This window comes from Polyergus mexicanus, unplaced genomic scaffold, assembly GCF_030449975.1.
Source record: "Polyergus mexicanus isolate NDT 795.1 unplaced genomic scaffold, iyPolMexi1.0 SCAF_7, whole genome shotgun sequence".
NCBI lineage: Eukaryota > Metazoa > Arthropoda > Insecta > Hymenoptera > Formicidae > Polyergus > Polyergus mexicanus.
Window position 1 is genome coordinate 6,905,199 of NW_027223327.1, and position 72,089 is coordinate 6,977,287.

Consider the following 72,089-nt stretch of genomic DNA (forward strand, 5'->3'; position numbering starts at 1 on the left):
GTACTCCCAATGAAATGTGCAGCATTCAGAACATGCTCATTAAAATTACCAATGATACACGCTTCAAGCACTCAGTGCTGCGAGTTCTTCCCAATGGAAGACGCTATTAAATACATCTTATTTTCTTACCCATCCCATTGTTAAGTTTTCTTATATACACGTAAGGTATTTTCATATTTAAATTATTTTCAATATTTTCAAGTACAGCTTGGTTTTCTAAAGAAATGGAAATATTGATAATATTTATAATATTAATAAGAGAGAGTTATATATTTTCTGACTTATAAAAAGATGACCTATAAAAATCATATAAGAATAATTGTATTTAAATTAAAGTACCATGTTTAGCCAATACAATATCAGTTTTCTTTTTTTCTTTCCTTGTGCATACATAATAGTTTTGATTTCTCTTTATTAAGAAGTAATGTAATTTTTCCATTTTTCCTAGAAAATAATATTTTTTGTCCAATTTTAGTTGAATGCACGTTATCATACACTTAACCTAAATTTATCAAAAACATTATATAAGCGACTTGATTTATAAAATATTCCATATATATCCTGTCAAATAATACGAAATAACAAACAATAATGATAACTTTTAATATCAATATATTATTGATCTCTATGTGAAAATAATTATGTATATTAATATTGTATTTAGTATGATTGAACATTGAGTGTTTGTAAGTATATATACGTAGATTACCCAGACAGCACAAAACATCCTCAGGATCATCTTGAATATATCCAGGACGGTTCAGGACATTTGTAGGATGTTTTAAGATATTATTATAAATATATTTATAAAAGTTTAATATGCATACATAATTATTTTTAGTTGTGTCGGCTATTTTATATAATTTTGAAATCTTAAGTATTATAATAAGTATTAATGTCCTATAAATGTCCACTGGATAACCCCTGGATGTCTGTAGGATATATCTGCCCTGTCTATTATATTGGATGTCTTTTGGATTTCCAGAGGACATATACATGTGCAATTAATTGTTAACGTTAATTTCGTTTAATATTAATAATTGAGTTTGATGCGCACATTTTCATATATCCAAAATTATTATTTATTTAATATTTCATGAGAAATGTTACCGTTCGCAACATTCCAAAAACTTTACAAACAATAGTATTTAACCGCTAGTTCGTTTGTTTACCGCTATGCGACACGCGAACTCGTATTTGAGATTTGGTCATGAGAATTATATAAAGCTTGCAAAGAGCAACTGACAGGAAATTACAAATGTAATTATTTTCTATCAGTTCAATTTCTGATGCAATCCCAACATAGGGAATTCAGATATTGGATTGTTTAGAAAATATTACACAACTCAAACCCGGGAGCCAAACCTAAAATATTCATGTACAGCACGAAAGCCTCAAATATTAAAGAACGGAGAACTATTTTTAATATTAGATTTTTAATATTGGCAGTAAATAACAAAACATAATTTTAATTTATATTTAAATTTTAAACTTTGCTCCTTGAAACATACGAAAAATATCCTTAACATATCCTATAAAAATCCTTAGGATGTTCCACAGGATCTCCCTGGATTCTCCAGAGGTTAATATACGGCTATCATTTACTCTTCCTCAGGACATCCAGAGGAGATCTGAGGATTACAATGGAATATCCTGAGGATATCCTACATGTATGTCCTGGATGCCCTTTGGACGTCCTAAGGACATCCTTGTGCTGTCTGGGTAGGTTAGGTGCCAAAGGCTGTAGCACACAGAAGAACATAAGCAGTAAGCACTAGGCGAATCAACCAATCACATCGAGCAATAAAACAGTAATGTAAGCAATAAGCAAATAAAAAATGTCGATTTGCTTACTGTTTACGTTTTTGTATGCGTGACTGGCTTCTAATATGATAGATGCACTTTCACATTGTACCGTTTCGTTTGTATTGCACAGTCGTTGACCTTTCATATTGATAAAATAAAATAATATAATGTTAAAATATAAGAGAGATATATATGAATTTTATATATACAGGGTGACCCATTTTAACTTAGGCAGCCAAATAACTCGAAAAATAAGCACACTACGAAAAAATGTTTAGAATCAAAATTTTGTCATTTCGAGGGGGACGTACAATGACGTTAAAATGAGCCCCCCCACCCCTTCCCCTGGGCGGTGAGGGGGGGCAAGTTTGAAATCTTAAATGGGAACCCCTATTTTTTATTGCATATTCGGAATCTTTGGCTAAAAACACATACAATTTGTCTGAAACATTTTTCTCGATTCATGATAGATGGCGCTGTAATCGACGAAATTCAATTTCTTCGATTTCTCTTACTGAGAACCCATGCTTACGATTTCCTCTTTTTCAATTGCCTTTCGCAGTCTTAAATCCGTTTTGAAATGTGAAGAATATTTGCATACATCCTCACTTTGTAACCAAATTTTGGGTATTACTTGGATACCATCGGAGAATTCTACGACGATAAATCCTCGATTCGACATCTTCCTGTGAAATTATACAAAAGAGCTTCTACGAGTAATATTGTAAACAAGATTTCAATTTGTATAGATTATTGTGTATCAGAAATCATTTTAATTTTTTATTTTATTGTCATATTTTATTTTGCTTTTATTGTCAGAATTTATTTTAATTTTTTATTAAACAAATTAAAGCGCAATATACAAATATTATTAATATGTAGTGCTTATAAGCGGTATTACTGCGAAATATCTTTCATTCCTGTATGGCAATTTTACGAATTTATGACTGATTTTATACAAAGGCCAGGTTTGAATGTCAGATAATTGACTTACTTTAAATATACCCAAATGAATAGAACTGCATGGATTATTATAAAGTTCTTCAACAATTTTAAATTTACGACCTACTGCAATATAATTACCTTCACTCGACGTTGCGATATTTTCCAAACAGACAATATCTTTTTCTATGAGACAACAATTATCAGATGATTTGATTGAAATAATAAAATAGGGAAATTCAACCTTCGAAAATTGTGGATTGAAACAACCTGATATCAACGGTCCTTTTTCGTGTGAATTCTTTACACTTATTTTTGATATATCTGCATTGTCAGATTTGATTTTATAAAAACTCATTTCCGCATAACGATTGCTAATTTGCTCTAATGGTTTCTCAGATTTTCTCAAAAGAGATTTTAATTCTTTCATAAAATTTTCAAGTGGAAAGGCACTAAAAGTATCTAATGGCCCAAATTGTTTTACGCTGTCAGTTATGTGAAGAAGACCGTGAACATTATGGGATACAAATTCGAGCCCGTAAATTTTGATAAAACATTCAACAAAATGTTTCAATAATTTATTCGCATATTCAATATATTCAACTGTACTATTATTTTGACATAAAATCCGAACAGCAACATGTTAAGTAAGAAAGTTTGAAAATATATCAGGATTTACTTCTTTTTGTAATATAACAGGACCGGTATATAACAAAAATTGTCTTAATTCGGTTGCTTTCCACTGTGCAAAATCTTGAATTTCTCGCGATCTTCTTGCAAATTCTTTTGGAATAAGATGCCTAATATCGAAAAGAAATTGAGAAACATTTTTTATTCGTTGCGAGGATAAACATCTAGCTTTAAGAGGACCACTTATTCATAATTTTATCAACTTCCTAACAACGCCAATGCATATCATATGCATGTAATCTAATGGAATTTGAGATACAATGTCAAAATTTGGAATGTTTAATAAAATAGAACGACCGAGATGATATTCTTCTTGAATTTGATTACGAAAATTAGCTTCTGTTCTTTTTTGCCAGTCAGAATTGGGAAAACAAATTCTGTTAATGATGAATTCACCTTCAATTGTACATTTTGTGCAGCTAAAATAACCAGTATGTCCTTTAGTAAGTGTAATGAAAGATTTAGCAGGAGCATCACATATGATAGAGTGTATTGACACTGGAAATGTTGTTTCATTGTTAATAGTTATGCCCTTATTAATCAAAATATTTATATCTTTTACAAATTGTTTTAAAAATTTATTTGCATCCGCTGGTTTGGTTTTGCCGAAATAGCAACCAATTAGAAATACTTTTCCATAAGGCATGATTCGACCTAAAATGGGCCATAATTGATTTGAATTGGATCGAGATATCGGCACACCATCAATACCGATTTGAATCTGAATAGAAGATGAAACTGTACTATTACTTGTAGATAAAAATTGTAGAACACCATGTTCAATACCAAAATGACAATATTGACCAGGAAATATATCAGTAATAACAGAAGATCGTGGTGTATGTAGTAATGTCTTTGCACATTTTGGTAAATTAAAAAAAATTTGATGTACTTTTTTCAAACCAGACAATAAATGTGATAAAGCTACATGAGAAATACGATACGTGAGAGCCCATTGTACTAAGAATGCCTCAAAATCATTGTTTTCTTTTTCTGAATTATTATCCTCTCTTATTATAGTTTCGTGCGAAAATATATTGTTCAAAGAAGCATCAGATTCGGAAATATTCGTTTCATCGGAAAATGGTAAATTTTTTGTCTCTTGTACAATTTCGGAAAGAGCGTTATTGATATTGACATGTAAAATTTTATCATTGTCATTATTTAAAGCGGAATTACTTACAATTACGCACGAATTTACTCAAGGTTTTTCATTACAAATAAGTGAAAATAATTCATCACTCTCTAATTAATTTCTCTAATTAATTTACGGCGATATCTCGTTGAAATATGCGATGACAGATATTTACGCTTCGGCATAGCTGATTGAATGTATGTATTATTTTGTAATGTTTAACACATGAATAATTATGTAAATATGTACTACATATTCAAGCAAATACTATTTCATAAAGATTACAGGTTACAGATTTTACTTGCCTTATTTTCTGGATAGCTCTTGTTGTCCAATATAGTATATTGTTCAATATGCTCACCACTGAATTAATAATTCTCTTTGCTAATCGCAATACATGCGTCTAACACAGTCCACAGCTCGGAAGAGAAGACCCGAGCGCATAGCAACGAGTTTTAACAAGGCCCTAGTTACTATAGCAACGGATGTTGCTGCTACTGCGCCTAGTATGCTGGGCTAGCTGAAATCTTATTAGAATAAGGATTAGATGTAGTATTTGTAGAGAGTAGCCCTCCGGCATAGGGGACCCTGCGCTCTGATTGGCTTCCCTATAGTGGCCGGCAGTTTGATTGGATGAGGAGCATTGTTTCTGAGTGAGAGGGAAAAACGCGGCAAAATAACACGTGTGTAAGAATCGGCAAAATGGCGGCCACCGAGAATAGAGACGTCACGAGAATAGAAGGGGTCGTAAAAAGCAAGTCTGTGCAGGTAGCGATTACAATGGTTTTAGAGCTTTATGACGTCGCTTAGACGAGGAGAGAAAGGATAGGAAAATAGTAAATGTTTTTATATAAGCGATTTAAAATAAAAAATTTTTATTAAATATTATACTTATGTTTAAATGTAAATAATAATTTCGCAATGTACAAAATTTCTTATGTGACGGAAAATATGCAAATTCGCTGCTATATACATCGATAAAAACGAGAGCCGAGAAAAATTAACGTTCTACTATATATCCGTATAGTAACGAACAATGACTATCAATAAACCTACGTTTTAGTAATACAGGCTCACATACTTTAGTTTCGTCCCGTGTTACGATCTCATGAAACGCGGTGCGACGAATTGCTCTAAAACGTAGATTTATCGAAGTTCCAGGCAATTCTTTTTCGTTCTCTTATGTAGTATTTGTAGAGAGTAGCCCTCCGGCATAGGGGACCCTGCGCTCTGATTGGCTTCCCTATAGTGGCCGGCAGTTTGATTGGATGAGGAGTATGTTTCTGAGTGAGAGGGAAAAACGCGGCAAAATAACACGTGTATAAGAATCGGCAAGATGGCGACTACCGAGGATGGAGATATCGTGCAGTATACGCATCTCCGCTTCACCACCCCTACGGAAAAACCGAGAAATGTACGGTATATTTCATCCTCTCCTCCGACCTCTTTGTGAAAATACAAAATCGGATAAAGTACTGCTAGAATAAAGTAACTGATACGTCGGGGCTGAACACGTGCGTACATGTACGGGTAGGGTTGACCGGGCGACCGAGGTGCACTAGGCAGGTAGACGTTCGGTAACGTCATCGCTGGAGAGGATAGAAAGGGTCATGAAATACGGGTACCTGAGACTGTTTGACACGGAGTCTTAGGACGGAGACTATGACGTCACGGAGACGCCGGGAAGAAAGGATAGGAAAAGAGAAAATGTTTTTACGTAGCATTATTTTAAAAACAGTTTTATTTATATTTATTTATATTTCCTACATAAGAATATTATGCTTTGTACAATAAAAAGTTATTTTACATAAAAATATTTGTACAATAAAAATTCTTATTTACAATTAAATATAACTATATTGCGTAGCAAAAAAGATTATCTCTTAGCACGAGGGAAAATACGCGAATCGTTATATTGCAACTTTAAAAACGAGAGTTGAGAAAACAGAGAAGAAAAATTATTGTTCTGCTACATAGCCGTATGGTAACGAACAATGACTATTGATAAATTTACGTTTCATCAATACAGGAGCACATACTTCAGTTTCATAGCGTGTTACCAGCTCATGAAACACAGTACGCCAAATTGCTCTAAACCGTAAGTTTATCGAAGTTCCAGCCGATTCTTCCTCATTTTCTTCATTTTCCCATACCCTTTCTTTAGCTAACATCAAATTTCTAATACTAAGAAAATTGATTAGTTGAGAGTTTTCAAAATTTAAGGTTATGCCCTTCATTTTGCACCATTCGTGTGTTCGTCCGTCCGGTGCACGAACAATGTACGCATAAAATTTAGGGCCACCAGATACGAACGTCTCGATATAGCTACCGCGGCCGTAACTTTCAAGCTCGTCCGTCATATCGCCTAGAAAATTTCCCGTACGTGGTTCATACGTTCGGGTCGGCGCTGCCCACGTAAATACATGAATCCGTATCATAATACAAAACGCGACGATCTAATCGCTCTAAATAAGAATATAATTTTAAACGCGTCTGCGCCGTCGTATATGCAGCTATTACAACATTCGTTATCGGTGAGGGAATGACAGCGTCTTGTCGCAATCGCCACGAAAGATATATTACCTCGTCGTTTACGGGTAATATGCCGGTTATCTCGTGCTCAGCACTCATCATCAATGTCGCAAAACGCTGAGGCGTTCTCACGACTTCGGTATTTGGTAAATTGGATCGCTGGCCGAATTTTCCCCAAAAAGAATTTAAGCACAGCTTCGCGACAGAACGTAAACCGGGATTCCGAGTGACGTTACGTTTATCAAGAACGATACCTTCGGTTTTCTCGTACTCCCTCAGATATCGTTCTTTAGCATCGTCGTCGTTTTCCCCGCATTCACACGGCCATCCACTGGCTTCTTGTTTCAGCTGCAAGAATGTATTTATATATTCGGTGAACAATCCGCCTTGACGTGTCGTATGATCGAATTGGCTAACTTTATATTGCCAAATCTCGCTTACAGCTGTCACGAGATAACCCTTTCCGTTGGCCTTGCGTAATTCACAGGTCACCCTCGAATTCGCGTTCACGAGCATCGTCATGTGTACAGGGCACCTGCGAAAATGTTTCGCAACAACTACGGCATAAAGCAAAAAGCAATTTTCCCTGCACACGATATGGGAGTACCGGATGAAATAGGTCGTGTGGTGGGAGTACTCTGCAACGTATGAGCCCTTCAATCGTATCGAAATTATAATTCGGTGCCCTTCCGATTATTGCGGAACATTCCTCGCCGACGTAAATATCCGGATGGTCGATTGGGAACAAAGAGGGTACAAAGAGCACACGTCCACGTATCGTATTTTCTCCGTACCCGTAACCTCATAACGAGTCACGATATTTCCCGTGCGGCCGCCGAAAAATGCATCGCGAGGATCGAGCGGAGATGTTTCCACCATCGGATGATTTTCGAGATATTCGCGCATTTCGTGATTATCGCGTCATAATTTATCAAAATTATTTTTAACAAAAAAATTAATTGTCCAACCAAATCTTTTTTTTATTGTCAATATTATAGATCTAAATTTACTTCCGCGATGTGAAATATCATCCGCTAAGTCTGCATATTTTTCTTCCTATATAAGATGCAAAGATCATCAAGCGAATTATCTTTTCAAATAAACATATTCAAATAATCATCAAACAAGAGAGTCTTTTCAAATAAACAGTAAGATGTAACGACACTATCTGCGCACGTACAAATTCGATACGATACAACACACACAAATAATATTGTTTTCTAAAATAATAAATTATTGTTTATTTTATAATCACCAAAACAATGAACAGCTAAAAGCACTTATTAATAATTATAAATTATTTTACTTTAACAATAAATTTGTATTTTTAAATAAATAAATTGAATCATCAAAAATTGTTCTATTTCACCGAAAAAAGAAGTTTTGTTGTAACATTAAACTTGTTAAATTCGTTAAATTTAACAAATTTTTAATTTAATAAAATTTTTATTTGTTAAATTTGTCATATTTAATTTTTAATATTAAATTTGTTTCTTTATTTTGTTATAATATTAAATAATTCATTATAATAGCAAAATATGGACATATTTTTCATATATGCAATAACAACAATTGTATTACTGAATAAAATTCTTTTTCTCTATTAGATCAAAAAACATTTTAATAATTTATAATGATATGTTTATGAAAGTTTACTCTATTTAACTATTGAAAAAAAGTTTTGTTTTCTTACGATATTAAATTACTATTTATACACATACATTTACATCGCAAAAAATATAACCGATACTTTACTATAAGATTTTGTTATACTATTAGTAAGATTCTTTTCATTCTTACCTCTAAAAATTCGGGTTTATAGATATTAATGAACGGTTTCATGCCAACCCTAATTATAAAAATACCTTCTTTAGAATGAAACATATATTGCTCAAGCCATTGTTTGCGTTCTACGATAAGCACATAATTAGATATTTAGTATTACTTTGTTTTTGTGATAAAATTTACTAATTATTATACTGATTTAAAGTAAATGACAATTTTTTCATTTATTAATTCCTTTAAACTTTTTACTAAAAATATATAAACAATATTTGTAAAAACATATAATAACAATATCTTATGTATAAGATTTTCACCATAGTCCGTTTGCTTCATTAATTTAAATGCCATGCCAAAAGGAAATCTACCGATCTGAGGAATATTCTTGAGCTTTTGTCGAAGAACGTATTGATGATGTACTATCGATATAATTGCGGGAATTCTTAAAACTACGAACAAGGCGCACAATATCAAAAAGATTAACTCCATTTTTGTAGCCTGTAAACATATTAAACAGCCCAAGTTACCAAATATGTAATGCATAAATTATTATAAATACTTTGTAAGATTGAATTTTACACTCACACATTGACAAATATTTTATTGACACGATGTTTATATCATTATTATCTTTATTAATTCAGAAAATTATATAAAGGTACTTTATTAAAGAAGATGGAATATAATGTGTATATAAATATATATCATCGATGAAAATTGAATATAAAATTAATGTGGTTGAGAATATTTCGTCGGCAAAACATTTCTCGATTATTTCTATGTAACTCGTCCAAATTTGGAATCTGTGTTCATTAATCGAAAGATTCACGAAATAAATTATTTATATTCATGCAATAAATTATTTATATTTTATTTTTCTACCGTATTTCATTGAGATCTTGAAAAAGTTTTGCGTTTTAAAACGTATAATTATTCTTTTTTGCTTCCTCATAGAGGAAGCTTTGTTTTTGCGACAAAATATTTTTTCGAATTTTTTTATGCCAATGTGTTCAAAATGTTCCAAAACGTCAAAAAATTATATTCCTAGAAAATGTATGTATCTGTGTATGTATGTATGTACGGAATGTTTGTACAACTCTAACTTCCGCAATTTTTGAGATATCTGATCAAATTTTTTTATATGAATAGATTATTATAAAAGGATGGTTGGTTATGAATTTGGTGATAGAGTCAGCATCAGTGAAAGAGTCCATTTTCTATAAAATTTTGAATTTTTTGAAAAATGTTTGTATACGAATTATACTCGGAAATAATTTTCGCAAATTCTGAGATATCGGGTTAAATTTTTTTACATAAATAGAGTATCATCAAAAACGCTGAAAGTGAAGATAATTTCCAGCACGTGCAAAAATGTTTTGGTCAACAACGGAATATTAGTATTGAAACAGTTATCAAGTCATTAAAATGCATTACTGTCAGCTCCGTTCTTTTAAACTGTTTATCAATGTTTCTTGTGTGTTATCTTTTCTTATAATAAAATTAATTAAGTTTTTCTTAAATGAGTTTTTATATTTCTGAAAATCTATAATCTACAATGTAAATGTATAATTTATAATTATATAAAAATAAAAAAGTATGTAAATTAGAAAATAGCATATTGCTTCTTTATCTTCTATATCTTTTTATTTCGCTCACAAAGTTTCCTCTATAGGGAAGTAAAAATTGAAAAACCCGCTTACTTTAAGGAGCTTAAGTTTTGTGAGATAAAATAAAATAATGAGAAAGTAATGCGCAAGTTTCTAATTTGCATGATTTTCAGCTTGTTTAACAATAATTTAAAGATATGATATATATACGTGTTCACAAATTATTAAAGCAATATTGAATTTCAAATTTTTGATTAAACGTACATTTGCGCATAAGCGCTCCATCATTACTGTTTAATTGAAATATATGTATATAACCGAATTTCAAAGAATTATAATTTGCAGAATTAAGTATCCGCCCGTATTTTGTTTCATGAGTTTTATTATTAAATTATTACATTTTAACTTTGCACGAATTACTTTGTGTCTTGAAAAAAATAAAAAGCAAAACCACGAATTTTATCTAAATGATACTGAAAAAATGCAAGATTTCGGTACTTACTGTTTGTTACGTCGAAGCAAACAATAATGCTTTGCCAAAATATTTGTCACTTTTAGCAAATATCGCTGCGCTTTACTACTAATTATAAATCATAATTTATCGTGCTTTATATATAAATATAGTATAACTAAATATAATAAAATAACCGAGAAAAAGAGAGAGGAGAAGAATAGATGCTTTAAAAAAGATGTTTTAGAATAACTTTTTTTTTTAAAGCAGAATATTATATAATTGTTTTTACTTCTTTTCGACATAAGATTCGATCACGAAATGATGCATCTTAATCTTTATTATTCAAGTCTTAATCTTTATTATTTTATCCTATCTTATTTTTATTTTTAATTCTCATTTTGCGCGACTCGAACCAGCAATATATAATATGCAATGCAATACACACAACGGAACCGTATCACTTATCTTATATGATTTCTCCTCGCAAACATTTGAAATATTTCTATACGATTGTGTGAACTACCCTTTGATAACAATGAGGTACGAGATGTAAACGAGATAAAAACAATAATTGTTGCATATACATAGTATATCTAACAATAAGTAATAATATACAGGGTGTAACAGAGCGCCGTATCAGCCGTTTTTTGAGGAAACAACGCATTTTCGTGAAAAATGTTTCATACAAAAGTTGTAGAGCTCTAAGTGGCGTATTATATAATAATATTAGTATGACCTTGAATAACACCGTCACATAATGACATTATGTTTATAATTTGCAATCTTCTTGCGTATTCAGCTGATCATGATTGTTACTTGCCAAATCGGTTACGATAATATTTTATAAATATTTGATTCTTGCTTTATTCTTGACAATTGATTAATAATTAGACTTATCACGCGAATAATAGGTTCGCCGACCCCCTGCTTTTTTTTCTTTTTTTTGTAACGGAGGGGAAATGCCTTTACGCATATCCCGCCTCGATGGGGTTCGAGGCGGGGTTATGTGGGACTACCCCCGGCCTAAACAAACGGCCGGGGATTACCCACTAAAACCCCTCCAGGTGGCCTATCTCGGGCGTTTCAGGGGGCCTCTCTGGAAGCTGGCGTATGCACTACATCAGAGAGACCCCCGGCACACGAGCCATGCCCGCTGGGGGAGCGTTTTCTGTCTCCCCCAGTGTCCCCGTTGTTGCTGGGGACATCATCCTAACTTAGCGAAAGGGGGACCACCGCCCCTCTCGCCGCCATCCCGGTATTATTCCCGGGGAAGGCGTGGTCGGGCCCAGATACCCCACCTGGGTTTCGACCACCGGGCCCAGTTTGCGGTGAGACGTCCGCGACGAGATAGCAGACGTCCCTCCGGGTTGTCGGGGCCCTGCGCGTTCGCCGGGGGAGTTCGATGGGGGCGGTTGCGACCCCGCCCCCTCCCCCTGCGTGCGCCCTCCCTTGGCTGGGGTGGGTTTCTGGGGTGACCGGGGACTTGTATTGCCCCGGCCCACATCGGCCCACCCCCGGGGGCCCGTCGGGCGCGATTGCGGCCCCCCGGGTGTTCTCCGGGAAGTCGCTTTCGCTCCCTTTCGGCCTCCTCCTTCTGGAGCATGACTGCTTCACAGAAGGAGAAGACCGCCCTGCAGGATTCCTCGCTCTCGAGCATAGCCGCTACGATGCTCGAGAGCGAGAAGTCAATATCCCCTATTACGTTGACGAGAACACGGCGCTCTTCTGCCCACGCTGGGCACACCTCCAGCGTGTGCTGCGCCGTGTCCTCGTCCCCCCCCGTACAATGGTGGCAGCGTGCGCTGTCCTCTTTACCGATGCGACACAGGTATGAGCCGAAGCACCCGTGGCCCGTGAACACCTGTGTCGCACGGTACGACATCTCGCCACCCGCCCGTGTGACCCACTTGATCAAATGGGGGCGGATGGCCTCGACGACGCGCCTCTTCGATGTATCTTGGGGGTTGGAGAGGTGTTCGTCCCACCTCTCCAGAGCGCGTCGCCTAGCCTGGAGTCTCACGGCGGCCTTGACCTTAGGGGTCAAAACCACGCCGAGCCCGCCGAGCTCTCGCGTACGCGCGCGCGTACATGTCTGCGTAGAGCTCGACGGGCGGTATCCCCGCCAATAATGAGGCCGCCGTGTGCGACACCGTCCTATAACCTCGGACTACCCTGATGGCCACCCTCCTAAATACTCTGCGCAGCAGCATGCTGCCGCGCCGATTGGCCACCAGGGCGTCCGCCCACACCGGTGACCCGTAAAGGGCCACCGCCTGGACGGTGTTCGCGTATAGGCGCCGCACCCGGCCATCCGGACCCCCGAGATTGGGCAAGAGTCGGCCGAGGCTAAGTGGCACCGACTCCGCCCTGGGGGCCAGAAGCTCAAAGTGCGCGCCAAAACTCCAGGCCGCGTCCAGGTAGAGACCAAGGTATTTTAACCTGTTTCCCACCCGCACGGAGACGTCACCCACCATGACATGGGCCTCGGCGGGGGGAGCCTCATGCTCCCCCCTATGCATGAATAGCGCCTCGGTCTTATGAGGCGCTACCTGCAGGCCCATGCCACGGATCGCGCGGACAGCGCACGCTACCCCGACGTTGGCGGTATGAACCGCAGTCCCCCAGCTCTCTCCCCCGGCCAACAGCAAAGTGTCGTCGGCGTAACAGACGGCACTGCAGCCGGGGGGGAGGGCAATACCCAGCACCCTATTATAGGCGAAGTTCCACAGGGTGGGGCCCAACACGGACCCCTGTGGAATCCCGCAATATACGCCCCTTCTGCTTAGGAGTACCCGGTTGTTGGGGTACTCCAGCCACCTGTCCCGGAAATAGCTTCTCAGGACCTCCACCATGTAGGGGGGAAGGCCGAAGGTGTTCACGGCCTTCCCCACCATACTCCAGGGCAGGGTGTTAAATGCGTTGCGGATGTCTAACGACACCGCAAGTACCACCCTGCCCTCCTCCATAATGGACTCCGCGAGAGACCGGACGCGCAAGATCGCGTCAACGGTCGATCGCCCCCCGCGGAATCCATACTGGTCTCGGTGGAGGTCCATCTCTCCCCGGGACAGGTGTTGGACGAGACGGTTCGCCAACACTCTCTCCAAGAGTTTCCCCGCCTCGTCCAACAGGCAGATAGGCCTGTATGCAGAAGGGGCGTTGCTGGGCTTGCCCCCCTTCGGGATGAGGACCAATCTGGCCTTCACCCGTGCTGGGGGGAATATGCCCTCCCTGAGGCAGCTGTTAAACAGCCGCCTCAGGCGCCCGAACAGTTGGGCCAAAGCCAGGACCGAGACCCGGCCGGGGATCCCGTCGGGACCCGGGGCCTTGTTGCCCCGGAGTCTCAACCGCCGGATCACCTCGGCCATCTCTTCCTCCGAAACCTCCAAGTCCTCCGACCACGGGATGGTCGCGTCTTGGCGACCACCCGCGTCAAAAGGGGGACCCTCGGATGGGAAGAGGGTCCCCAGGATATTATCGAGGACTTGGGGTTCCAGAGTTTCCGTCGCGGGGGGCGCCCAAGCTTTCAGCTTGTTCATAACAAGCTTATATGGGCGCCCCCATGGGTCTGCGTCCAAGGAGCGCAGGAGCTCGTCCCATGCTCGGGCCTTGGCCCTCCTGATCGCGGCGCTGAGGTCGTTTCTAGCGGCACGGAACGCCCCATACGCCTCTGCCGTCCTCTCGGCGTCGGGACGACGCCGGGCCCGGGTGAAGCGGCGTCTGGCGGCGACGGAGATTCGCCTGAGTTCGGCGGTCTCCTCGCTCCACCAGTACGCCGCCCTTCGCGGGCGGGGGTTGATCCGGGGCATCGCAAAGTCGCAAGCGTCGCTGAGCGCGCCCCGGAACCACTCAACTTCTTCATTAATCCCTCGCCCTTCCCTCCCGGGACACGGCCAGTCGGCCGCAAGGACGGCTGCGATCAGCCTGTCCGGGCTCATCTTCTTGAGGGCCCATCTTCTCGGCCGGGCATCTCCCCGGTCTTGGGCGCGGCTGAGCACCCCGTGGCGGGTGGCATTTAGGACCACCTCTATATAGAGGTGGTCGGAGAGCGTCTCGCACTCTGCCACCCGCCAACTTACTATCATTCGTGCGGCGGAGGGGGTGGTCCACGTAAGGTCCAGGACCGATTCCCACTGCACTAGGGTGCTCCTCGACCCTGTGTTTATAAGACACAGGCCGAGTGCCGCCGCCCAAACCTGTAGGGCCTCGCCCCTGGCGTCCGTGAACCGGGATCCCCAACGCGTTGACTTTGCGTTGAAGTCCCCGGCCACAATAATGGGACGGGGCATCTGTCAGCGGAAGCATGCCGACACCCCGTCCAAGAACGCCTCAAACTGGGCGAGGCCCACGCTGGGGGAGATGTAAACCCCCAGCACGGAGATGGGCCCCCACCTGACCACCACCACTCCCGCCCCGGCCTCGACCGGTGTGCAAGGCGGGAGTGTGGGGTCATTCCTCCACGTGATCGCGACGGAGCCTGCCCGGTCGCCGACCAAGCATGGATTGGCTTCCGGGACATAATATGGCTCCGCCGCTTTCCCCAACCCGAAACCACGCTCCGCCAGGCTGTGCAAGAATAGGTCTTGCGCCCGGCGGGCGTGGTTCAGGTTGGCCTGCAGTATGCCTAAGGCGGGGGGCATTATTTGACGCCCCCCTGTTCCGCCGTAGGGGCGGGTGGGGTGGCGGCTGCAGGCCGGGCCTTTGGTGGCCTCTTCTCCTTAGGGGCCTCCGAGGAGGCCCCGCTATCCTCCGCCCCGCGTTTGCGGGTGTCGGAGGGTGCTGCGGTACCCTCGGCCGGTTCTGCCGGCCGAGATCCCGCCGCGGCACTCGCCGCCGGGAGCGTCTCCCGTCGTCGGTCCGGCCGTTTTTTAGGGGGGGTGCACCTCGCACTTCCCACCCTATGGGCGGCCGGACGACCCAGTCCGGAACAAACCGGGCACCTGACATTATCGGCGCAGTCCCGCGCCAGGTGTCCCGGTTTGCCGCACCTGTAGCAGCAGCCCCGTCTATCTATGGGGCTGCTGCAGTGCTGCTGGACATGTCCCTTCTCCAGGCATCTAAAACACTGGAGAGGGCGTTTGTCCAACAGCTCCACCTGTGCCCGGGACCATCCAACTTGGATGGCCCGGGCTGCCGCCACTTTGTTGGCGGCCCTCAAAGGGCACTGCACCCATGCAGTGCCCAAGCCGCGGGTGGGGAACTTAATGTCTCCCACACGCACTTCCTCCGCCGCACAGCCTCCTCCCCCAGCGACGGCCGCCGCTATGTCTGCGGCCGCAAGGGAGCGGTCGAGGCCGCGGAGCCGCAGCTCCGCCTTCCTGACGGGTCGGGCGAGTCGGACCTCCTCTTTGCCGGCAAATACCCGGCAAAGGTCCGCGTAGAGGGCGTCGGCCCTCTGTGCCGCCGTCGGCCCGTCCTTCTCACCCGACCCGGTGAGCTCGATGACCATGGCCCCCGTGGCGGCTTCACGGACGCGGAGGGAGTCTATCCCCAACTTTGGGAGGTCGATCTCCCTCCGGCCACGGTCATCGTCTCCTGATATGCCCCGTCGGCGCAGGTAATCGTTACCGCAGCCGAACAGGGCACTCTGCGCCTAGAGGAGTCTCCTCCCCGACGCCCATTAGGCCGCTGCCTCTGGCGCGTCCCCCCGGCTTGTCGGGGAGGAGGCGCCTGCCTGGCAGCTCCCTTCTTGGCTAGGGGTTGGGCCTGTTGTGCGGCCCTCGCCCTAGCCGTCCGTTCCCTCCGCCCTACCACCTTAGACCAGGGCTCGTCCTGGCCGGGTACGTGTGGGGGGGAGGATGGACCTCCTGCATGGGCCTTGCCGGCATCCCCCCCGTCCTCCCGCTGTTGCCGGCGGGCCAAGCGGGACAGTGGGCGGGGGAGCGGGGGCTTAGAGCCCCCTTCCCCCCCCCGTGCTACGCCCTTTTTTCTTCCTCCTCCTCTTCTCCCCCCCGACCCGGTGCTACAGCGCCGGTAGGGGGGAGAGGTGGGAAGGCCCTCCTGGCGGGCGGCCGGCTGTTGCGGTAGGTCCATGGGGCCCACCCCGGCCTATTGCCGCCCGCAGGTCGACAAGGGCGGCGATCTGATCGGTGTACCACCGATACCAAGCTCGCTCGCCCTCGCCGACCACTCCCGGCGGGTAGCTCTCGGAGAGCGGCGCAGAGGTACCCCTCAAAGGGGGCCTCATCGCCACATTACCCCGGCCACCCGCCAACGTTGGGGACATAGGTCCCTGACCCCCCCCGAAAACATTGGGGGCATACGTCCCATACCCCCCCCCCCCGAGGACGTTGGGGACCTAAGTCCCTTACCCCCCCCCCCCCGAAGACGTTGGGGACCCCCGTCCCATAACCCTCCCCGACGATGGGGACCTCTGTCCCCTTCCCGCGGCTGGACGTTCCAGTCTAATTGGAACGTCCAGCTCCTCCACCAACTTCACCCGGGGAACCCCCCGCCTTTTGCGGGGAGACCCCCCGGGCGAACCGGGAAGTTCTAGCCGGGAGGGGGGCTTCGCGCGACGAGTCGCGTCGAGCTCCTCCTTTAGCTCGCGGATCTCCCGTTGGAGATCCGCATTGCGGTCTCCGAAGGACTTTATGTCCCTGCGGAGGGCCGCTAACTCCCCTTTCGCCTCGTTCTGTTGGGCTCTCTCCGCCAGGGTGCTGGCCGTTACCCTGACAAGGTCCGCGGCCTCCCTGAGCCTCTTCTGGAGAGAGCCCTGCAGATTTCCGGAGCAGACGGCGATACGGTCTATGGCCGCCGCCTGCTCCATACTCCGCGCCGCGATATCCGGGGTCGGGGCCTTCCAAACCTCTTCGGCGCATTCCGCCTCATAGGCCCGAAGGCACCTATTTGGCGGAGGGAGGGGAGCATCCTCCGATAGGGCTTTCTGGGCCCTACGCTCCCTCTCCTTCTTCTGCTTGCGGGCGGCCTCCTCCTCGCGTTTCTCGCAGAGGCCTACGAACTCGCCCGGTGGGCGGTCTCCCGCGTCCCCTCTTCTTTGGGAGGTCGTCCACCTCCATTGCGTCCTCTTCGGGAGACGCGTGGTACCGCTAGAATAAACTAGATGCTATGACGTGGTAATGAACACGTGCGTGCATGTACGGGTACGATTGTCCGAGGGGGGTGAGCCCCGCTGCACAGATAGACATACGGTAACAACATCGCTGGAGACGTTAGAAAGGTCTTGAAATATATACGGGTACCTGAGGCTGTTTGACGCTGAGGCTTAGGGCAGAGTCTATGACGTCACAACAATGAGATGAGGAAAGAGTGTATGAAAAAATTAAACAATTTAAGTAAAAAAAAATCCTACATTTATTGTTATTAATTTTACATAAATCAATATTCTTATTGTATATAATTAAGATATTACATAGGAGTACAACGTCTATATCATATTACAGTTCGAATTACATGATTAAACAAGTCAGCGCATGGCGTACAATGTTTCACTTGTTACTTTTTTCGCGAAGAAAAATTTTACGAAATAAGTGTACGATTAAGCGATCGTTATGTTCACAATCTTCGGTAAAAAGACTAAGAAACCGATTAAGATCATAACCGTTGCACATATAATATAAAAATACGCAACTATATTGTCCACATGTTTGAGAACAAATTCCTTGTAATTGTTGAATATTCCAACGATGAATGACGGAGTTTCGACGAAGTCGGAGGAGAAATCCGGGGTGCAAGGGTGGTATTCCGTAGCTGTCGAAGTATGTGCCAGTACCATGCTCGTCGAGGAAGAAGGCGACCCAATGTTCTCCAGGTCGATTGTGGTCATCCGTATTAGCGACAATGGCTGTCGACCTCGTCCACACCCTCGGGACTCTGTCGGCTGGATAAACTCCCGTATGGCTGGCATTGATGTGACGTAATGCTTGTAGAATTTCGCGAGAGTTCATTATTTTGACAAGGAGGCAAACGAACGAGTATTATATATTCAATAATTTCGGTATTTACCTCTTTCGGTATTGTGTTTTTGGATGTGTTGGTCTGTAACGTTGAGATTTTATTGTCAGCTTGTACGGAATTAGTAGTTGCTTTAAACTCGTCGCTACCCATCAACGCCGATAATTCAGATTTTTCAAATTTCTCTTCTTCTTCTTCTTTTTCTATTGATCGCTCAAATTTTTGCAGATTTTTTTTCTTTATTTCATTTCTTTCACGAGAAATCTCATCCGCTCTACTGATTTCCTCGCTTTCGTTGTCCTCGTCGTCGTCATCGTTGTCGTCGTCGTTATCGTTGGTGATATTATTTTGCTCGATCAACCAATATTTTAATTTATATGCGTTGCGTAATGCGCAATGAAATATACCGAATTTTCGAAATCCGTGATAACCACAATATCGTCCACGCACTTCCCCCTCCGACAGATTTTTGAATGCGGGGGAAATACCTTCCAAATTATATACATTTCTGGAGAGTAGATTTTCCAAGTAGTTTACTTTTTCGATACCTCTGATGTAAATGTAACGTGCTTGTCTTGTTATTTCACGTAGTTGCGTTGTAAAATATTTCGGATAGCTTCGCCGTCGAACCATTCGATACCATGATAATTTCTCGTGAGCCAATTGTTTTCATGTCTTACTTTTCCTGGTAAATCGCCAAATGAATGCGGAGGCATTATAATCCAATGTCCGACGAATGGAGCGTCAAGCGCGATAACAGCAACTTCCTTAGGGATAAATTTCTCATTGGCATCGCGGAAACCCTGTATGTCGATGACAATATCCATTTTGCGAAGACTGAATCGCTCACGATAGCGAGGTTTAAACTGCTCGCAAAACGTCGACGTTCGTGTCTCGAATGAAACTGAATCCTTTTTTTGTTACATTACACAATTTTTGATATTTTATGCTGCTGGCATTTTGATCGAATGTGGAGGGGAGAAAAAGGAGGGAAAATTTTCCGAGTATTACGCTGTGACGGTCAAACACCTGAGCGCGATAAATATCTAACCGGCAAAATCGACGATGACTTGACGAAATGAATCGATTTCAATTACATTATCGAATTCGGCGTAAATAATACAATTAACGGTCTCAGTGAGAGCTTTCTCGAATCGCACTTCTAATCGCAAACTACCATGTTTTACGAGATTCCAATGCCCTGCGTAATTAGCAGACAGATCGGGCGTGAGATCAAAAGCGAATAATGTATATCCCTTGGAATAATCGTCTCTACTTATAGAATTTCCTTCGTTCAAAAAATGGATGCCCGTTCCCGCGAAGAGAGTTTGATAAGCTTCGACGTAAAGCGGTTCCTCCGGCGAGAAACCCGGTTGTAACGGTCTACTAGGAATTTGCATACCGTCGACGTATAGCGAGAAGAAATTTATTCCGTAATTTTTGAAATTAAACGGATTTAATTTTCTATCCCCATTAAACGCTTTATTATTAACAAAGCCGTCTATTATCCTTTTCGGAAGTTGACCCAGTATTACATTATCTAACGATTCATCCACAACACCACTGTGAATCGTAAATGTTTTAACTTCGACTCTCGTGAGCGGATATTTGGCCGTAACTTTACTCAACATTCTAGCATGCGCGAGTAATAATCCTGCGCTTATTTTCGCCCTTCTCACGAGTAAGCTCGCATCCAGTATATGAACTTTCGCCGATGAACCGTTACTGTCCATAAGACAGAACGAATCTTTCGAACGAACGAGCCTCAAGCGTACTTCTACACCGTTAATTAAAAATTTGTCTTGATTGAAAACGTCGCAATGGAAATGTCCTACAAGATCTAGCGCGCGCCCCCCGCGAATGTAACGCGCCCGTCTCACGAGAACGGAATTTGGCGATTTTGATTCCATCGGTTCGTCCATTTGATCGGGTGTATCCTCGTCCCATAGACAGGAGGTTAGATGGGAAGTTTTTGCGGGTGAAGAATAATTTAATAACGCCTCGATGTACGCGCGGTACGCGTAAGCGTTGTTTGGAGGCGACACGAGCTTTTGGTTGAAATACACGTCGATCTGATTGAACATGGAATGAAGTAAATGATTTACGGGGCCTATAGTGGCCGTGGCGGATGTGCCCGCAGTATGTCCCGTGGAATCGCCCGGTGTTTCTACGCGTACGCGGAGACTTAACATGGTGTGCGTGAGATCTAAATATTCTTCGCCGTGACCCGGAATGACGAATTCTATCGGGGAATCGTCCGAGAGCGAAGTCACGGGTTTGTAATGAATCCATTGCGAACTCTCGATACTAGTTTGTGTGGGTGGTAAAGAAAAGAGATCGAGTTCGCTCTTTAAACACTCGCTCGAATGCGTGTGAAGAAAGGACATGCTTATTTACCGCAAATTTTTTGTCGTCACTGTAATTCTCACTGTTAGATGTGTTTAGAATATATGCCGTTTAAGAAAATATGTCGGATACGGTGCGCTTTCTAGCAGTTTTACGTCGTTTCGTGAATGTTTTAAGTCTTTTCACCGTTGTGTGCTTTTTTCTTCTCTTATTTTTCGATGTTTTTGTATTTGCTCTTTTTTTCCCTCGCGTCTGGCGCTTTGACGAACTTTTCTTACGCGCCTGGCGTCGTCTACGTAATGTCGCGGATTTAGCGATGCGCGTGTTGAGCCCGCCGAAAGGAAACTGAGCTACATGCATTTTTGCGTCCGACTTATAACCTGAGCCCTTCATCAGACTACTTATTTTTTCTTTAGCTTTTCTCTTAAGATTGTCGCGCGATTCTTCAAATCGGTGTTTGGCCGCTACTTTAAACGGCATATTGTTTTCAACATCTTCGATTATATTAGCACCGGCACGTAAAGCTTCTTTCCCCACAGCCCGTACGCCTCTAGTTAAATAAGGTAGTACACGTCTGTACAATCTTCCGAGAAAACTACCAATACCGTGACCTCGTTGATAGGGCGATCCGACGAAAACTCGCGGAATTACACCGCCGCGACTGCCGCCGTTTTGTAACTCGTCGTAATACGTCGAATAATAATCCTTTAACGTTTAATTTTTTATCGCGGTCTCTAATTATTATTATGTTATCTACTCGATACGCCTGAAGTGCAATGTCACTGTCAGCGTTCCAAATTCGAATGGTATACTCTGTCCTAGTTGATCTCTTATATCTATCTCGATTGTGCGAAAAGACGTTTGACGCAGGGCAATGTATTGAGTGTGTGAGAAATGCTTTATTTGAGTAGACGCGAACGCGTAATCATTTCCAACATCGAGTGCGACTATTCGCAAAAGAGGAGATTGCACATCCCCGGTAATATAGGGTTCGCAAATATCGCAATAGACAAAGAGCTTGTCGGGAATACCTCGCAACAAGCTAGCTGGTTCGGCGGCTATTATTACTCGTTCACGCAGAAATACGTAAAATGGTGATGTATAAATTTCAACATCGTCATAAATCCAGGCAGGTAAAACGCCGATGTACCGGTATTATTTTCAATTTTATCATGTTTCTCATCGCCATTCTGTATATCGAAGTCGGTTTCGCTAAAAAGCCATAACGGTAAACGTTCCACAACACTAGCATTGAGCTTATTGCGCGTATCGAAGCCGAGTATTCGGCAAAGTTTTTCGGAAAAATTTACATAATGAATCATATCACATTTCATAATGTCGCAGGAAAGTTTCATAATAATTTTGCGCCCGATAATAGCTCCAAATTGCCAATGGATATGCGAACCCACGGATTTTGCAGAGTAATTCACAGCTTCTATAATATCGTGCAAACTTGAGTAAATACCCGAAGGTATTTCAGATTTCTTAGCGATGATTTTCTTTTTTTGGAGGCCTATCGTGAATTCTTGAATATTTATAAATCTTATGATTCCTTCTCCAGGACGTATATGAAGAAAGCTAGTCGGATATTGAATCTCCGTCAGCGCTACTTCCCAACATCCTTGCAAGTCTATACGTTGAGGCAATTCAGTAGTGAAACATGTGGTTTTATTCTCCGGAAAAAAACGCATACTGCTATTACTAGGGAGAATCATATAAAATCCTTCCTCCCTCATTTTCGATTCAAAGATTTTAAACTCGAAGCGGGTATCCAAGAATCGAATTTTGAAGGATATCCTTGCCAACTAACTAATAATTGTTTATTGTTACCACGCCCCCTACTTTTTATCACACGTTCGACGATAAATTCTTCTTCTCGCAAGTTTTTAACAACAGATGCTAATTCTTGTTCATAAAAAATTCCGTCTATAACTTCGCCCGCTAAATGGCTTAATGCTTAATTCGTATACGTGCGGTTTTCTCCATTCGAGAACACGGTGAATTCGAAATATTTCTTCGCTCCACTTTGCCTCGTATCCTTTCTCAAAGGCTACTTTTGCTCTACTGACACGCACGAAATCGCCCACGTCATATTTAGCCTTTTGCCCGCGATTCTTTTTCTTCGCCCCATCGCCGTTGTCGTTCCAACGACGATTCATATTTTCACGCGCGCTTCGCGCATTTTCCCTCGTAACGACTGCAGGTTGCATTTTGATGGTAGAATGTCGAGTATGATTGTAAGCGCGAACGATATCCTGCAAAACATCGATGTAGCGTCGCGTATTTTTGTGCGTAAAATATCGCCACATCCGTTCCTTGAGCGTTCTATTAAAGCGTTCCACTATAGCTGCTTTAATATCAGGATTACGTGCTACACGAAATCGAATATCTTTTTCTTTTAAGAAATTTTGTACTTGCTGAGCAATAAATTCTTTACCTTTGTCGGTCTGCAGGTATACGGGTAGGCGCTCTTCGTTTCTCGAGAATATGCGTTGAAAGGCTTTTACCACGCAGGCAGCTGTTTTGTCGCGTAAAGGCTCTACCCAAACGAATTTACTAAGCACATCGATAACCGTTAATAGATATGAATAACCGTCATTATAACTCTTGAGATTACGAATATCGATCAAATCAGCCTCCCATAAGTCATCGATATTTGTCACGTTATAATGTAAGCGTGGAAATTTTCGACGTACCGGACGATGTAACGTGTATGCGTCTTGCGATTTAAGCCAATCGATGACCTCCTCACGTGTGAAATTCGGTTTAGCGGCTCGCGATAAATTGGCCGTCGCCGAATAGCCGGCATAGTGCGAGGGACTGTAATACAATTTTTCGAATTCCATCATTCGAGTTTGCTCCAGTCGAGCAATCCTTTTCTTTTTTTTGTCGGAGAATCTGCGTAGCTCGTTAATGTTTTGTCGCCTTCGTCCTCGTTGGCGGATACAAATAGCGTATCTCATTCGCTCGTTTCGTCTACCTTACGGCTGTACGACTTTGAACGCTCGGTCGAAGTTTTCGGAGTGGAACTTCCGCGCGGAACCACGTTTTTAATACGATGAGATCGAGCGAACGTATATAATAAATCATTATTTCCTATAAGATTGGAAGGAGTGCCTATGTCGTGCAGTAATCGAGCAAACTGAATTCTTCCGGTTGCTTTAAATGTTTTTCTCTCGCGTATCGCGTCGTTTATAAGTTCCGCGATGTTCGAACCCGTTATGACGGCGCCGTCTATAGTTACGAGTCCTCGTCTATCCCAGCTAATCTTAGATGTCGGAATATCGATCAAGTATTTTAATATCGCACGCGCTTTGTCACGATAAGATTTCGGTACACTTCCGAGTATTTTTTTGATCATTTCAGCCGATTGCGCACGTTTTTTCCCGAAACTACTACTACTACTACTACTAGCGCTCCCGTCACCACGGTCGCCGCTAATTAAAGCTGACGTTTCCATAAATTCGTTATCGTTGACATCCAAATTCGTGTCTTCGTTCTGCTCGTCATTAATGTCCTCGTCGTTATCCTGCTCATCCTCGCGTAAGCGTTTTTCAGCTTCCCGAGCAAAGTGAAGATAGCGTTAGAGTACTTCCTTATACAATTTCCATCTTTTGTCCTCGTCGACAGGAGTACATTTTCCGCATTTGATATTCCCGTATTTTTCTTCGGCGAGTTATCAGTCATCGCAATAGATGTCATTTCAGGTTGCTGTTGCATTCGCTGCATTCTCTCAAGATTTTCGGTAGATATCAAAACCATTTTCTTAGCTCTCTCCATTGTTCAAAATACAGTTGATAACACTTTCCTTTTTTTATTATCTTTCCTAGAATGTACGGGCTGTATAGGATTGTATTTTTCTTTTTCATTCGCTGATAATCCGAGATAATATAGCCCCTAGTAAAGGTCCGATAAGATAGGGTAAAAATCCACCTCGTTGTACTAACAATTTTCTTTTAGTCTTCCAATTACCTTGTTTTGCCGCAACACGCCGTAGGGCCGTTTTATGTTTGGCTAATCGCTTTTTATCGCTACAACGAAGCGGTACGTTACCTTTTAACGTATTGAAAATGCACTCTTGAATGCACTTTATGAGTTTATTGTCAGCGGCACGTAAGAATGCTGTTCTTTGATTTTTTTTCAAATGACACAAAGTTTTTAAAAGACATATGTTTCTCTCTCCGATAGACCGTCTAGCATGCTTAATTGCACTATTCGATGACGTCAGCTTTTTATCGGGATCTTCTTTTTTCACCATTACGCTGTAATTACACGACTGACAAGTTGCGAACAGGAATTTTACCCTTTATACGCCCCCGCTTCTATTGTTCGATCTGCGCGGAATGTAAGCGTAATGCAGCGTATCGTCGGGAAAGATACACGTACGAAAGCGATATTCGTCTGGAGTCGATTGTTTCAAATCGAGCAATAAATACCCGTGAGGTCTCGATGTAGCGTCATAGTAGGCTTCTTCCATAAATTTTGGATCATCGGGATATACCTGGCGCGCTAGATGACGTATTTGAGCGCGATCGCGTGGATTTTTGAAAACTACTATGTAATTCGCGTTGAGAGATATGTCACGCTGTCCGCGACCTTGATGAAAGAGATTTTGCGAGATGAGTATAACACTGAGATTTTTATGATGACTTCCTTTGGTAAACAGATCTACGATAGCGTCGCATGACGAAGATTCCCTCATAAGATCGTCGATTATTATTAATTTTGGCGAAAGCGCATCGTTGGAATAATCTTCCGGACGCGGTAACCCCTCGCGAAATTCAATGATATTTTTCTTCGATTTTATCATAGCATTATTATCGTAACCGGTTTTTTGTGTTCTTTTCTCTTCTTCTTCTTCTTTTTCACTCGCGTCGCATTGTAAACGTTGATACGTATCTTGCCACTCGGCGTAATAAAATAAAATCCTCTCGAACCGAACATCCGACATGACGGATAAATGACGAAGAAACGTTTTCACGAAAATTGTTTTTCCACATCCCGTAGGCCCGCAGACGATCGACGTCCAAAGATGTTTCCACCGTACATCCATTTTGCGAAATGAACGCTTTGGCGTTTACGCGCGCTCTCATAAATAAAAAAGTAATCAGGAATATTTAATAACAATAACAAAAATACGTGCATCGAATATGTTTAATATGTAGATATATGTTGAGAGTAATAAGCTTATCCGCGCTCCGGAAGGCCCACCGCGGCGGCCGGATGCTCGCGCTAGCGTTTTCCCGAGAGCGTACAAGCGAAAAGCACCGCGGGCGATTAGCTGATAAGTAGCCGCGGGAACGATGCTAATAAGCGTATTCGCGGGGACGCGCTCGCGTCAGCGCTTTTTGAGCACCGCTGCTTACGAGCTTATAAGCGGTGCTCTGTGGACGCTTAAGTTAGAAATAAGTTGCTCGTTTAGCGTTCAACTAACATTTGATATTATCCTTGATAGAATGTTCTATGCGCAAAGTAAAGAAGTAAAGGAAATATTAGAGAGGGGTAAAGGAAAAATATAGTCTGTGATTTTTAAGGTAGGAAAAATTTCATATTTATTGATAATAATTTTTTATTTTTTATTTTTTATTTTTTATTTTTATAAAATTAACAATTACGATTTAAAATTATACGTACAATTTCATTAAAGCCGAGCGAAAGTAATTCTTCAAATACAATATTGAAATATACATCTAAAAAGGTTAAATCTCTTATTTGCGTTTGTACATTGCGTTCAACTTCTTGAAAATTATCACTAACCATGAGTTTTATAATTTCACGATTTATGTAAGCCGTTGGGAGTTCTAATTCTATCTCGTTCATTAAGTAATTGGCGCAGGTGTTGACGGCGTCGGTGATGGAAACTAGCTGTGACAATCGAGCATCCACACATCTTGTAATATTTTCCATGCCGAGAAAAGTTGCTTTCTGCATCACAATAGCGACCCTGTGCGTTTTTCGTTTCTTCAAGGGTGGCTGCGCTTGCTCCTCCGTCTCTCCATTACTCGCGGATTGTTCCACATTTTCCTTGTAAGTCACTATCACAGCCCTCGTCCCGTAAGCGGTGGTGAAGCCGATGGAAATATTGTTGATGATAATCGGACTTGGTTTGATTTTTTGATTCTCACTCAAGTACAGTCCTATCTGTTCCATGTTGAGTTGAAATTGTTGCCAGGTGACGGTATCGAGACAAATTCCGTCCGCATAATTACCCGTTAATTTAACAATTGGCGCGAAATAACCTTCGTTTGTTGCTTGAAAGCCCACATGTAGCTTCTTAGTACACGATGAATTAAGGGCATACGTTGTCGATAGTAATAAGTATCGCTGTTCGTTTCTTCTATCGTTGTCGAACTTGTTGTCCGATTTGCTAATATCACAAACGTGTGTAGATTTAACAAAATTGGTTAGATTTTTTTGATCACTGGAAACTTCTTTCGCGGCAGCCATTGTTATTACTTTTTGAATAAAACTGAGAGAACACCAGGCACAACAATGCCGAATTCTTGTATCGCAGCCGAAATGAAGACTTCGTACGGGCAAACTCGAATGAAGGATTTACATCTTCTCGCACTGCTTATATATTGAAATATAAAGAAAAGTGGGGGGAAAAGTTTGTATAGACAACTAAATAACAGGAAAAATCGTGATTTTTCATGTTCAATCTTGTTCAACTGGCTAAAAATTACGCGAAAAAACATCTAGAATCATCTAGAAATTAGATTCGTTACAAGAGAAAAATTTTTCTCTAAACTTTTTTTTTCTCTAAATACATTTACAATATGTTATAAAGCGTAAATAAATGTTTATCGCCTGTGTAATAAATTTTTATAGATTGTATTGTAAGAGATTGTATTGTAAAAAATTTTATAAAGGAGTAATTTTCTAATCGACATAATCCCGTCTTTTCTACGAAAATTTTTAAAAACGTTTATCGCTACAAAGCTTTTACTTTAGGATCGCTATAACAAAAGTAATAAAAGTAAGTAAATAATGTAGTAACGTGATAAAAAATAAAATATTTTTTTTGTCTACTTTATCGCCTTTTTGGAAAACAGGGATTCTTTTTGTCGACGTTCTTTTGTTTTCTTCGAACTAATCTAATCTAACTACCTAGAAAGGAAAAATTTTAAATCTTTCAAAGACTTTTCCTTTTTGGAAAAAAGTGGGGATATGCGTTTAAATAAATTCTCCGTGCCGAAGTAAAAAAGCTAATTTCGAGTTCGAGATCAACCGAAGTAACGCGAGTCGTTCCGTGGAAAATAGAGATATCGGGTATTTCGCGAGTAAGTGACAAAATGGCTGGACTTAAAGAGCTATTAGGTAAGTGCATAATTATAGGCTCGAATTTGTCGCCTACGTTAAATAGTGAACGCTATTTATCAGCGTTATCGGACGAATCGGCGGAAATAAATTACTCAGTTTTTCGGGCATTTGCGTGTGCTAGTTCGAATACTATACTCGCTGTGCTATATAGACTAGGCTATTTTGGCAATTATGCCGAGTTGTTGCATATCGCGGGTGAAATAATAGAAATGCGCGAGGCATTTGACCACGAGGAGGAGGATGCAGACGGCCTTATAGCCTTCCTGCTATCAAACCATCGAGGAAACCGCTTAAACGGTAAGCAAAATGTTTTTATTTATATTGTACAATTGTATTGTAATCGAATACGATAGACAGTGATTAATCAAAATTTTCAAAATCATAATTTGTAGATCGAAACACATCTGCGACTGATGGGCGAGAGACTCCCTCTCAGCTTCGAAAGCGTCCGGCTGAAGAAGAGCTCGAAACAGGAACTTCGAGTAAGTTTCGCATAAAAATAAAATAAAAATATTAATCTTTATATACTGATTCTATATTCAATATTGATAAAATATTAAATTTTAGGAAGAGCAACGGGGTCACTTTTCGCGAGTGCGTGGATAAACTCGGTCGGGATCAGGGCTCGTGAAAAGGTGAGACACACGAAAGATTTTAGATATTGTCTTTATTTGCCTCTTTCGGCAATGGTCGATTTATAATAGTGAGCGCGCGGCGGATGGTGCAGCGCGCTAGATATAATGCGCGTAGATTATTCGGTGCGCGAGGTTCGATATATCGAAACGCTTACAATATTCGCAAAGCCGTGTTTATTTTGACGGCGCGCAAGAAATCGGGCGCGGTCGGTCGGCGCGTGTACGGCAAGGCCGTGTTTATTTTGACGGCGCGCGAGACGCGCAAGAAATTGGGCGCGGTCGGTCGGCGCGTATACGACAAGGCCGTGTTTATTTTGACGGCGCGCGGAATAGAATGAACTATTAGGCGGTAGATATTTCGGTGCGATAATTAGAATTTCAGTATTGTAATATTAGTATTAGTGGGGTCGCGGGATTAATTCGCGTGTTCCCAGTGGTCGGGGAATTCGAGCGGAGATCGAGTACCCTCGACCGGGCGGAGAACTCTCCGTCCCTGCTTCCGTTCGCGGAATTGAGGATAGCGTGGCGGAGTCGAGAAAACTCGACGGGGCAGCGAACTCGCAAACCCACGGTCCGGCTAGCTGGAGCGGTCGAATGATAGACCGTAGTCGAGGAGAGCGGCGAACACTCCGCTCTCGTTGAGTCGGTCGGATTTGTGTCAGGAGTTCGGAGACTGCACGGAAACCGAGAATGCTCGGCGGAGGCTGCGAACTCGTCAACCTCACGTTCCGTCGTTGCTACGATTTTCAGGATCGGTTCTGGTGTCTCGGAGCGTACTGCTCGAGCGGATTCAGGAATCGTTCTGGTCCCGAGATGCCGAAACGCTGTCTTCTTATACCCGAGCGTCTATCGGTAATTGCGTCGTTCGCCCCCGGGTGGGGATAACGACGCGTTGTTTTTCGGCGGGTAAATTACGGTAAACGCGTCGCTTCCCCTGGGCGAAACGACGCGGCAATTCGGCGGGTGACGCTCGGGATCTTCCGGCAGCGCTCGGCTATGCTCGGTCTTCGGCGTAACGGCGGCCGTATAACGGCCGCACGGTTGTTTATCACAACCGCGGTTTTGAGATATTAAAAAAAGGGCGCTAGGCGCCTCTGCCACTGCCCGGCTGGTGTTCGCCGGGCGGCAGACTTCCGGCTGGCTACGTGCCGGGTAACGATGGGGGGTGCATCGTTACATCACCCCCCCGCCTACTGTGCCTGAACTTTGAGGCACTCGCTTCGTCTACTCTAGTTTCCGGCGGTAACGCAGCTTTCCGGCGTTATCGAACCGCAAGGTCCAACGCCCTTGCGGTGTGCGGACTTTGTATCGCCGGGACACGTGGACCGCGAAATGCGGGATCGGCGCTAGAAGTCCCGGCTCTAACTCCACCATGATCGGCGGTGGCGGCGCGGGGCCCATCGGGACCAGGATTTCGGGCATGGGGGGGGCGGGTGGTGTTTCCCCCGTTGCTCGTTCCTCCGGCTGTTCCTGGCCCGATGGCGACCTTGGTCGCTTGGTTGTCGTCCTCATCGGTACCCCGGCGTGGCATCGGCGACGGCAGGCGGATAGCGGCGGCGGCGGTGTGGCCAGCATGGCCAGCTTCCGCTGGTTCGTCCTGTCGGACCGCTGGATGGCGGTACCGACTTTCGGCGGCCGTTTCGGTGGTGGCGGCCGTGTGATCGGCGGTGCTTCTGGCACGCCTGTGCCATACGGCGGCTCGGGCTCCCCCAGGATCTCGTTGATTGCTTTTAAGATGTCTTGCTCTACGCTCATCTTGGCAGCTTCTGAGCCCGTAATCTTTTCCGGTTGCCTTCCTTCCTTTGGATTTTCGCTTTTTAATCCGTGGTGGGGTTGTTTTCCTCGTTTTCATCTTCGTCTTCCTCGTCATTATATTCGTCAATATTGATGTTATTGTCGTCTGGATCCTCTGTATTGTTGTTATTGTCGTCGGTGTCTGGTTTTGTTTTCGCCGGGAGCGGGTTTTAGGTCCTGGATATGTGTATGACGATACCATTTCCCGCGTTGACTCCGGAGATCGACGATTACCGGCGAAATGAACCGACGTACTTCCAGCGGGCCGATGTACTTTGGCGCGAGCTTTGCATTAAAAGCGTTCGCTTTGTTTGAGAGCGGGTAGTTTCGCTTCCAAACGTAATCGCCTAGCTTTGGTCGCCATTCTCGCCGTCGTAGGTCGTAGTATCGCTGCTGTCGCTGGAATCCTCTGGCCAGATTGATCCGTACGACTTCCTCGGCATCCTGTAGTCGTTGTCGGACGATGTCAGGTTCTGGGGCCTCCATAGGTGTTGGGAGGGCGGGGGCGGGGGGAACTAATTCGCGGCCGTGATTAAGATAAGCCGGCGTATATCCGGTGGCATCGTGCTTGGCGGTGTTGTACGCAAATTGTAGCGCAGGGAGATGTTCGTCCCACTCTCGGTGGTCGCGGTCTCTATGCGTGGGGGCGTCCGCGTGTTTCGAGCGTCTGGGCCTTGGGCCCCAAATTCGTCTGGATGTGAGTCTATATATTGGCTCATCCGGCTGCGGATGGCATCAAGTGTACCGGACGTTTCGATGCCATGTTGCAGGGCTATATTGATTAGTTGCTCTTTCGAGAGCGTGTATAGCCAGGTCTTCATATCGCTTGGTTATCGACCACGCCGTTAGAGAATAGAAAAAAAAAATCGTGTGTCCCGGACGGTCCTACTGTTCGGGCGCCAATGTAACGGGGTCACTTTTCGCGAGTGCGTGGATAAACTCGGTCGGGATCAGGGCTCGTGAAAAGGTGAGACACACGAAAGATTTTAGATATTGTCTTTATTTGCCTCTTTCGGCAATGGTCGATTTATAATAGTGAGCGCGCGGCGGATGGTGCAGCGCGCTAGATATAATGCGCGTAGATTATTCGGTGCGCGAGGTTCGATATATCGAAACGCTTACAATATTCGCAAAGCCGTGTTTATTTTGACGGCGCGCAAGAAATCGGGCGCGGTCGGTCGGCGCGTGTACGGCAAGGCCGTGTTTATTTTGACGGCGCGCGAGACGCGCAAGAAATTGGGCGCGGTCGGTCGGCGCGTATACGACAAGGCCGTGTTTATTTTGACGGCGCGCGGAATAGAATGAACTATTAGGCGGTAGATATTTCGGTGCGATAATTAGAATTTCAGTATTGTAATATTAGTATTAGTGGGGTCGCGGGATTAATTCGCGTGTTCCCAGTGGTCGGGGAATTCGAGCGGAGATCGAGTACCCTCGACCGGGCGGAGAACTCTCCGTCCCTGCTTCCGTTCGCGGAATTGAGGATAGCGTGGCGGAGTCGAGAAAACTCGACGGGGCAGCGAACTCGCAAACCCACGGTCCGGCTAGCTGGAGCGGTCGAATGATAGACCGTAGTCGAGGAGAGCGGCGAACACTCCGCTCTCGTTGAGTCGGTCGGATTTGTGTCAGGAGTTCGGAGACTGCACGGAAACCGAGAATGCTCGGCGGAGGCTGCGAACTCGTCAACCTCACGTTCCGTCGTTGCTACGATTTTCAGGATCGGTTCTGGTGTCTCGGAGCGTACTGCTCGAGCGGATTCAGGAATCGTTCTGGTCCCGAGATGCCGAAACGCTGTCTTCTTATACCCGAGCGTCTATCGGTAATTGCGTCGTTCGCCCCCGGGTGGGGATAACGACGCGTTGTTTTTCGGCGGGTAAATTACGGTAAACGCGTCGCTTCCCCTGGGCGAAACGACGCGGCAATTCGGCGGGTGACGCTCGGGATCTTCCGGCAGCGCTCGGCTATGCTCGGTCTTCGGCGTAACGGCGGTCGTATAACGGCCGCACGGTTGTTTATCACAACCGCGGTTTTGAGATATTAAAAAAAGGGCGCTAGGCGCCTCTGCCACTGCCCGGCTGGTGTTCGCCGGGCGGCAGACTTCCGGCTGGCTACGTGCCGGGTAACGATGGGGGGTGCATCGTTACAGCACGCTCTGCCGAAAACGACAGCGAAGCTGATATCACGACATCACCAGGTGAGATACAAAATTTTGAAAAGAATAAAAATAACGTAGATGTAATTTTTATTTTATTTATAATTAAATTTTTCTTTTGTTTCGACAGTGCAGAGAGGTGGTGGTGGTGGTGGCCAAAATGAAGAAGCGACTCCTGAAGAACGAACAGCGCTGCTCTGCAATAACGAGGAACTAACCGACGTGGATGAGAATGAAGAGGAAGTCGTCGGTGAAGAACTCTGTAATCCCTCGTCGGAGACAGAAGATGGTGAAGAGGAGCCGGAGGTGGAAGAGGAGCAACAACGTCATGAGGTCGGCGATATTAATTTTAATTACGTTGATTTATTGGCGGAAAATAGGCGACAATTTAGGAGGTTCGGCATAATCGGAAGAGAAGCGAGTTTCGCGATTCGACCGTTGCTTGAAGACGGAGATATTTATCATTTGCTAGAAAACGCGTTCCGTGAAATTCACGCGTATGCGATAAATTCATGCGAATCTGGCGATTATGTGGGGTTATCTTTTCATTCTGCGGATTTATCTCATGGTCCTGCCGGATTATCTTTTCGTCCTGTGCGCGACTTGACACATGAAGATATTTGGGGAATTGTGAGTTCGGTAGCGCAGAGCGCGGGAGGTCTCGATATTGCGGAACGCTTCGATATTCGAGTTTTTAACGTTACGGTTCCTTCAGGGCGGGGGCGTGTGAAATTAACACGCGAAGATATTGCGAAGCGTTCGATACTAACAATAAAAAATTCCGATAATTTATGTTTTCCCCGGGCTCTTGTTGTAGCGAAAATTTATTGCGAACGCGGTAATTTACGTACGGGAGAATTACATGAAAAATGGAATGCTGTAAGATGCACGCAATCCCCTCTTCAACGGGAACTCGCGTTACAATTAGCACGGGATGTCGGTGTTACGATTCCTGAAGAGGGCTGCGGAATTCGGGAAATCGAACGCTTCCAACGTTATTTCGCCGCTGACAATATCGCGATAGTTGTATATAATTTTAGTACTTTCGGTCTCGGAGAAAAACCTATGTACGACGGAACCGCAATACTCGCTTCTCTCGGACGGGAATCGTCGCACCGGTTAAATATAATGTATTACGAGAGCTCGCGACATTACAATCCTATTTTAAATTTAAAAGCAGCCGCTGGTTTTCGTAATTATTGTACGTCGTGTAATGTAAGTTTTCGGGACGAGATAGGTCATCGGTGCTTGAATAAATGTCCGCGCTGTTTCGCAGAGTCGGCATGCGTCGATTCCGTTGCGCCTGTGAAATGCGATTCATGTAATCGAACATTTTACGGTGCAAAATGTTTCGATCGTCATCGTAGTAAAAAATCGTATAACGGTAGAACGCTCGCGAGTGTTTGTAATGTCGTGAGATTTTGCAATGAATGCGGATGCGCGGTTAAATCGAATGCGAAACACGAATGCGGCATTTCTTACTGCAGGCTATGTCGGTCGCCGCAATCTCGAAATCATTTATGTCATATGCAACCTCTTCGCAAAGCAGTTAGTTCCTCTACCGAACCGTCCTCGTCAACGGCGATGACTACGTTGATATCGGATACGCGAGGAACAACAAAGAGTAAAGAAGCTGCTGGCGAAGAGGTAAACGAGAGCAAAAAGAACCTCGTGGCATTTATATTTTATGATTTCGAAACACGGCAAGACGAGACGCTCGAAGGTACGATGAACGTGAAAAAACATGTACCTACCCTCTGCGTAGCGCAACAGATTTGCGAAGCATGTGCGCAAGAAAACGACATGTCCGTGCGATGCCGATGGTGCGGGATACGCGAATTCATATTCAGACATGATCCAGTGAAACAATTTGTCGAATTCGCAACGCGAAGGACGAAACGTTTTAACCAGATCAAATGCATAGCACATAATGCGAAAGCGTTCGACGCGCAGTTTATTCTTCAATACATCGTAGAAAATCGGAATTATTTAGAGCCGAAAATAATTTTGAGCGGTACAAAAATTGTAATGTTATCAGCAGGAAATACAATATTCATCGACAGTGCTAATTATATGCCAATGCGATTATCTGAATTACCGAAAGCTTTTGGCCTAGGGGACTCTATGGATAAAGGCACTTTTCCGCATTTATTTAACACTGTCGAAAATCAAACGTATGTCGGACCGTTACCAGACGCGAAATATTATTCTCCTGAAAACATGAAGACTTCGGAACGCGAACGCTTTCTCGCATGGCATACGGACATGACGCGAAAAAACACCGTATTCGACTTTCAACAATAAATTGTTCGCTATTGTCGTACCGATGTAGACATTCTTCGACGCGCGTGTATACCATTCAGAAAAATTTTTATAAACCGCGGCAACGTATGTCCGTTCGAGGAATGCACCACTATCGCCTCGACGTGTATGACCGTTTTCCGTAAAAACTTTTTGCGCGAAAAGGAAATAGGCATTATTCCTTCCGGTGGTTATAGAAAAGCGAGCAATTATTCGCGTAAAGCTCTACAATGGCTGGTATGGTTGGAGCGCGAAATTGGTCATCCTATAAAACATGCGGGGCGTGCGCGTGAATATCGTACGGCTGATGGTACGCTCGTCGACGGATATAATGAAACGACCGCTGTTGAGACGACACAGCGTCATATTTTACAATTTCACGGATGCTTTTGGCACGGGTGTCCGACTTGCTTTCCTTCGAATCGCGATAGAGCGATTTCTTCGACTTCGGATCATGGTGATACGATTGCTTCGCGATACGAGCAAACTCTCGCGATCTCGTGGCGCCTTCGACAACGGGGATATATAGTGACGGAAAAATGGGAGTGCGTTTTTGATCGGGATATGCTCGAGAATCGCGAAATGCGAGAATATCTCGAAAACCATCCGTTGGTGGAAACATCACCGCTCGACCCTCGCGATGCGTTTTTCGGCGGCCGTACGGGAAATATCGTGACTCGATACGAAGTTACGGGTGCAGAGAAAATACATTACGTAGACGTATGCTCTTTATACCCGTATGTATTGAAGACAGGCGCTTTCCCGATCGGACATCCAGATATTTATGTTGGCAAAGAATGCGCCTCTTTAATCGGAATAGCTCCAAATTATAATTTTGATTCGCTCGAAGGTCTTATACGCTGTACTGTGCTTCCACCACGCAACCTCTTTCATCCTGTACTCCCGTATCGCGTACGCGGAAAATTACTTTTCGCCTTATGTCGTAGTTGTTGCGAAACATTTGCGCAGACATCTTGCACGCACGACAACATTAATGAGCGGGAATTCGAGGGTACGTGGGTGTTGTGCAAATTACGAAAGGTAGTCGAAAAGGGTTATCTCGTGACGGCAGTAAGCGAGATTTGGCAATATAAAGTTAGTCAATTCGATCGCGCATCTCGTCAAGGCGGTTTGTTCGCCGAATATATAAACTCATTCTTACAATTAAAACAAGAAGCAAGCGGATGGCCGGGGGAATGCGGAGACGACGATGACGCTAAAGAACGGTATCTACGGGAGTACGAAAAAACCGAAGGTATTGTTCTCGATAAGTGTAACGTCGCGCTGAACCCTGGTTTACGTTCAGTTGCAAAACTCTGTTTAAATTCATTTTGGGGAAAATTCGGCCAGCGGGCCAATTTGCCGAATACTGAGGTTGTGAGAACACTGCATCGTTTTCTGACGTTACTGACGAGTAGCGAGCATGAGATAACCGATATATTACCCGTGAACGACGATGTAATATATGTTTCGTGGCGATTGCGACAAGAGGCCGTCACGCCCTCACCTATAACTAATGTTGCGATAGCGGCATATACGACGGCTCAAGCGCGCTTAAAATTATATGAATATTTAGAACGTTTAGATCGACGTGTGTTATATTATGAAACTGATTCGTGTATATACGTAAGCACAGGTAAACCGAATGAGTATGAACCGCATACGGGGAATTTTCTAGGTGACATGACGGACGAGCTCGAAAGCTACGGTCGTGGTAGTTATATCGAGGCGTTCGTGTCCGGTGGCCCAAAATTTTATGCCTATGTTGTTCGTATGCCGGATGGGCGTACGCGTGAATGCTGTAAAGTAAAGGGCATAACTCTAAACTATGAAAACTCTTGGTTGGTTAATTTTAACAGCATTAAGAATTTATTGTTAAATAAAGAGAGAGCACAGGAAAATGAAAAGAACGGAGAAGAATTGCCGAAAACTTCGATAAATCTATGCTTTAGAGCAATTCGTCGTACCGCGTTTTACGAGATCGTAACACGGGACGAAACTAAAGTATGCGAGCCCGTATTAAACGTAGATTTATCGATAGTCGAAATTCGCTACCGTATGGTTATGTATCCGAACAATGATTTTTCTATTTTTTCTCGACACTCTCTCTTTTATTGCTATATTGCGTAACATACTTTTGTGTACTTTTCGCAGCGGTGAAAATAATCTTTTTGTAAATAAATATTAAATTATATGTAAATTTTTCAATGTGTAACGATACCGTTACCAGCCTCGCGGGCCGACCAGCCGCCCGCAATTTTGAGGCTCGGCGCCTATGGCGTCCCTAAACTTCCACACCCGTGTCGCGGCCCCACCGTGGGGCCGCCCCACCACGCGCTCCCACCACGCGCCGACTCGCGTGAGTGGGAGGCCGACCGCCGGTATATAAGGCGCTCCGGCAAACGTAGCGTTACCAGTTCCCGATCCCGAGTCCTACCTCGTACAACTCCAGATCCGAAACCTCTACCGCGTTACACCAGGCTACGGGCTACCCGTAGTTACGCCGGGCTACCCGGTTGCTGGGACGGCGCACCCTAATACCTAGCGTTACACCAGGTCACGGGCTACCCGTGGTTATGCCGGGCTTCCCGGTTGCTGGGACGGCGCATCCTACCCCGCGTTAAACCAGGTCACGGGCTACCCGTGGTTATGCCGGGCTTCCCGGTTGCTGGGACGGCGCACCCTACCCCGCGTTAAACCAGGTCACGGGCTACCCGTGGTTATGCCGGGCGTCCCGGTTGCTGGGACGGCGCACCCTACTAGTAGATAAGTTCGCACCGCGTTATACCGTAAGACCGTTTGCATATATACCGTGACCCGTTTGTATCGTAAGACCGCTTTGGTCTCCGCGTTCTGGTAGCTTCCCGCATCGCTTTGTAAATACACCGCGACCTGTTCGTATTATAAGACCGCATTGTACATACTGCGACTTTTAACTAGAGAATAAAATAGACTTTAGAATTCCCGCCAGTGTCGCGCAGTTTCTATCTTCACCCCCGGCCCTCAAACTACTACGGGAGCTTCAGTCCTTTTAAGGATAGAACACCGAGAACGCCGACGCCCCGTCCTTTTAAGGATAAGGCAGTCAGGCAGTTGGAATTACATTGAGGGCCCCGCGACGCCCCGTAGTGTTTAAGATCTGTACTGTCCCAATAATAATAATCGTAGGTTAATTGCATGCAAATCCCGCGACTGCGGAACACGGCCGTTTGAGCCACGCTCGCTGCCCGGGCTCCACGCGCACAACTGTATACCCGCACCGTTCCCGCATGTTGCTTCGCGCTTAGCTTTAAGTATTAAATATCGTTTGTAATCACCGCATGAATAAACGGATTCGTTTAAACCGATTACCCGAAGGTAAAGTAAGTTGGAGTTTCCCCCTTCTCCCGAATCCTGGCACCGGCGAGCCTTGATCCGCGGCGTACGGGAAAGGTGAACCGTTACATGGCGCCCGAACAGGGACCTGACTAGCCTAGTGGAGACTCCAGCTCGCTCAGCCTACCTAGATGCCCGCGTGGGTTAACACGTTAAAGAAAGACGAAGTAATTAAGTTACTGGCCTCGCACGGCCTCGAAACCGTAGGCACCCTTGACGAGCTCCGCCGACAGCTCCGTCGTTTTGTCACCGATAACCCGACCCTTTGCGCGCCCCGCCCCACGACCCCCGAAGACGCAAAGATGCCACTGACCAACGAAGGCACGACCGCCGGCACGACCGGAGCAACCGCCATCGATCCGGCTAAGTCCATGAATCAAATCCGGAAGTGGGGGTGCCACTTCGACGGGAAGGACCCCTTGGCGTTTCTGGAACGCGTCGACGAGCTGAAACTAGGATACGGCTACGACGACGAGCAGTTGCTCTTGGGGCTACCCGAACTTCTTCGCGGCGAACCACTGATGTGGTACCGCAATTGCCGCAATAGCTGGACCCTGTGGGCAGAGTTTTGTCGGGATTTCCGCGCCCAGTACCTGCCCAGCGAGTACTCCTATCAACTAAAGAGTACGATCCAAGGGCGGAAGCAGCAACCACGGGAAGCGTTCCAACAATTCGCTACAGAACTGATGACCCTCATGAGGCGCGCAGGCGGCTATACGCCCCGAGACCAGCTTGAACAACTCTACGCGAATATGCGACCGGAATATCGCCTGTACATTCGAAGAGGCGAGATTACCAATACCAGTGCGCTCAGCGCGCGAGTCACCGATATCGAGGTGATCGAGAGCCTGCGCCGGCAGGAAGAGCGTAAGGCTCCCGGACCAACGGTAGCAGCCGCCGCTTACAGCCGAGATGACTGCTGCTGGAGGTGCAAGCAGCGAGGGCACACTCGGCAGGACTGCCGCCGGCCGCCGAGAAAGTTTTGCTCCCGGTGCGGGAAAGACGGGGTTTTGACTCGAGATTGTCACCCCTCGGCGGGAAACGGACCGCGGGCCGGAACTGTCGCGGCCAGTACCCAGCCCGAATCCGAGTAGAATTTACTTCAAGACCGCACATACAAGTCCGTGTCGTCCGCCGAACAATACGGGCCCTGCTCGATTCCGGCTCGGAGGTTTCGTTTGTCAGCACCGAAACCGTCGACCGCCTAAAGATCCGCACACGTCGTCTCGACACCGTGGCTAAACACGTTAACTTAGCAGATGGGACGCGGATCCCCATCACCAGAGTTCTCACACTCCCCATCACCGTCCAGGGGGAGACTGTCCGGCACCAGTTCTCCGTTCTGCCGAACCTAAGTAGCCCCATGCTAATAGGCATAGACTTATGGGCTAAGCTGCGGATCACGCTGCCACCGCCGCCACCGCCGATAGAACCGACTGGCCACCCGACCACCCTGGGAGTCGTAACCGTCGGCAGCACCGCTGGGAGATCCGAGGAGACCGAACGCCTGGAGAGATTTCTAGCGACCGAACTACCGAAGTTTGAGAAGGTTCGAGGGCCAACCGATCGGGTACAACACCACATCCGATTAAAGCCCGAACCCGCCATCAAACAGCGGTATCGCCCACGTAATCCGGCGATGCAGGCCATTATTGACCAAGAGGTACAAACGATGGAGAAGGAGGGAATCATCGAGCCCTCAACTAGCGCCTGGAGCTCTCCAATCGTCCTGGTCAGGAAGAAGGAAGGGGCCTACCGATTTTGCGTCGACTATCGGAAACTAAACGCAGCATCCGAAAAAGACGCCTATCCGCTGCCGCACATCACGGCCACGCTAGATAAGTTACGGGGAGCGAAATACCTATCCACGCTCGACCTGAAAAGCGGATACTGGCAGGTGCCTCTCACACCGCAAAGTCGGCCGGCAACCGCATTTACCGTGCCCGGCCGCGGCCTGATGCAGTTCAGGGTGATGCCCTTTGGCCTACACTCGGCACCCGCGACCTTCCAGAGATTGCTCGACTCGATACTCGGCCCGGAACTCGAACCGCACGTCCTGGTATACCTCGACGATATTATCATCGCTAGCCGTACGTTCGAGGACCACCTACGGCACCTATCCGAGGTCTTCCGCCGCTTACGCCAGGCACGGCTCCGCCTCAATCCGGACAAGTGCCACTTCTGCCGAACGAGCCTCCGTTACCTCGGGCACGTTATCGACCGACGGGGTATCCGAACCGACCCCGAGAAAGTAAGCGCCGTGGCAAATTGGCCAGCACCAACCACCGTAAGAAAGGTACGCCAGTTTCTGGGAGTGGCCTCGTGGTACAGGCGCTTCATCGCCGACTTTTCGACCCTCGCCGCGCCTCTAACCCGGTTGACGCAGAAGAAAGTAAAGTGGACGTGGACGGACCACGAGGAAGCCGCATTTCGAGGGTTGAAGAAAGCCCTGACCACCGCCCCGGTCCTGGCCTGCCCAGACTTCACGAGGCCATTCGTCCTCCAAACCGACGCCAGCGCAAACGGTCTGGGAGCCGTCTTGACCCAGCACCTGGACGAGGGAGAGCGAGTCATCGCCTACGCCAGCCGAACCCTCAACGCCGCGGAGCGTAATTACAGCGCCACCGAGTTGGAGTGTCTGGCAGTCGTTTGGGGCATCCGGCGGATGCGCGAGTACCTAGAAGGGTACCGCTTTACGGTCTTGACCGACCACCAGGCCCTCCGCTGGCTTCAGCGGATCGAAGAACCTACGGGCCGTCTGGGGCGATGGATATTCGAACTCCAACAACATGACTTCGATATTCAATACCGCCGAGGGGCTCTTAACCGAGTGGCCGATGCCCTGTCTCGGACACCTGAGGCCAGCGCCGTTACACAACAACCGACGTGCCGCTGGTACCGCCGCATGCTCGCCGACGTGAAGGCAAGGCCGGCCGACCTGCCTGACTACGACATCCGGAACGGCCGACTCTACCGGCACATCTTGCATGACCTGGACTTTGGGGAAACACCAACCGAAGACCAGTGGAAGCAGTGCGTCCCCGCCGAGCAGCGTCAATCCGTGCTCGGCCGGCTGCACGACGATCCGGCAGCCGGGCACCTGGGCGTCGCGAAAACCATCGCTCGCGTCGCGCCGTTGTACTACTGGCCCGGCATGTTCAGGGACATTACCCGTTACGTCCGGAAATGCCCGACGTGCATGGCACACAAAGCATCGCAGCAGCGACCAGCCGGGACTCTACGCGCAACCGCCTGCACCAACCCCTGGCAGCAAGCCGCTGTCGATCTGGTCGGGCCACTACCCAGGTCCACGAAGGGGCACACCTGGTTGCTAACGATCCAGGACCGTTTCAGCAAGTGGATTGAGATGGTTCCCTTGCGCCGAGCGACCGCCGAAAACCTAGCTCGCGCCGTGACCCACCATTTAATTTATCGACACGGATGTCCGGCAACACTCATTTCCGATAACGGAACCCAGTTCACGTCCCAGCGGTTCAAAACCCTACTCGCCGCCTTCGGGATTGCGCACCGAAAGTCGCCAGTATACGCGCCCCAGTGCAACCCGGTGGAACGCGCAAACCGCACGGCCAAAACTATGATCGCCCAGTACGTAGGGAAGCGGCATAAAACCTGGGACGAGCAGATCGCCGCGTTACAATTCGCGATAAATACCGCGAGACACGAGGCTACCGGATATACGCCGGCGTATATTCTGCACGGCCGTGAACTGGCACGACCCCACCCGGAGGACCGGAGACCGCCGGCCCCCGCTCCGAGCCCGGACCTACATCACAAAAGACTCGAGGAGGCCTTCGAGGTGGTCCGGATCCACCTGGCTCGAGCGTTCCAACGACAGGAACGCCATTACAATCTGCGGCGGCGAGACTGGCGTCCGCAGATAGGCGAGCAGGTATGGAAGAGAGATCGACCCCTCTCCAATAAGAGCGGCGCGTTCAACGCCAAGCTGGCGCCCAGATACATCGGGCCCCTGGAAGTCCGAAAGGTCGTATCACCGGTCGTGGTGGACCTCCGCGACGCCCGAGGAAAGTGGCACCGGCACGTCCATGTGCAAGACTTGAAGCCAGCCCCGGACACCGACGACGACAACCAGGAACTAGAGGACTAAACCCCGACAACCGGCGCCCCGAAGGAAGAGGACCAGCCACCAGAGAATTCCGCCAGCGCCCCAAAAGCCCTCCCATATACGCCCTTCCACTGCATCGACTGGGGGCCAAACCGAGTCACCCCTCGCCCGCCGAGGAATTCCGCCAGATGTGGGTGGCCTACCCGCCATCTGGCCCGACCCCGGGTCAGCCGTGCCCAAAGCGACCGTCCGCCCGCCGTACTCCTCCGTACGGTACCCATGCCCCAACGGTTTCTTGTTGAGTCGACGACTCATCCGGAGTCAACGCCCCCCCAAAATCCTGAGCAGCCAGAAGACCACCGGGACAACAGAGCTGCCACGAAGACCACACAATGTCCAACACAATGTCCAACACCACCCCCACCGGCGGTTGGCTCATCCGGTTCGACCGTTACGGTCGACCCCGGATGAGCCGCCGCTTGCACTAAAGGGGGGGGGTGGTGTAACGATACCGTTACCAGCCTCGCGGGCCGACCAGCCGCCCGCAATTTTGAGGCTCGGCGCCTATGGCGTCCCTAAACTTCCACACCCGTGTCGCGGCCCCACCGTGGGGCCGCCCCACCACGCGCTCCCACCACGCGCCGACTCGCGTGAGTGGGAGGCCGACCGCCGGTATATAAGGCGCTCCGGCAAACGTAGCGTTACCAGTTCCCGATCCCGAGTCCTACCTCGTACAACTCCAGATCCGAAACCTCTACCGCGTTACACCAGGCTACGGGCTACCCGTAGTTACGCCGGGCTACCCGGTTGCTGGGACGGCGCACCCTAATACCTAGCGTTACACCAGGTCACGGGCTACCCGTGGTTATGCCGGGCTTCCCGGTTGCTGGGACGGCGCATCCTACCCCGCGTTAAACCAGGTCACGGGCTACCCGTGGTTATGCCGGGCTTCCCGGTTGCTGGGACGGCGCACCCTACCCCGCGTTAAACCAGGTCACGGGCTACCCGTGGTTATGCCGGGCGTCCCGGTTGCTGGGACGGCGCACCCTACTAGTAGATAAGTTCGCACCGCGTTATACCGTAAGACCGTTTGCATATATACCGTGACCCGTTTGTATCGTAAGACCGCTTTGGTCTCCGCGTTCTGGTAGCTTCCCGCATCGCTTTGTAAATACACCGCGACCTGTTCGTATTATAAGACCGCATTGTACATACTGCGACTTTTAACTAGAGAATAAAATAGACTTTAGAATTCCCGCCAGTGTCGCGCAGTTTCTATCTTCACCCCCGGCCCTCAAACTACTACGGGAGCTTCAGTCCTTTTAAGGATAGAACACCGAGAACGCCGACGCCCCGTCCTTTTAAGGATAAGGCAGTCAGGCAGTTGGAATTACATTGAGGGCCCCGCGACGCCCCGTAGTGTTTAAGATCTGTACTGTCCCAATAATAATAATCGTAGGTTAATTGCATGCAAATCCCGCGACTGCGGAACACGGCCGTTTGAGCCACGCTCGCTGCCCGGGCTCCACGCGCACAACTGTATACCCGCACCGTTCCCGCATGTTGCTTCGCGCTTAGCTTTAAGTATTAAATATCGTTTGTAATCACCGCATGAATAAACGGATTCGTTTAAACCGATTACCCGAAGGTAAAGTAAGTTGGAGTTTCCCCCTTCTCCCGAATCCTGGCACCGGCGAGCCTTGATCCGCGGCGTACGGGAAAGGTGAACCGTTACAAATGTACAATGTTTCCGCATAATATAAATATAATGATGTTTTTTATTTTAAAGCAACCAGGTGAAAAATATTTTTCTTCCCTTCCTTTCTTCCCGACGGCTCAGTGACGTCATAGACTCTGCCCTAAGTCTCAGCGTCAAACAGCCTCAGGTACCCGTATATATTCCAAGACCCTTTCTAACGTCTCCAGCGATGTTGTTACCGTATGTCTATCTGCGCAGCGGGGCGCACCCCCCTCGGACAATCGTACCCGTACATGCACGCACGTGTTCGTTACCACGTCATAGCATCTAGTTTATTCTAGCGGTACCTTATCCAACTTTCTCTTTTCAACAGGAAGGGTGGAAGTGGGTGGGCGACATATAGCGTACATCTTCCCTGGTTTTCCTCTAAGGGGGGCGATAGGACGATGTTGTATACCGCACGATATCTTTCGGTTTTCCGTAAGTTGAGGGGAGGCTGGATGCCTTATGTCTAGACGCATCTCCAGTCTCGACAGTCGCCATTTTGTCGGTTGTTGTCACGTCTGCTTTCCGGCAGACATCTTGCCCGCTTTCTCCCTCGCACTATTTTTTGGCTCGTTTTTCCAACCCACTTTTTTTTTTAAATCGACGGAACCGCCGGAACCTATCGGAGGACTGGGCACTATGGGGAGAACCAATCGGACCGCCAGGACCCCTATCTTAGCGCTGGACTACTCTCCATAAATACTACGTTTAACTTCTATTCTAATAAGTTTTCAGCTAGCTTAGCATACTAGGACCCTGTTTGGAGAGGCGAAGGACCCAGGTTCGAGCCCGAGCATGTTCGCGCGACCGAAAAAAAAAATAAAAAAATAAAAAAATAAAGAACTACTCTCCATAAATACTACGTTTAACTTCTATTCTAATAAGTTTTCAGCTAGCTTAGCATACTAGGACCCTGTTTGGAGAGGCGAAGGACCCAGGTTCGAGCCCGAGCATGTTCGCGCGACCGAAAAAAAAAATAAAAAAATAAAAAAATAAAGAACTACTCTCCATAAATACTACGTTTAACTTCTATTCTAATAAGTTTTCGGATAGCTCAGCATACTAGGACCCTGTTTGGAGAGGTGGAGGACCCACCCCTCCGATGGTGCACCACCTTGCCGTGGTGGAGGGGCTCCCCTTCCGGTCTTGGAAGGGGTCTAAGAGTGCACCACACATCTCGATCGTCGCGAGAATGTGTTTTATTTTTATTTATTTTGTATGTATGTGTTGTAGAATGGATTGGGGTATCGGGGGGTTATTGGGGGGTTTATGGGGTTTTTATGGGGGGCTGTGTGGGATTGTGGGGGGTGTATGGGTTATGGGTGTGGGACGTATGTTTGTGTGGGAAGGGGTGATCGAGAGAGGTGGTGAGGTAGGTAACCTCTGGAAAAAATCCCGGGCAGGCCGAGCTCGTCAGGCGTGGTGAAGCCAATCGGCCTAGGTGAAGGAAAACACCGAAATCAAACCATCTTTTTTGATACGAAAATGAGTAGTACAAATAAAGATTTAACGTTTACTGCTGCAGTGGGCTTCGGATCCCACAGCAGCCGGCGGGGGGGGATACAGTCCCGGTTCCCCCCTCGTCGTTATCCAACGACGGGCCACCAGGGGTGTTGCCGACGAGCACCCCTGGCGAGCGGACTATCGCCGATGATAGAGAGATGAGGGTGGTCGTGCGGAGGATCGACTGCCCGGGCCCGGCTTCATCAAAGTCGGGGACCCGGTCGCGCTCGGTCACGTCTGCGAGGGCGCACCCGTATAGTCGGGACGAGGCGAGTCGGGGCCAGAGCCTCACCCGCCAAGATGGCGGGAAGGTGGAAGGTGCGTCGCGGGGGGGCAGCAATCGCTCCACCCCCGTCTCCTCCTCCAGGACCTCGCTGGCCAGCGAGGGTACGGAGGACCACGCGTCTCCCGAAGAGGACGCAATGGAGGTGGACGACCTCCCAAAGAAGAGGGGACGCGGGAGACCGCCCACCACGGGCGAGTTCGTAGGCCTCCGCGAGAAACGCGAGGAGGAGGCCGCCCGCAAGCAGGAGGAGAGGGAGCGTAGGGCCCAGAAAGCCCTATCGGAGGATGCTCCCCTCCCTCCGCCAAATAGGGGCCTTCGGGCCTATGAGGCCGAATGCGCCGAAGAGGTTTGGAAGGCCCCGACCCCGGATATCGCGGCGCGGAGTATGGAGCAGGCGGCGGCCATAGACCGTATCGCCGTCTGCTCCGGAAATCTGCAGGGCTCTCTCCAGAAGAGGCTCAGGGAGGCCGCGGCCCTTGTCAGGGTAACGGCCAGCACCCTGGCGGAGAGAGCCCAACAGAACGAGGCGAAAGGGGAGTTAGCGGCCCTCCGCAGGGACATAAAGTCCCTCGGAGACCGCAATGCGGATCTCCAACGGGAGATCCGCGAGCTAAAGGAGGAGCTCGACGCGACTCGTCGCGCGAAGCCCCCCTCCCGGCTAGAACTTCCCGGTTCGCCCGGGCGGTCACCCCGCAAAAGGCGGGGGGTTCCCCGGGTGAAGTTGGTGGAGGAGCTGGACGTTCCAATTAGACTGGAACGTCCAGCCGCGGGAAGGGGACAGAGGTCCCCATCGTCGGGGAGGGTTATGGGACGGGGGTCCCCAACGTCTTCGGGGGGGGGGGGGGTAAGGGACTTAAGTCCCCAACGTCCTCGGGGGGGGAGGTATGGGACGTATGCCCCCAATGTTTTCGTAGGGGGTCCAGGGACCTATGTCCCCAACGTTGGCGGGTGGCCGGGGTAATGCGGCGATGAGGCCCCCTTTGAGGGGTACCTCTGCGCCGCTCTCCGAGAGCTACCCGCCGGGAGTGGTCGGCGAGGGCGAGCGAGCTTGGTATCGGTGGTACACCGATCAGATCGCCGCCCTTGTCGACCTGCGGGCGGCAATAGGCCGGGGTGGGCCCCATGGACCTACCGCAACAGCCGGCCGCCCGCCTGGAGGGTCTTCCCACCTCTCCCCCCTACCGGCGCTGTAGCACCGGGTCGGGGGGGGGGGGGAAGAGGAGGAGGAAGAAAAAAGGGCGTAGCACGGGGGGGGAAGGGGGCTCTAAGCCCCCCCTCACCCGCCCACTGCCCCGCCGGCAAGAGCGGGAGGACGGGGGGGATGCCTCCCCCCGGCGACTCCCGGACGTCAAGGCCCATGCAGGAGGTCCATCCTCCCCCCCACACGTACCCGGCCAGGGCGAGCCCTGGTCTAAGGTGGCGGGGCGGAGGGAACGGACGGCTAGGGCGAGGGCCGCACAACAGGCCCAACTCCTAGCCAAGAAGGGAGCTGCCAGGCAGGCGCCTCCTCCCCGACAAGCCGGGGGGACGCGCCAGAGGCAGCGGTCTAATGGGCGTCGGGGAGGAGACGCCTCTAGGCGTAGAGTGCCCCGTTCGGCTGCGGTAACGATTACCTGCGCCGACGGGGCATATCAGGAGACGATGACCGTGGCCCGGAGGGAGATCGACCTCCCCAAGTTGGGGATAGACTCCCTCCGCGTCCGTGAAGCCGCCACGGGGGCCATGGTCATCGAGCTCACCGGGTCGGGTGAGAAGGACGGGCCGACGGCGGCACAGAGGGCCGACGCCCTCTACGCGGACCTTTGCCGGGTATTTGCCGGCAAAGAGGAGGTCCGACTCGCCCGACCTGTCAGGAAGGCGGAGCTGCGGCTCCGCGGCCTCGACCGCTCCCTTACGGCCGCCGGCATAGCGGCGGCCGTCGCCGGGGGAGGAGGCTGTGCGGCGGAGGAAGTGCGGGTGGGAGACATTAAGTTCCCCACCCGCGGCTTGGGCACTGCATGGGTGCAGTGCCCTTTGAGGGCCGCCAACAAAGTGGCGGCAGCCCGGGCCATCCAAGTTGGATGGTCCCGGGCACAGGTGGAGCTCCTGGACAAACGCCCTCTCCAGTGCTTTAGATGCCTGGAGAAGGGACATGTCCAGCAGCACTGCAGCAGCCCCATAGATAGACGGGGCTGCTGCTACAGGTGCGGCAAACCGGGACACCTGGCGCGGGACTGCGCCGATAATGTCAGGTGCCCGGTTTGTTCCGGACTGGGTCGTCCGGCCGACCATAGGGTGGGAAGTGCGAGGTGCACGCCCCCTAAAAAACGGCCGGACCGACGACGGGAGACGCTCCCGGCGGCGAGTGCCGCGGCGGGATCTCGGCCGGCAGAACCGGCCGAGGGTACCGCAGCACCCTCCGACACCCGCAAACGCGGGGCGGAGGATAGCGGGGCCTCCTCGGAGGCCCCTAAGGAGAAGAGGCCACCAAAGGCCCGGCCTGCAGCGCTACCCCACCCGCCCCTATGGCGGAGGTGGAGATGGCGGAACCGGGGAGCGTCAAATAATGCCCCCCCCCCCTTAGATATACTGCAGGCCAACCTGAACCACGCCCGCCGGGCGCAAGACCTGTTCTTGCACAGCCTGGCGGAGCGTGGTTTCGGGTTGGGGATCGCGGCGGAGCCATATTATGTCCCGGAAGCCAATCCATGCTGGATCGGCGACCGGGCAGGCTCCGTCGCGATCACGTGGAGGAATGACCCCACACTCCCGCCTTGCACACCGGTCGAGGCCGGGGCGGGAGTGGTGGTGGTCAGGTGGGGGCCCATCTCCGTGCTGGGGGTTTACATCTCCCCCAGCGTGGGCCTCGCCCAGTTTGAGGCGTTCTTGGACAGGGTGTCGGCATGCTTCCGCCGACAGATGCCCCGTCCCATTATTGTGGCCGGGGACTTCAACGCAAAGTCAACGCGTTGGGGCTCCCGGTTCACGAACGCCAGGGGCGAGGCCCTACAGGATTGGGCGGCGGCACTCGGCCTGTGTCTTATAAACACAGGGTCGAGGAGCACCCTAGTGCGGTGGGAATCGGTCCTGGACCTTACGTGGGCCACCCCCTCCGCCGCACGAATGATAGTAAGTTGGCGGGTGGCAGAGTGCGAGACGCTCTCCGACCACCTCTATATAGAGGTGGTCCTAAATGCCACCCGCCACGGGGTGCTCAGCCGCGCCCAAGACCGGGGAGATGCCCGGCCGAGGAGATGGGCCCTCAAGAAGATGAGCCCGGACAGGCTGATCGCAGCCGTCCTTGCGACCGACTGGCCGTGTCCCTGGGGGGAAGGGCGGGGGATTAATGAAGAAGTTGAATGGTTCCGGGGCGCGCTCAGCGACGCTTGCGACTTCGCGATGCCCCGGATCAACCCCCGCCCGCGAAGGGCGGCGTACTGGTGGAGCGAGGAGATCGCCGAACTCAGGCGAATCTCCGTCGCCGCCAGACGCCGTTTCACCCGGGCCCGGCGTCGACCCGACGCCGAGAGGACGGCAGAGGCGTATGGGGCGTTCCGTGCCGCTAGGAACGACCTCAGCGCCGCGATCAGGAGGGCCAAGGCCCGAGCATGGGACGAGCTCCTGCGCTCCTTGGACGCAGACCCATGGGGGCGCCCGTATAAGCTTGTTATGAACAAGCTGAAAGCTTGGGCGCCCACCGCGACGGAAACTCTGGAACCCCATGTCCTCGATAATATCCTGGGGACCCTCTTCCCATCCGAGGGTCCCCCTTTTGACGCGGGTGGTCGCCAAGACGCGACCATCCCGTGGTCGGAGGACTTGGAGGTTTCGGAGGAAGAGATGGCCGAGGTGATCCGGCGGTTGAGACTCCGGGGCAACAAGGCCCCAGGTCCCGACGGGATCCCCGGCCGGGTCTGGGTCCTGGCTTTGGCCCAACTGTCCGGGCGCCTGAGGCGGCTGTTTAACAGCTGCTTCAGGGAGGGCATATTCCCCCCAGCATGGGTGAGGGCCAGATTGGTCCTCATCCCGAAGGGGGGCAAGCCCAGCAACGCCCCTTCTGCATACAGGCCTATCTGCCTGTTGGACGAGGCGGGGAAACTCTTGGAGAGAGTGTTGGCGAACCGTCTCGTCCAACACCTGTCCCGGGGAGAGATGGACCTCCACCGAGACCAGTATGGATTCCGCGGGGGGCGATCGACCGTTGACGCGATCTTGCGCGTCCGGTCCCTCGCGGAGTCCATTATGGAGGAGGGCAGGGTGGTACTTGCGGTGTCGTTAGACATCCGCAACGCATTTAACACCCTGCCCTGGAGTATGGTGGGGAAGGCCGTGAACACCTTCGGCCTTCCCCCCTACATGGTGGAGGTCCTGAGAAGCTATTTCCGGGACAGGTGGCTGGAGTACCCCAACAACCGGGTACTCCTAAGCAGAAGGGGCGTATATTGCGGGGTTCCACAGGGGTCCGTGTTGGGCCCCACCCTGTGGAACCTCGCCTATAATAGGGTGCTGGGTATTGCCCTCCCCCCCGGCTGCAGTGTCGTCTGTTACGCCGACGACACTTTGCTGTTGGCCGGGGGAGAGAGCTGGGGGGCTGCGGTTCATATTGCCAACGTTGGGGTAGCGTGCGCTGTCCGCGCGATCGGTGGCATGGGCCTGCAGGTAGCGCCTCATAAAACCGAGGCGCTATTCATGCATAGGGGGGAGCATGGGGCTCCCCCCGCCGAGGCCCATGTCATGGTGGGTGACGTCTCCGTCCGGGTGGGAGACAGGTTAAAATACCTTGGTCTCTATCTGGACGCGGCCTGGAGTTTTGGCGCGCACTTTGAGCTTCTGGCCCCCAGGGCGGAGTCGGTGGCACTTAGCCTCGGCCGACTCTTGCCCAATCTCGGGGGTCCGGATGGCCGGGTGCGGCGCCTGTACGCGAACACCGTCCGGGCGGTGGCCCTTTACGGGTCACCGGTGTGGGCGGACGCCCTGGTGGCCGATCGGCGCGGCAGCATGCTGCTGCGCAGAGTATTTAGGAGGGTGGCCATCAGGGTAGTCCGAGGTTATAGGACGGTGTCGCACACGGCGGCCTCATTATTGGCGGGGATGCCGCCCGTCGAGCTCTACGCAGACATGTACGCGCACGTTTACGCGCGTACGCGAGAGCTCGGCGGGCTCGGCGTGGTTTTGACCCCTAAGGTCAAGGCCGCCGTGAGACTCCAGGCTAGGCGAAGCGCTCTGGAGAGGTGGGACGAACACCTCTCCAACCCCCAAGATACATCGGGGAGGCGCGTCGTCGAGGCCATCCGTCCTCATTTGATCAAGTGGGTCACACGGGCGGGTGGCGAGATGTCGTACCGTGCGACACAGGTATTTACGGGCCACGGGTGTTTCGGCTCGTACCTGTGTCGCATCGGTAAAGAGGACAGCGCACGCTGCCACCATTGTACGGGGGGGGGGACGAGGACACGGCGCAGCACACGCTGGAGGTGTGCCCAGCGTGGGCAGAAGAGCGCCGTGTTCTCGTCAACGTAATAGGGGATATTGACTTCTCGCTCTCGAGCATCGTAGCGGCTATGCTCGAGAGCGAGGAGTCCTGGAAGGCGGTCTCCTCCTTCTGTGAAGCAGTTATGCTCCAGAAGGAGGAGGCCGAAAGGGGGCAAGAGCGGCTTCCCGGAGAACACCCGGGGGGCCGCAATCGCGCCCGACGGGCCTCCGGGGGTGGGCCGATAGGAGCCGGGGCAGCACAAGCCTCCGCGCATCCCAGAAACCCACCCCAGCAAAGGGGGGGCGCACGCAGGGGGAGGGGACGTGGTCGCAACCGTCCCCATCGAACTCCCCCAGCGAATGCGCGGGGCCCGGACAACTCGGGGGGACGTCCGCTATTTCGTCGCGGACGTCTCACCCCGAACTGGGCCCGGTGGTCGGAACCCAGGTGGGGTACCTGGGCCCGACCACGCCCTCCCCGGGAATAACACCGGGATGGCGGTGAGGGGGGCGGTGGTCCCCTTCTCGCCAAGATAGGATGATGTCCCCATCAACAACGGGGACACTGGGGGAGACAGAAACCGCTCCCCCAGCGGGCACGGCCCGTGGGCGGGGGGTCTCTCTGATGTAGTGCATACGCCAGTTTCCAGAGAGGCCCCCTGAAACGCCCGAGATAGGCCACCCGGAGGGGTTTTAGTGGGTAGTCCCCGGCCGTTTGTTTAGGCCGGGGGTAGTCCCACATAACCCCGCCTCGAACCCCATCGAGGCGGGGTATGCGTAAAGGCATTTCCCCTCCGTTACAAAAAAAAAAAAAAGGTGGAGGACCCAGGTTCGAACCCGAGCATGTTCATGCGACCGAAAAAAAAATAAAAAAAATAAAAATAAAAAAATAAAAAATTTAAATGGAAATTTGACTCGTAGACGTCCACGAGGCCCCTCCACTTTTTTCCCACAGACACCCTTATGGGGGAGGGCCCCAGACAGGCACAGCAGGGGTCGGCGCCAGTGGCCGAGGAGTGGGGGTTTGTTTTGACGCCCCATAGTGCCCACTAACTACTATAAGATTTTTCGCATCTAATAAAAAGATTAGCAAGTTTTCTTAGAACGCATGACAAGATATATTGCAAAGGAGAAATAATTGCATCATATTCTGATTTTGTAAGGACTTGGTGCATCCATAATGCGACAAAAGGAGGATCAAATTTATTGTCCCATATTACACAGGCACACATTCATCCGAATTGTTTTGAAGCGATGAATGTGAAAAGAGCGTTTCAATTATTTAGCCATAGATTCGCAGCTGCAATTAAAATAGCTGGTAACCAAAAAGAATTAGATTCAAATACATGGAAAGCAACAGCTGATTTTGCAGAGCATATGAACAACGTAATTGATGCTTGCAACTCGTACAGTATTAATGTCACATTCGGTGGAAAACGGCCATTATCAAGGAAAAATCCTGATATTGAAGATCTATTGTCGTACTTTGTGCAATGGTCTTTAGAATGGTCCAAGTTCCCGGACAGAATAAATCAAGTTCCTTGCTTTAAAGATTTTATTATTACGAAACAAGCAATTCTTACCCTGTATAAGGAACTTGCAAGTAAAAATGAAAGATTTGAACTTACAACAGGTTTATGCAACCAAGATTCAGCAGAACATTTCTTTTCAAAAATTCGACAACGCGGAGGATTTAATCCTAATCCAACCGCAAGAATGGTTCGACTTTCATTCAGACATATAATTTCCACAGGTTACATTCAAACAAGTGATAAAAGCAATGTGCAATGTTCTGAAAGTGAAGTTCTCATCAATAAACCTTATTAAGACGGTTGAAAATTGTATGAGTGAAAATAATATTGCTCTTATTAATGATGATATTGATGATGATATTGATGATGTTGCCTCGATAATAGAATTATTTAACAAACATGCAGACATTCTCGAAGAATGTGATGTAAACAATGTAAGTATACTCAGTAATTATGACGAAAATGCGATAACATTTTTTGCAGAATATGTGGCACGACGATGTATCGAAAGAAATGATTGCCTAAACTGTCGTGCAACAATATTGAAAACGCCAATGGAAGACGCAACGCCAAATGAAAAATATATCGAATATCGTGAATATCCCAACGCAGATGAGGATGCTCCAACAGTGACAAAATTAGCTCGACCAACAAGCCTCTTTACAGATATTATCAAAACGCAATTGATGAGCTTTAATCGTACGTGACAACATCATTGGGCATCCACACAGGTCCTTGAGAAGATTGCGAATGAGGGTATGTATGCAACGAATAAAACGCATGCTGCATGGTTTGACATAAATGATAAGTGTTACAATCATCACATACAAGCGTTAAAATTTTTATTGACTGTTAAAATATATTCCCGTACACGATATAATAATCGTGCTGCGAAAACAGTCAGCGCAGTTAATAGAAAAGTAAAAAATTTATCTAATAAATAAAGTTATATAAAAAGATTAGAAGTGAAGAAAGTGAAGAAAATAAATAACATAGAACGTACTTAAAATTTATATTATAACTAACACAAAAGTGTGAAAACATTTCCTTCATTATTTTTATATTATAAGTATCTTAAAAATCGATCATTGCAAATAAATTTAGAACCGAATTTTAATTTACTTCAATTATTACGTTTTAATAATGAGAAAAAGAAATATGCATTTCCCAATGTTATGGAAGATCGCAATCTCAATTGAAATTATTGCATAAATGTCATAGACGAGCACTCTATCACGGAATGAAAAAAAAAGTTATAAAGTTAAAAGTTGGCAAGCACGTCATGCAATTGGGAAAACATATTAAATTTCTTATTATCAATGATCGTAAGATATGAATAATACAAAGATTTTAATGAAATGCATTTACGTTTATCTTGTTACTCGTTGGCACATGGTATTCAATATAGTTAAAGAGAAATATGTTAATGAATACTGTGCAATATACATATAACACCACACACAAAGATATAAGGTCGGTATTCATAGTATTTACGTTCTTATATTTAAGATTGTCTTAAGATCCCATTCAACCAATGAAATGGCCGCATAGCATCTTAAAACCGTACTTAAGATGATCTTAAATATAAGAACGGACTATGAATACCGACCTAACAGTGATTTTTAAGAAATCACAATCAAAAGAGACGTCAATAAAAATCAAAAATTACAGAGAAAAGACACGTCAATACACTTCAAGCAAGTCTCTGTTCCTTCAAGGAACATATAGATTTCCCCGTGAATACATGCTTACTACTGTCAACGAGAAAAAAATTTTCCTTTTTAAAACTTTTTTGTTTGAATACACGTTCAAATATAAATGTCACTTATTATGACATGTGTAATACACATGTAATGTTTGTTATACTATATAATGTTATGTTACAATTGAAAATTAATATTTTTATGCAGTTATTTGAATAAAAAAGTTATGAGTATTATTTGAAATGAAGCTACTATCTGGTTTCGCAAATAAAAACTATATACTTCAAATTATTTGTTTTTCATTTTTGTCAATTGTATATAAATGTATAATAGTAATGTATACATAGTTATTGGCAAAGCCAGATATTGGTATTATTTATTTACAATCTAATCTGTCCATATATATCCTTAATATTTATAATATTTTATCTTTATCGGCACCTTAAATTAATATAAATCTTTTCTGTATGCATCAGTCTATGCATCATATATAACACATTAATATTTGTGAGTGTGTCACATATAATATATATATCTATCTCCGCATTTCAATGAGATAATTAATATTATAATAGTATTAATATATTATAATGTTTATTTGTAAAACATTAGTTTTTCATTAATCAAAATAATTTGTGTTTAAAAAGTAAGAGAAGAAAATAGAAAATCAATTAGACCAAGAATAAGATAATACTGCTTGTCTTTATACAAACGATAAATGTAGAAAACAAACGATAAATGTAGAATGTCGTCACAAAATCAAAAAGTAAAATACTTCATATTTCCTATACTTAATATATATTACATTTAATAGTTGTCATAATGATATGGAAAACTGTCTCATTCGTTGCAAGACTCACGCAAGACCGTAAGTACAATTTCTTTTTTTCTTATACAGGGTGTCCGAAAATTCGTGCAACATCCTTTAAGAGAAGGTAGAGGATATTATTTTGAACAGAAAAGTCCTATAACATTTTTTTCTATAATGCTTAATAAAGGAGTTATTATTGAGTAAAGTCTGACCAATCAGCGCCAATCTTTAACCGGGCGCACGTCAGTGAGCCCCGCGCCGTGAAGTGTACGCCACAGCACACTACTAGGTGCGCGCTCACCGACGTGAGCCCGGCTAAAGGTATCCCCTCCATCTTCGTATCAACGCAGCCGCGTCTCATTTCTGGCATCGCTGCCTCATACGCATTAGTACTACGGTCAACGATACGACTTGCAAGTTGAAACTGGCAGTAAAACTATGTCAGACCTGAGCAACTCTGTGAGTATACATATAAATATTAATTAGTAATTATATGCTTTATATATGTCTATGCATGCATCTAACATGTATTGTTAATTGTTACAATACAGATCCGAGGAAACGACGGCCACGGTGGACCGCATTACGCATATGTGACAGCGGCTGACGAAGTGTTCATACAAAAAATTATAGAATATTTTGCTGTCTCGCTTTTATCTCGCTTGTATCTCTACGAAAGTATGTTATTTTTAAGAGGAAATATTTATTTTTTGTTCCAGACGAAAGCTTTACATTTTATAATACAAGCCATTATTGCCGGAACGCAGCGAGCTAAGGGTCGGGGTCGACGGAGAAGAGGAAGAGGCAGAGGTGGAGGCCGTAGAAGAGGAAGTGATCGCGTCGTAACCTTGAGATGACCGTACGCGCGATGAGATGAAAATGCCGGGACCGCCCAGCGCTGAGCGCGGAGTGCGCGTAACACGATTCCGCAGAATCGTTGGAGGACAGACGATCACAAACGGAAAGAGAAAGAAAAGAGGCAGGATTATGCACTCAACTGAACCCTCTAAGTTTATTTCAGGTCACAAAATTAACAATAGCTGGACACTTGGTCGTGATGCTCGACACGCAGCGGAGAACGAGATAGCGCTGGCCGACTATATCGTGCGAGATTGACGGCTTAGACGATCATCGGAAAGCTTCCGTTTCGTGTCCTTTTCACTGCCGAGTAATAGCGCGACAGAGATCTTGTCGCGAAAGCGATTGATGAGATTCTTCGCAATTAGCGCGAACTGGATTAGCGCCCGTAATAATAACTACTTTCGACGCTGAGACGAGCCTAGGCCGATAGACGCGGGCACGAGACACAGCGAAAATGTGTGGTCGGCAGGCGAAATCGGGCGCAAGACTGACTAAACGATGGGCAAATTTTTACGGCATGGAATTCCGCCGGTTACTGTCGCTAAATTTCGATGATCTCATTGGCGGTGAGAAACATCGCGCGATCGTCTCGGCGTATTGCGAGTGATACGAAAAACCGGCAAAATCGTGAAAGGAATAGCAAAAAAAAGGGGGGCCGAATGCGAAAGAAAGCGAACGCGGGTTAGATGTTTACGCGCTCGCCCGCTACCGAATTTCCGATCCAAAATATTTGCCTTAGCTATCGCGATATAATTTTGATGAATGTTCGAGAATAATTTTTAACGGGCAAGTTTGAACATACCGCCCGCCTTGAAACGCGGGTTTCAATAGCTCGAAATTCAAGAGAATTAGGCCGCACCGCCCGCTGGTCGCGAGACGGTCTGAATGATACACTAAGTTATGTCTATACGCTTATAAAGAAGTATAAAGTAATTAGAACTATGATCGAAATGCCCATAATAGGAGAATGGGCTCACACGAGCGATAAGTCACGGCCTTACAATATAATTTGGGTGCTACTGATTTGCTAGTTAGGCGCAACGCTGTCGACTGGCAGAGCACAGAGCTTCACGATCGGGCGCCTGAATTCCGAGGTGGCGGTTTTTACCGTCACCACTCTCGTTAAACTATCCGACCCGGGATGAAGCTGGGTGATCCGCTCGAGTTCCCATTTGCAGGGAGGTAAATTTGTATTACGTAACAAGACCAATTGGCCGAGTTTAACCGCTGGTTGAACCTTTTGCCATTTGTGTCGCTGTTGCAACGTATTTACATAGTCGCACGCCCAGATTTTCCAAAACCGCTCTGACACGTGTCGAATAAGTTGCCATCGAGACAATCGGTTTTCGGTCAGCGAAACAAGAGATGGTTCCGGCGGAACGGTGAGGGCTTGACCTATCAAAAAATGGCCCGGAGTAAGGCTATCAAACTCGTCAAACGAATCCGACAACGGCGCGAGAGGACGCGAATTTAGACATGCTTCAATCTTGCATAACAGAGTGGTGAATTCTTCGAATGTGAGCGTGTGCTCACCTAGGACGCGTCGCAGGTGATGTTTGACACTCCGCACGCCTGCTTCCCACATTCCACCGAAATGCGGGGCTGACGGTGGAATAAAATTCCACGTTACGTTATCACACGCGGTTTTGTTAAGAAAATTCGGATCGCGGATCGCCGATTGATAGGCAATCTGGAGCTCTTTATCGGCTCCCACGAAGCTAGTTCCGTTATCCGAATACATCGAGTGCGGAAGGCCTCGACGAGAGCAAAATCTCAAATACGCATTGAGAAATGCTGCAGTAGAGTAGTCGACAACTAACTCTAAATGAATGGCGCGTGTAGCCAGACATACAAACAATGCAATGTATGCCTTTCGCGAGACAACTCCTCGACCGGCAGAGGCCCGAACTCTGACCGGTCCCGCGTAGTCTAGACCGCAATGCGAAAAGCATCGTGGCGGAGGCGAGACTCGCATCGCGGGAAGATCCCCCATGAGCTGCGTCGGGACAGCCGCGCGCTCTCGAACGCAAACAATGCATCTGTGGATCACTGCTTTTACCATGCTCCGAGCGCGAAGAATCCAATAGGCTTGACGAAGGATGCTCAGAGTGAGCTGCGACCCGCCATGCAACGCCCGAGTGTGCGCTTGTAACACTATAAGCTGCACTAGCGGGTGCGAGGCTAACAAGATTGGATGTTTGACTCGATACGGAAGAGGAGCGTGGCGCAGGCGGCCCCCTACACGAAGGATCCCGTCGGCATCGAGAAACGGCAAAAGACTTACGATAGGGCTTCGAGACGCGACCCGCTGTCTTTTGGTCAACTGATTGATCTCATCAGAGAATAAGTTAATTTGGATGCGTTTGATCCAAAAGGTCGTTGCCAACCCGACGTAGACTGAATTGATAGCCTTGCTCGGTTGAGCGTTGGCTAGAGAGTCGACCTTACAATGTCGACAAGCATAAATAAATTTAAATAGATATGCGGTAACGCGAAGCAATTTAGGCCACGACGAATATCGTGACGCAAGATCCCAGTGAGTTGGAAGCTCAGAAACATTTAACGCGATAACCTTTTCTTCCACGTTGTGAGGAACAGGGTGAGAAACAGGCTCGGGAGGCCAATCCTCCTTGGGGTGTTTAAGCCAGGATGGTCCATGCCACCAAATGGCATGATTGATTAGTTCGTCGCCAACTAATCCACGCGACGCACAATCCGCGGGATTATCCGAAGTAGGCACGTGACGCCAGTCAGTATCCGGTAAGCGAGATTGAATCTCGGTGACACGGTTGGCGACAAAAGTTTTCCACCGAGATGGATGAGAGCGCAACCATGTGAGGACGATAGTTGAATCTGTCCAACAGACACAGGGAAGCGGTTTTGATTTGAATGATCTTCTGACGAAATCAATGAGTCGAACAAGGAGTAATGCCGCGGAAAGTTCGAGACGAGGAACAGTGAGAGGCGCAATTGGCGCGACCCTTGATTTGCCAGCGAGCAGAGTGACAACAATATTGCCAGATACGGAGACAACCTTAAGATAAACCGCGGCGGCATATGCGAGCGTCGAAGCGTCTGCGAAACCGTGAAGTTCGATATGCGCGACATCGCTCTGAACTCCGGTCCACCGATCAATTTGAAGGTCGTTGAGATGCGAAAGCTTTGAATGAATCGATTGCCATTTGCCTAGAAGAGGCTCGGGAATGACATCGTCCCATAAGAGCTTGCGCCGCCAAAGCTGTTGCATAAAAATCTTAGCCGATACTGTGACAGGAGTGACCCAGCCTAATGGATCGTAAAGTTTCGCGATGGTCGATAAAATCGCGCGCTTGCTCCGCGGAAGAGAGTCATTCAACGAAACTTTAAACTGGAAGACGTCGCGCGTCGGATTCCAGACGATACCGAGGACCTTGAGTTTATCGTCAGTTGCGATCGGTTTCTCAAAGGCTAAGCCGTGATCAGAAGGATCAATGTCTTCAAGCATACTCGACGAGTTACTAACCCACTTGCGTAAGGTGAATTTACCGCATTGCAATAAGGCGACGAGCTGGTCTCGAGATTGACGAACGAGCGTTGGGTCATCACCGCCGAATAGAACATCGTCAACATAGATCTGATCCCGTAAAATAGGAGTCGCGAGTGGAAACCGATGCCCGTCATCATCGATCAAGCTTCTTAGAACCCGAAGTGCCAGATACGGAGCGCACGTCATACCGTAAGTGACGGTCAGCAGTTGATAATCGATGGGATCCTCTGAGTCGCCTTTCCAGAGAACGCACTGATAATGAACGTCGCGAGGGTCGATCAATATTTGACGATACATTTTCGCAATGTCTGCAGCATAAACGTATTTAAAATGCCGCCACTGCAAGATAATCGCGGGTAACTCAGTTTGCAACTTGGGACCAGCGAACAAGTGGTCGTTGAGCGACGAGCCGTTTGACGAAACGCTTGACGCATTAAATACCACGCGCAAATGCGTCGTAGAACTGCCGTCACGAAATACCGGGTGATGCGGAATGTATACGCGTTGATCCGACGATTCGTGGTTTATCGACGCCCGACGCATATGCCCGAGCGTCTCATATTCGCTCATAAAATTAGAATACTCCATCTGTAAATCGGCATTCGATCGGAACCGCCGAGTCAACGACTTGAAGAGGCGCTCGGCCGTGAGCCGAGAACGTCCGATGTCAATCGGCGGACCTCGCTTGAAGGGCAACCGCACTATATAGCGCCCGTCGGCATCGCGCGAATGCGTGTCGCGAAAATGAGCCTCGCACTGTTCATCTTGCGGCGTAAGAATGTGAGATTGAGGGAGCTCCTCAATCTCCCAAAATTTTTGAATGTCCTTGGCGAGAGTATTAATTGAGGTGCAGTGGTGCACCGTAATATGACTGGTGGAACAGATTGTCGAACTGTCCCCAGCAGGAAAACGAGAAGTCTGAGCATTTGCCGTTAAGGGGCCGGAGATTACCCAGCCAAAGATTGATTCTTGCGCCGCGAGTTGGCCGAGCTTGCCCTTCCGACGACCGCAAGAAGAACATCATGATAGACATCCGACCCGAGAATGAGTTGAATTGGGTCGGAGCTGGTCGGATCAGCATCCGCCCATTTTAAATTTGTCAAATGCGGATACGCTGCATAGTCTGACACGCGTTTCGGACGATATGCCGTTAACGTTGCCATAATCAATGCTGTTGTTGACACCGACGGAGCGTCAGAATCGCGAGAAGAAACTACGATCGCGGCGGCATGTCGGAGCGTTGCGACGGGAGTGCCTCCAAGGGCAGCGATTGCAGTTGGCATGCGAATTCGCTTTGCACGCAACAATTGAGCTAAATTCTCGGAAATAATCGAAGCTTCCGAGCCCTGATCAATCAAAGCCCTCACCGTAGCCGAACGGCCGGAGGCGACCTTGACTCTAACTAACGCGGTCGCTAAAAGAACCGGCGGTCGCACGCCAGGTTTCGTGGAAGCTGACAACGAATTGACCGTGTCTGCTGAGATTGTGGCCGACGGCGAAAGTTGCGGTGTTATAGCCGAAGATCCAGAACTAGAATCCGACTCAGCGTGGAGCATGGTGTGATGTCGTTTGTCGCACGATCGACAAGTATATTTGCTTTTGCACTCTTGTGCGGAGTGACGAGCACTCAAGCAGTTAAAGCACCGCTTGAACCTTTTTACTGTTTCCCGACGCTGAGTCGCATTCTTTCCTATAAACTCTGGACATGCGTTGAGATAATGCCGGGCCTTGCACAACGGGCAAGCTGCCAGCGCGACGGTAGAAGCAGTGGCGATATTAACGCGCGAGGATGTCGCTGATTTTGACGCAGGTTTAGCGGTGGAATTAAACGCACACTCTTCCAACGCGCGAATTCGAGAAAACAGAAATTTATTGAGATCTTCATACGTCGGTGGCGTATCGACATGATGAGTATGAAGAGTCCACGCTTTTCTAGTTGCCGCGTCCAATTTTTGCAAAAGAAGGTGAACGAGAATATCGTTCCAAAGATTGCTCGGAGTTCGATCTAAATTTTGCAATGACGCAATCGCAATATTAGCTTTATCGCATAAAAACTGTAAGTCAGACGCGGACTCCTTTGATACTGCCGATAAGCCGAGCAACGTAGAAAGATGTGAAGTTAGCAACCGTCGCTCATTTTCAAATCTCGCTGTTAACGCGTGCCATGCAATTGGAAAATTCGTTGCCGTGATCGCAATATTCCCGATTGTCTCAAGTGCGCGACCCTTTAATGAAGAGGCGAGAAAATGCATGCGCGCGAAATCGCTCACGTCTTTATTGTTAATAATAAGCGCGGTAAATCGATCGCGGAAATTCTCCCATTCCGCATAATTGCCGTCGAACGGTGGCAAGCGAATCGGCGGAAGATGGGAGAGCGAAAGAGCGGACGCGTCGGGATTCGAATGTCCACTCATGATAGACTGGTTTGGACTTAATGGCGGCTCGAGCTCCTCTAAGCACTCCACCATGTGCTCCCACGTTGTGTTGTACACCTCCTCCGTCTTGTCGAACGTCGCTTTGGTAAAGTAATCCATGGTAATCTGGTCGGAAACTGGAATCGTCCTCGTCATGATGACGTGACCTTCCCGGAAAGGACGCCACAGTTCCTTGAGAGCGGAGATACGTGTGCGAACCTTCGCCGCCGTCAGATTATTTCTCCCTATTTTCTTGAAGTTTTCAAGCGCACGCTCGATCGAGCGTTGGAGCGCCGCTTGCGACGCCAATAATTCGGACATTATGTCCGCACAAAATGACACTCACTCGGGACGAAAGCGTTCTGTCCTCCACCCGCACTCACGATCCGGCTCGAAGGACCAACAAATGATCGCGTCGTAACCTTGAGATGACCGTACGCGCGATGAGATGAAAATGCCGGGACCGCCCAGCGCTGAGCGCGGAGTGCGCGTAACACGATTCCGCAGAATCGTTGGAGGACAGACGATCACAAACGGAAAGAGAAAGAAAAGAGGCAGGATTATGCACTCAACTGAACCCTCTAAGTTTATTTCAGGTCACAAAATTAACAATAGCTGGACACTTGGTCGTGATGCTCGACACGCAGCGGAGAACGAGATAGCGCTGGCCGACTATATCGTGCGAGATTGACGGCTTAGACGATCATCGGAAAGCTTCCGTTTCGTGTCCTTTTCACTGCCGAGTAATAGCGCGACAGAGATCTTGTCGCGAAAGCGATTGATGAGATTCTTCGCAATTAGCGCGAACTGGATTAGCGCCCGTAATAACAACTACTTTCGACGCTGAGACGAGCCTAGGCCGATAGACGCGGGCACGAGACACAGCGAAAATGTGTGGTCGGCAGGCGAAATCGGGCGCAAGACTGACTAAACGATGGGCAAATTTTTACGGCATGGAATTCCGCCGGTTATTGTCGCTAAATTTCGATGATCTCATTGGCGGTGAGAAACATCGCGCGATCGTCTCGGCGTATTGCGAGTGATACGAAAAACCGGCAAAATCGTGAAAGGAATAGCAAAAAAAAAGGGGGGCCGAATGCGAAAGAAAGCGAACGCGGGTTAGTTGTTTACGCGCTCGCCCGCTACCGAATTTCCGATCCAAAATATTTGCCTTAGCTATCGCGATATAATTTTGATGAATGTTCGAGAATAATTTTTAACGGGCAAGTTTGAACAGGAAGAGGCAGAGGAAAAGGAAGTGGCAGCGGAATACAAATTTATTACAATAAAGTAGTATAGCTAGGCCGGTTCTAAGCCATGGTCCTCTGAGGGAGGGTGAGGGGCGAGGGGAAACCGGCGCAGGGGGTATGATGTCACGGAGGGGGGGGGGGTAACGTCACCGGGGGGGGGTGACGTCACGGGGATATGACGTCACGGGGGGGATATGACGTCACGGGGGGGGGGTATGACGTCACCGGGGGTATGACGTCACGCGGGGGGACCGCGGCGGAACGGTAGGCGCGGGGGCCGCGGGGAAGAGGGAACGCGAAGGTACGATGCCGCGAGTAAGTGTGACAGAGATAGCGCGAGGCGTCCGCAATCTGTAAGAGAGGGATAGCGCGAGGCGGTGCGAGAGAGAGACAGATAATTAGTAAAATAACTTATTTATTACTTATAATATGTAAACCACTATCGAACGGTTATCGAACGGCTATCGAACGGCAATCGAATGGCTATAAACGACTATCGAACGGCATTTAACGGCTATCGAACAGCTATTGAACAGCTTTTGAACGGTTTTGAACGGCTTTGAACGAGACGCCTTCACTTGCGCACAGTACAATTGGACACGTTGCAATCGCACACTGTGATATTAGACACATAAAGTTGCGTACCGTTCGATTGGACACATTTCAATTGCGCACGGTTCGTTTAGACACATTTTATTTGCGCACCGTTCAATTGGACACGTTGCTTTTGGACACAACACATATTTTTGTATAACTTAAAATACATACACATGCATGTATGTATGTATAATTTTGAAATTTTTTGACACTTATTATTAATTTCATTTGGTAAATAAACGTTTGTTACTGTTCGTTTACACACAGTTCGCTTGCACACAGTTCTTTTGCGTACAGTTCTTTTGCACACATTTCTTTTGCGCACATTTCTTTCGCGCACAGTTCCTCTGCGCACAGTTCTTTTACGCACAGTTCTTTCGCGCACATTTCTTTCGCGCACGTTTCTTTCGCGCACAGTTCTTTCGCGCACAGTTCTTTCGCGCACAGTTCTTTCGCGCACATTTCTTTCGCGCACATTTCTTTCGCGCACATTTCTTTTACGCACAGTTCTTTCACGCACATTTCTTTTGCGCACATTTATTTTACGCACATTTCTTTTGCGCACATTTTAATCAAGCGTATCGCATGCTTGTCCTTTGACAATTAATAAATAACTGTAAAATGAGTGTCAAAATAAGCCTAGTCATACGGGAAAACGTAGTTTGACAGCTGTCGAAAGAAGTGGAAAATGTTCTTTTTACATAATACTTAACTTGCTAAACTTAGTTTTCGGACAATTTTATAAGTTTCACAAATACGTTACACATCACAGCATTAGCATAAAGTGAATAATTACGAAATGGCACGCAAGAATAATTTGGGCTGCCAAAACGTCACTTTTCACGCCTCATAGTTCATCGATTTGCAACGTGAGGCGCTGCATAAAAATTCTGACATATGGGTAATACGCTGGTAACTTGTAGCTAACACGTAACATATATATAGTATATATCTATTATATATCTATTATATAGTATAGTACTCTATTAGAAAAATACTTGAGCAAAGGAAGGGCGCAATGCTCAGCCATTTCCCAAAAAATTTGATTTTAATAATATTTAAATAATATATTTTCTTATATACAGCTCCGTTAGGTCGATTATTGAGAAGGCGACGTAGCTCGGGCATTAAAGCGGGTGACTACCATGCATCAGACCCGGGTTCAATTCTTGTCCCTGGCACTTTTTTTCTCATTCTTTTTTATACAATCTAGTAACGAATATTTATTCATGTAAAATAAAGTTAATTAAATTAAATTTTTTTTAATTGCACTTTTGGAAGGCAATTTTCTTTTAATTTATTCAATTTAATTTATTCAATTTTAATTTATTATTTTATACATTCTATCCGATACAAAACGAAGTAAATAAAACGCCACTTTTTGAACTTAATTATATATTAATACAAAATTACAACAAGTAATTACGACAAGTATATCATCCGAATAATTGTAACTGATCTGTAGAGAATATATATGTTGATGTTAGTGATAATAAGGATGAATAAGTTTTGACACATTTGTTTGTAATTTTGTATTAAATTATAACTATGTTCAAATAATGGCGTTTTATTTGCTTTATTTTATATCGAGTAGAATGCATAAAATAATAAGGTTGTAAGTTTAACAAAAATTATGCTCAGTTTCATGAATAAATTAAAAGAAAATTGCCTTCCAAAAGTGCAATTAAAAAAAATTTAATTTAATTAACTTTATTTTACATGAATAAATATTCGTTGCTAGATTGTATAAAAACGAATGAGAAAAAAAGTGCCAGGGACAAGAATTGAACCCGGGTCTGATACGTGGTAGTCACCCGCTTTAATGCCCGAGCTACGTCGCCTTCTCAATAATCGACCTAACGGAGCTGTATATAAGAAAATATATTATTTATCCTTTGGTCAAGTATTTTTCTAATAGAGTACTACACTATATAATAGATATATAAAAGATATATACTATATATATGTCAGGGTTGGGAAAGTTACTTTATAAAACTAACTCGTTACCGTTACCGTTATTTTTTCCAAAAAGTAACTCATTACCGTTACTCGTTACCAATTTTAAAAAGTAACTCGTTACCGTTACAGTTACTAAAAAGTAACAAGTCGTTACAATTTCCGTTACTTTTTTACAATACAAACTAATAAATTATTTTGCATAAGAAAAACTTTTAAAAAATTGTAAGCAAGATTTCATTCAAGGTTTATTACAAAATAAATGATTAAATTTTATCGAAATTCTTTATTAATTTTTAATAAAATTTGTTGCTCCATAGTATCATCATTTAAATGCCCTCTTTGTGGTGTTAATACAGAGCCACCGATGCTAAACATTCTTTCTACAGATGCACTGCTTGGTAGAGCTGTATTATATTTAATAAAAAGTTTTTTAAGTTTTGGATAGTCGTTTAACATTTCTATATTACAATTATTTGATTTTAAAAACCGTTGCAATTCTTCTTGTTCAGATTCATTTTGCACCGTTTTTTGCTCAAAAATGAAAAAATCATCGTGATCGTCAGATTTTCCAGCTTTTGAAGAATTTTCAGTTGATCGGATTCCCAATAAATCCTCCAAGTAATTTTCAGCACGTTTTCTTTTTTCTCCGGTTAACCAGTTTAACTTAAATTTTGGATGTAAACATGCTGCTATTATTAATTCTTTTGTTTCAAATATTGTAAGAAATCTAAAATCAAATATAGTAAATTAAGCGACATTGTTTGTTTTATTGAAATTAATACTTTTGAATCAATAGTGTTAAAGCATGTAGAATAGGATTTCAAATTGCCGCGTAAGATGGCGGACGAAGGCAATTGTAAATGCCATGCGCAGTTATCGAAAGAGGTGTTCGAGAGTCGCGTCGTGGCAAGTGCGTAGAATCGTCACTTATTGAGCGGAACCGGTAATAAGAGGGTGTGTGTCGTACCACGCGGTGGAGAGAGTGTGTTTGAGTGGAGAACCCTGCCTCGACGGTCGAGGGCTTATCCAAGACATTGTGTGATTGAGTCAGGAGAATTTTGTATATTCGTTATTCGTATGTGTAAAAAGTGTGCTCTGGTTCCTCAAACCCCACACTTAATTAAATAAAAGTATTTAATTGTTTCTCTCGCACGAAAGTATCGGCCATTACTAAAGTCATTACCACGTTTATTGAACCGTATCCACCATCCTACGAACGACGAGAACAATTGCTAGAGTCGAGCACATGCAACGGAGAAGAGAAACTAACAATAGTTTAAAATAAAATAATATTTTTCAATTAAATCCTTATTTAAAATTAAATAACATATGTATTAATCAAATTAATAAGTTACTTTTTATTTAAACCTTGCTGAATAGCTTCAACTAATGAATGGCAATCTATAAGGTCAGATTTATTGAGATTTTCTAATTTTCGTTGCAAGGTACTTAGAACTGGTAGTAAATGAGAGCTCTGCTTTTCCGAAAAGATAAAGCTCTCATTGGATATCGCGCGTCGCGTCATCGCACTGGTCTGCAAGAGCCATAAGTTGATCAATCACATTCAAGCATTTTTACAACATAATAAGAATGCTAATTGGTCGATTTGCTTACGGCTTTACGGTTAAGATAAAAATTTTATCACGCACAATAGCAAGAATAATATCTTAAATAAATCAAAAAATTTGAAAAAAGTAACGATAAAAGTAACTGTTAAATTCGTTACTCGTTACCGAAAAATGTAACGAAGTTACTTTTTCCGTTACAAATAAAATTTGTAACGCCATTACCGTTACAGTTACCGAAAAAAAGTAACTGTAACGGTAACGGCGTTACAAGTAACACGTTACTTCCCAACCCTGATATATGTTACATGTTAGCTACAAGTTATCAGCGTATTACCCATATGTCAGAATTTTTATGCAGCGCCTCACGTTGCAAATCGATGAACTATGAGGCGTGAAAAGTGACGTTTTGGCAGCCCAAATTATTCTTGCGTGCCATTTCGTAATTATTCACTTTATGCTAATGCTGTGATGTGTAACGTATTTGTGAAACTTATAAAATTGTCCGAAAACTAAGTTTAGCAAGTTAAGTATTATGTAAAAAGAACATTTTCTACTTCTTTCGACAGCTGTCAAACTACATGTTTTCCCGTATGACTAGGCTTACTTTGACACTCATTTTACAGTTATTTATTAATTGTCAAAGGACAAGCTTAGTTTTCGGACAATTTTACGAGTATACTAAAGCGATCTGTAGTCTTGTTTCTTTAAAATATTTTTTTATTTAAAAATAGCACGCAAGAATTCTCAGCGTGTCATTTCTCGCTTCTGACGTCATCATTCCAATATGGCCGTGGCGACTACTCAGGAACCTTAATATGACGACACTATTATTTTTTATGAAACAATTATTTTAACGACATTCTATATATCAACTATTTTAAAATACACAAGTAAATTTCAAACATAATAAACGAGTAAAAAAGAATTAATGAAAAAGATATAAAGAATTAACAACACAAAATTACTTTTGATGAAAACTACTTTTAAATCGATTTTAATTTTAATTATTACAAAACTATATTATAAAAAACGACATCCGACGATTGGAAAGAGATAAACTCTGAACTAGTAAAGCCATTTCAGTTATAAAGGATAAACTTCATTATTGCTTCAACAAATATTGAATAATATAAGTTCATAGATAAATGTTGATCATTCCATTATAGATTACAAAATTATATGTACAGAGACTTTAATATTGAACTCTAGTTTAAAAGATTTTTCGTGCTTTGTAATGGATTACTTATTTATGTGCAATAATATACATATATGAAAGAGAGATACACATATATAGTACATATAATAATATATAAAAACAACATGCTCTTTATAAAAGTGTGATATGTTAAAGCACTGTCTTCCATGATTTATTCAATAACTGAAAATCAATATATAAATGTCATTTCAATATTCTAATACATCAACAATACAAAGTTATTATAATTTCAACTATTAGTGACAATTAATGAATTAGCATTCCACTACTATAACAAGATTCTATTAGCGGAGACTATAATATTAAAGTCCCGTTCGAAAAATTCTCGTGCTTTGTAATGAATTTCTTCTTGGTATTTGACATACGCTAGATCTGTGCGTGCTTTGCCAATTAATATTCATTTATTACTGTTGCCTGTTAAAATCAAAATAAATATACATAATATTAATAGACAGCAAGACATTAAGATTTTCTTCTTTGTAAAGGAATCATACTTATATATGCAATTATCATCATCATGATTTTGTTTTTCCTTAAATTCAATTTAGTCTCTTCTTTTAAATTCAATAAGTAAAAACATACAAAACTTAAACATACTTTTTCATAATGTAGTTACAAAATTATCTCAATAGTATTCACTCCATAGACAAATTTATTATTTCCAATGTACAAATTTCACTATAAATAAAAAAGATCAAAATATATAAGCAATATACAAATGTCATTTCAATCTTCTAATACTATCACCAATACAAAGTTCTTATTATTTCAATTATCAATATAAATGGGTGTTGATCACTCCACTACAAGTCACAAGATTCTATTAGCGGAGATCATAATATTGAACTCTCGCTTAAAAGATTTTCATGCTTTGTAATGGATTCCTTTTTAACATTCGGTGCACGCTGGATCTGTGTGTGGTTTGCAAATTAATATCCATTATAGTTACCTGCTAAAATCAAAATAAATGATAAGATATGATATTAATACATACGAATTTAAACATTTTCCTTTGTATAATAATCTTACCTGTATAATTGTTATTACCAAAATTCAATCCTTTTTTCAATTTAATAGAAAACACACAATATTTACATTATTATTTCATAATGTAGTTGCACAATCCAAGTATCGCTGATGAACTTCATTCTTGCTTCAACAGATATTGCAAGTTGATGAATAAGCATTGATCATTCCATTACAGATCACAAGATTCTATTAGCGGAGACTATAATATTGAACTTTCGCTTAAAAGATTCTCGTGCTTTGTAATAGATTGCTTCTTGATATTCAATGCAAGCTGAATCTATGTGTGGTTTGCAAATTATTTTATACATTATTGTCGTCTGCTAAAATCAAAATAAACATGATGTAATATTAATAGATATGACTTTAAATCATTTTCCTTTGTACAACAATCTTACTCATATAACTGTCATCATCACAATTCAGTCTTTTTTTCAATTTAATAGAAAACACAATACTTAAAAATATTATGTGAATTATGAAAATATAATAAAATTACTCACTTTTAATTATAATGTGCCTTGTTGCAAAATTTTTAGAATTTGTTGTACATTCCTATAATACCCAAACACTTTCACGAACAAAATGTTTATTCAATGACACTTCAGTAAGATTAGAAAATATAAAAAGCTTACAGATATATATTTTGAAAAACTATCAAAATGATAACTAGATATAAATATAATAATAGAAAGAAACACGCGAGGTTAAAATAACTGTCATGTACCTTGTTGCAACATTTAAGAATTTGTTGCACATTCTTATGGTACTCAAACACTTTCACGCAAAAAATGCTTATTCAATGACACTTCAGTAAGATCAGAAAATCTAAAAAACTTATAAATATATATTTTGAAACTATAAATGCGATCACACAAAATATAAATATAGAGAGAAACACGCGAGGTTAAGATAACTGTCATGTATGCAGTAGGTAATATAGGCTACGCTACGGTTGGAAAAAAACTACAGATGTTCCGAAAGGAAATTTTATAATTTTTTAATCTCATTGACCAACCACCAAAATATTATTCAGCATCTATATCGACTAATCTCTTCCCAGTCAGCCAGGTCTGTTCTAACAGATATTGCCAAGTGCTTGCTACAAATTATTGACAGCAAAAAGGCTACAAATTTGGTACAAGAGTTGTTATTACCGATTAAGCTGGCAGATTGCCGGCAAGAATCAAGCAAAGCTTGCTAACATAACTACACAGCAAATTGGCGGCAGAAACCGAGCAAAGCTTGTTGACATGACTGACATCAGATTGTCGGCAAAAACTGAGCAGGATCTAGAGTGCGCAATCTGATGACAAATTGGCAGCAAAAACCGAACAAAATCTGCAGCTTATTACAAAGTATTATAAAATAGTTCAGTCGCTTATCGCTATGCGGCGCGTTATTCATTATCTATACCCGTATTCAAATTCTTGTCATGAGTGTATATAAAGCCTACTAAATGCTAATAATATTATCATATAATATATATAGTATGATGTAGCTTTTTGTAGAGTTTTGTTTTGATTGCTTGTAATGGACAATAAATGTCATTGTACAAACATGCTTTGAGAATAAAAGATTAATTTCCCAAAAATATAAATAAATGATTGTTGATATTTTCATAACATTTCACAGGATTCTAATAGCGGAGAAAATTATAGTAAACTCTCGCTTAAAAGAATCTCGTGCTTTGTTAATCAATTCGTTTCTAGTGCTCCATGACAGATCTGCTGTGCAAATTACTATAGATGCGTAGGATATGTGGCTCTC

The 72,089-nt window shown here is 46.1% G+C and overlaps 5 protein-coding genes and 2 pseudogenes across 5 annotated transcripts; 2 read left to right on the forward strand and 5 right to left on the reverse strand.

Annotated features, from left to right (window-relative positions):
- Window positions 1–15,240: 15,240 nt before the first annotated feature.
- On the reverse strand, window positions 15,241–15,588 carry LOC138935157 (uncharacterized). Its single transcript, XM_070299584.1, has one exon. It carries the CDS (start codon window positions 15,586–15,588, stop codon window positions 15,241–15,243), a length of 348 nt encoding a protein of 115 aa, XP_070155685.1.
- Window positions 15,589–18,739: 3,151 nt separating this feature from the next.
- Window positions 18,740–19,689, reverse strand: LOC138935158 (uncharacterized; annotated as a pseudogene).
- Window positions 19,690–19,908: 219 nt separating this feature from the next.
- LOC138935159 (uncharacterized protein F54H12.2-like) lies at window positions 19,909–21,249 on the reverse strand. The gene has a single exon (XM_070299586.1). The coding sequence runs from the start codon at window positions 21,247–21,249 to the stop codon at window positions 19,909–19,911; it is 1,341 nt and encodes a 446-aa protein (XP_070155687.1).
- A 1,023-nt stretch (window positions 21,250–22,272) lies between these two features.
- Window positions 22,273–22,944, reverse strand: LOC138935160 (uncharacterized). The gene has a single exon (XM_070299587.1). The coding sequence runs from the start codon at window positions 22,942–22,944 to the stop codon at window positions 22,273–22,275; it is 672 nt and encodes a 223-aa protein (XP_070155688.1).
- A 12,598-nt stretch (window positions 22,945–35,542) lies between these two features.
- On the forward strand, window positions 35,543–38,521 carry LOC138935161 (uncharacterized). The gene is made up of 2 exons (XM_070299588.1): window positions 35,543–37,127; window positions 38,385–38,521. The coding sequence occupies exons 1-2, from the start codon at window positions 35,543–35,545 to the stop codon at window positions 38,519–38,521; spliced, it is 1,722 nt and encodes a 573-aa protein (XP_070155689.1).
- Window positions 38,522–53,572: 15,051 nt separating this feature from the next.
- Window positions 53,573–54,332, forward strand: LOC138934696 (uncharacterized; annotated as a pseudogene).
- Window positions 54,333–57,790: 3,458 nt separating this feature from the next.
- On the reverse strand, window positions 57,791–63,024 carry LOC138935162 (uncharacterized). The gene is made up of 2 exons (XM_070299589.1): window positions 61,241–63,024; window positions 57,791–61,181 (listed from the first exon to the last, which is right to left on the reverse strand). Exons 1-2 carry the CDS (start codon window positions 63,022–63,024, stop codon window positions 57,791–57,793), a joined length of 5,175 nt encoding a protein of 1,724 aa, XP_070155690.1.
- Between the last annotated feature and the right edge of the window lie 9,065 nt (window positions 63,025–72,089).

Excerpts from the sequence above, each read along its gene's own strand:
- LOC138935157 (XM_070299584.1), bottom strand. The coding sequence starts at position 15,588 with ATGCCCCCCGCCTTAGGCATACTGCAGGCCAACCTGAACCACGCCCGC.
- LOC138935159 (XM_070299586.1), bottom strand. The coding sequence starts at position 21,249 with ATGTCCTTTCTTCACACGCATTCGAGCGAGTGTTTAAAGAGCGAACTC.
- LOC138935160 (XM_070299587.1), bottom strand. The coding sequence starts at position 22,944 with ATGAGGGAGGAAGGATTTTATATGATTCTCCCTAGTAATAGCAGTATG.
- LOC138935161 (XM_070299588.1), top strand. The coding sequence starts at position 35,543 with ATGACCGTTTTCCGTAAAAACTTTTTGCGCGAAAAGGAAATAGGCATT. Across the intron at positions 37,128-38,384 it reads GCTCGAAAGCTACGGTCGTG|TGTCGCGCAGTTTCTATCTT; the intron begins GTAGTTATATCG and ends AATTCCCGCCAG.
- LOC138935162 (XM_070299589.1), bottom strand. The coding sequence starts at position 63,024 with ATGTCCGAATTATTGGCGTCGCAAGCGGCGCTCCAACGCTCGATCGAG. Across the intron at positions 61,182-61,240 it reads AAGAATCAATCTTTGGCTGG|TTCGACAATCTGTTCCACCA; the intron begins GTAATCTCCGGC and ends TGCTGGGGACAG.